The 65,928-nt window shown below is 65.2% G+C and overlaps 5 protein-coding genes and 2 non-coding genes across 8 annotated transcripts in view; 2 read left to right on the top strand and 5 right to left on the bottom strand.

Moving 5' to 3' along the window:
* Positions 1-4,120, bottom strand: part of AGPAT2 (1-acylglycerol-3-phosphate O-acyltransferase 2) — a 12,251-nt gene extending 8,131 nt beyond the window's left edge. Inside the window, exon 1 of the mRNA XM_054584794.1 lies at positions 3,884-4,120. Within this exon, the coding sequence (XP_054440769.1) occupies positions 3,884-4,065 (182 nt within the window). The 5' untranslated portion in view covers positions 4,066-4,120. The remainder of the gene's footprint in view (positions 1-3,883) is intronic.
* Positions 4,121-16,859: 12,739 nt separating this feature from the next.
* Positions 16,860-24,248, top strand: DIPK1B (divergent protein kinase domain 1B). Its single transcript, XM_054584793.1, has 5 exons — positions 16,860-16,999; positions 19,938-20,072; positions 22,296-22,403; positions 22,524-22,700; positions 23,123-24,248. Exons 1-5 carry the CDS (start codon positions 16,937-16,939, stop codon positions 23,933-23,935), a joined length of 1,296 nt encoding a protein of 431 aa, XP_054440768.1. The 5' UTR covers positions 16,860-16,936; the 3' UTR covers positions 23,936-24,248.
* A 4,349-nt stretch (positions 24,249-28,597) lies between these two features.
* On the bottom strand, positions 28,598-28,741 carry LOC129079732 (small nucleolar RNA SNORA43). The gene has a single exon (XR_008530094.1). It is a non-coding gene; the product is annotated as a small nucleolar RNA SNORA43 (small nucleolar RNA).
* Positions 28,742-29,365: 624 nt separating this feature from the next.
* LOC129079735 (small nucleolar RNA SNORA17) lies at positions 29,366-29,494 on the bottom strand. The gene has a single exon (XR_008530097.1). It is a non-coding gene; the product is annotated as a small nucleolar RNA SNORA17 (small nucleolar RNA).
* An 8,012-nt stretch (positions 29,495-37,506) lies between these two features.
* On the bottom strand, positions 37,507-40,572 carry MRPS2 (mitochondrial ribosomal protein S2). The gene is made up of 4 exons (XM_054584791.1): positions 40,502-40,572; positions 40,117-40,242; positions 39,448-39,577; positions 37,507-38,163 (listed from the first exon to the last, which is right to left on the bottom strand). The coding sequence occupies exons 1-4, from the start codon at positions 40,539-40,541 to the stop codon at positions 37,575-37,577; spliced, it is 885 nt and encodes a 294-aa protein (XP_054440766.1). The 5' UTR covers positions 40,542-40,572; the 3' UTR covers positions 37,507-37,574.
* Positions 40,573-41,344: 772 nt separating this feature from the next.
* PIERCE1 (piercer of microtubule wall 1) lies at positions 41,345-43,540 on the top strand. Its single transcript, XM_054584790.1, has 3 exons — positions 41,345-41,487; positions 42,675-42,753; positions 43,349-43,540. The coding sequence occupies exons 1-3, from the start codon at positions 41,345-41,347 to the stop codon at positions 43,538-43,540; spliced, it is 414 nt and encodes a 137-aa protein (XP_054440765.1).
* A 5,468-nt stretch (positions 43,541-49,008) lies between these two features.
* PPP1R26 (protein phosphatase 1 regulatory subunit 26) lies at positions 49,009-55,632 on the bottom strand. 2 transcript variants are annotated; one of them, XM_054584789.1, is made up of 4 exons: positions 55,567-55,632; positions 53,724-53,854; positions 52,883-53,092; positions 49,009-52,626 (listed from the first exon to the last, which is right to left on the bottom strand). In XM_054584789.1, the coding sequence occupies exon 4, from the start codon at positions 52,584-52,586 to the stop codon at positions 49,071-49,073; it is 3,516 nt and encodes a 1,171-aa protein (XP_054440764.1). In that variant the 5' UTR covers positions 52,587-52,626; positions 52,883-53,092; positions 53,724-53,854; positions 55,567-55,632; the 3' UTR covers positions 49,009-49,070. The 2 variants fall into 2 exon arrangements, with proteins under 2 accessions (XP_054440764.1, XP_054440763.1); XM_054584788.1 differs by having other exon boundaries at positions 52,883-53,020.
* Between the last annotated feature and the right edge of the window lie 10,296 nt (positions 55,633-65,928).

Below are 65,928 nucleotides of genomic sequence, written 5' to 3'. Positions count from 1 at the left end.
CGAAACGTGTGGGGACGTGGGAGCCCCCCTAACCAGGGGCTGTGATGGGGACGGCACAGAAGACAAGAACCCAAAGTGATTGAAGGCAGACTCGTCCCCCCGTCGGCCAGCCCACGCCTGCTCAGCCAGCCCGTGCTCCAGGAGGCTGGCAGGCAGCTCAGGGCTCGGCCAGGCTCCCTGCTGACCTTTGCCCTGGGCCCCTGGACGCGGGCTGGATGGCCCCAGGAGACCCAGGCGGGCGGCTCTTTTGGCCAAGCTGTGCCAGTCCCCTGCCAGGCCCCGCCGAGCAGGGATGAGGTGGGGTAACTTGGGGACGGCCTGCCAGAAAGGCAGCGTGGAGGGCCGTCGAGGCGCCCCCGTGAGGGCACCTGCGGAGGAGGGGCATTTTCCAACAAGTGGCACATGAGCTGGAGCACAAGAAGGGGACAAGAGCCAGGGGGTGGGATAGGGGCTTCCCACCCGTGCAGACGCACAGAAGCGCTAAGAGGAGGTGGACAGGAGCGGGGTGAATCCGGGTGCCGAGGGACAAGCTCTCGGACGGAACCCTCCCTGCCTCATTAAGCATCAAGGTTCCAGAGCACAGTGCTGGTGGGAGCTGTGGCTTCTGGGCCCAGGGGACAGTCTGTCCCAGCAGAGCAAAGGGGGAGCCCCTGCAGTTCCAGGGCCGCAGGCCAGTGCCCAGGGGCCGTGGGGCTCCCCGTGCACGGTGGCACGACCCCCCGGGACCGCGCTGTTTCTGGAAGCATGGGCTAAGAGCTGGCCGTTCTGGATTTAAACTGAGACCAGCGTCGACAAGTCCGCTGGCCTATGTGGCCTGTTCCTCCCTCCTCGACGTTTGGTGTGGGCACAGCCTACACATACCGAGTGCCTCACTGCCCTGCCTCCCTTGCAGCTAAGAGCCGTGCTGTCTAGGTCCTGCCCCAGAATGGATGTGTAAACGTGGCCCAGTCCCCAGGGGTCCTGCCACAATGGTGGCCTGTTGGACACTGAGAACAATGGGGCCACGGGACAGAGGAACAGGAAGCTTTTGGTGGCCTCAGGCCACCCAGCTGTGGTCTACTTTGACGCACAAAAAAGTAAACTCTGGTTAAGCCGCTGTTACTAGGGTTTCCTGATGCTGCGGCAGAACCCAATCCTAACACACACAGCTTCCCTGGACTTCACTTTCCTCTCTGTCAAATGGGTGTGGCGAGGGCATTTGTCTCCCAGGACAAGGAAAGCAACTTGCTCTCCTCCCCAGGGCACCCAGGGCACCACCAGCCCGAGGCGGGTCCTCTGGCTTGGCCCCCCCGCCCGGTCAGCACAGAGGCGGCCTCTGCTCTTCTGTTCCCCTCGCTCTTCCAGGCACCCTCAGAACTCAAGTCTAAACAGCGGAGGCCTCCTTGGGTGTCCAGCCAGAGTCCCACGGGGAGGGGCTGTTGCTCGGGGTGGGGGAGACGGGAAGTGGGGGAGAGGCAGAGCAGGGAGGCCCCCCCGGGAGCTCAGGGCTTCCCCAAGCCCGGCATCCAGCCCTGCAGTGCTGCCCCGGTGCCTGGGGTGGGGGACGCGGAGGGCAAAGGGACGCATGTTCCCTGGAGCCACTGTCTGTGGGTCTCTGTCCAGGCTCTGCCACGTCCCAGCTCTGGGACGCGGCCGACCGCCCCCCAGCCCTCCCAGAGGCCTGAGTTACAGGCCGCTCCTCTGAACCTCAGACACTTCACCTGTAAAAGGGAATGTACACAACCCATTCCCGAGGCCGGGCTTCCGTGGCGCACAGTGAGGAGGCCCTTCCGAAGGCTGGGGGTACTGGAGCCAGCGAGGCACCCCGCGTGCCCAGGGGTCCCAGGGCAAACTGGGCAGACTTGGCCTGTCCGGCCCAGGAGGGGCCAGGCACGGGGGCGGTACGTCCAGCGGCTCAGCCCTCCCACGCCTCCACCTCCGTGCTCCTGCGCCTCTCCCTCCTCCTCCTCTGTGTTTCTCTGCCCCTCAGCCGCACCCCCCTGGAAACCCACGGCCACAGCCCCCTCACCCTAACTGTTGCTGGGGGCTGTCACTGGCTGACCCGGTGGGGGCTGGGGATACGGCCTGTGGGTTTCTGCCGCCTCCCCCCCACCGCCCACCCACTCCCTGGAGAGAACAGAGCACCTGCTGTGACATCCTGGAGGGGCCCCTTGCCATGCCTCAGTCTGGGGGCTCCCTTGGAGAGGGAGGGGGCTGGATGTTCCCACCCAGCACCACCAGGGGCCCAGGGGCCCAGGGAGGACGCCCTAGTTGGTCGGTATCGTGGGAGAGGTCGGGGGTGCGCGCAGGCCCTGGGCCGAGGAGATGGCGGCTGCGGGCTGCGGGCTGCGGGGGCCGGGCAGGCCCAGGCCGGCCACCCCTGGCTCAGCCCCAGGGAGGCGCCTGGCCTGGAAGAGTCGGTGGGGCCTTTTAAAAGACAAGGAAGCACATATTAAGAGGCCGCCTGGTGACCCAGAGTGGGGTAGGGGAAGGGAACGGTCACCTCCGGGACCTGCGGTCACTGTGCAGGGTGGAAAGGGACTCCCTGCAGGGCGCCAGGCCCTCCCTCGCCGCCAGGCCAGCAAAGGTAACCGCAGCCCGGGGCACCCCTGCCCTGGGGTGGCGGGCCGCGAGAGGAAATACTATTTCTGGAAACAGGCCCTTCCCTCGGCTCCCCAGAGGACACTGCGGGAGGGGTGGAGGAGAGGCCAGCTGCCAGGGCCTCACCTGGGCCTGGCTCTCAGGGACGCTGCCCGGGCCATGTGAGTGTGGGGGGGGGGACAGTCTTACTAAGGACCCACCAGACCCTCGGCTCTGAGCCACCTTGGTGCCGGGGGAAGGCACCCGCCCCTGAAGGCAGGGCCTGGAACCCAGGCGGCGCGGGCCAGTCCTGGCCGCAGCGGCACGTCCCAGGCAAGACCGGAGATGGGGAAAGACGGGAACCCTCACCCACTGCCCTGTGACCACCAGGGGAGGGGAGCTGGGACCAGCGTCTCCTCCCCAGGTCACAGCCACGAGGCTATTGCAAAACCCACAGAGAAATGTTAGCAACAGTTATGTCCCCGTCAGACACAGGGAGAAAGGGCGAGGGCCGCCCCACCCCAGCCTCTGACTCAGAGAGGCCATCGAGCCTTCCAGCAGCCCAGCCTGGGTCCCCACACTGCGGGCGACCCCTCTCGGCTCCCCAACGCCTAGCGGCCGGGTCCACGAGGCTTCCAGAGGGAACTTCAGCGGCCACTGTTTCCTTCACCTGGACGGTAGCTGGGCCTCATCGAGGAGCCTCCCACCTTCCTGAGCAGAAGAAGGAAATGGGAGGAGGAACCCGCCCGGGAGCTTGGGGCCGGGTGCGTTCATCACCTGCCGGGCAGGTGGGAGGAGGAGTAGAGAGGAGAGGGCCGGCCAGCGCCCCAGAGCTCCGGGTCCAGGCGGGGGCGCTGCTGCGCCGCCCCGGCCTCGCTCCCCCGCGGGGGAAGCAGGAACGAGCTGCCCCCGACCCGGCCCAGGTCCCTTCCTCTCAGGAGGCGGAGGCGCCACCCTCCGCCCAGGACCCCGCACCGAGCGCGCCCTCGGCGGGACTCAGGGACGCGGCGGCGGCGGCGGCGGCGGTGCCGGAGGCCGCGACCTGTTTAAATCCGCCCGTGCGCGCTCCGCGTGCCGGCCGGGGCGCGGGGACATTGTGACGCCGGTTCCCGGGGACCCCTGCCCCTCCGCGCCCGCCTCCCCAGCCACACGCTGACCTGGCGCGCCCGCCCCGGAGCCCGGGAGAGACGCGGGCGGGGCAGGAAGGAGGGAAAGGAGAGAAGAAAGTTGGGGAAGCGGAAGCAGGCGGCGCCGGCGCTCCCCACCGCGGCTCCCCACCCCAGCCGCGCGCCGCCCCGCGCCTCCAGCCCGCCGGCCCCCTTGCCTCATGTTCTCTACCGTCCGGCCGCCGTGGCGCAGCAGGCAGACAGCGGCGGCCACGATAGAGGCCGAGAAGCAGAGCGCGCAGTACAAGGAGATCTTGGCGTAGAACTTGGCGGTGCGGTTCAGCTGCACGAGTAGCAGCAGCAGCAACAGCGCCGCCGTCAGCCACGGCCAGAGCTCCATGGTCGGTTCGGCGCTCGGCGGCGGTGGCGCCCTCGGGGCCCAGACGGCACCGGCCTCGGGCGCGACGCCGACCTGCGGACTGGCGGCGGCTCCCCCTCGTCCCCGCCCCGCCCGCGCCCGTGCCCGCGCCCCTTATTGCGAGGACTGAGGGGCGGGGCGGCGCGGGGTGGAGAGTGTGCGCGCGCCAGGGAAGCGGCTAGGTGCGGCGCGCCCCGCGCGACTCCCTCGGCCTCCCTGTCACCTCGCTCCGGCGCCGCCCCCATCGCAGGCCCCAGCCCGCCCGGCCCGGTGTCATCCGCCGGGCCCGGCCCCTCCCGGCCCCGCCCCGCCCCGCCCCGCGACTCGCCCCCTTGACGACGACGCCGGGTCACCTCGTCTCGGGCGCCGCGACCCGCTCGAAGCCCCGCATCCCCTCAGCGAGGTCGCAGGCACTCCGGCGCCGCCACCCCGCAGTCTAGGTCTCCTCGTCTGCCCCGCGTCCCTCACCGCACGGCCGCCGGCCGTCGCCGCTGCCCCGGAGCCCAGACCACAGCTCCAAAGGCGGCCCAAGGACGCAGGCGCCCGTGCCAGCCCTGTCGCCACACAAATGGGCCCTTGAAACACAGTCGAGTGACCAACGGCCACCTGGACGGGCAGCCGGCCCTTTTGGGTCCGCTCGGGCAACTGCGGGGAGACTCAGCTGGCCTTTGGGCCACCTCTGCCTGGGGGCTTGGTTGGGCAGTGCCCAATTTGGTCGGGGGATGGGGGCAGTAGGAATGGGGCGTGTTTCTGGGCGGGGCTTTCGGTGCCGGCGTTGGGTGTCCGGAACAGTGTCACCCGGCTGCTCCTGGTGCGGGGCCAGCGGCAGATATCAGGCGACTGTGTTCACATCAGCCCAGGCGATCGGCCAGCCTGGCAGGACAACGGCACAGGCACAGTTAGCGCTGGCTTGGGGTGGAGAAGGAGGGGCCCTCCCGGGGTGTTCCAGATCTTGGTGAGGACAGGTCTCGGGGACAGATTTGAGTGTGTAACAGGGAGCTTCCTTCCTGCCCAGGGGCTTGCCCCTGGGGGCTGGGGTGCTGTGTCACCTGCGGTTAGGAAGTGCCGCCTGCCAGGCCTGCGGGGACTGAGAGCGTCAGCAGGGGTATCGCTGGCCTGTCCCTACTCTTAGGTGCCCAGGTGACCTGTCCCTGAAATGAGTCCCTGCCGACCCCTCCCCCCCACCACTCTGCTTCCTCTGACAAACACAAAAACGACACTCTTGAGACGAGCGGGAGGCCCGGCCCTCGGAGGGATGCGTCCCTGCGGGGCTAGGGGTTCCCCGGGTTCCCAGCTGTTCACGCCGAGTGGAGCCTTGTGTGTTTGCCCCGCACCTGTGGCCACTTTGCAATAAAGCCTCTCCCCGCATGCCCTGGTTCAGCCTCTGCCGTCCATCTGGCCGTGGTTTTGTGTCAGTTGAAAGAGGCCGCTTGTTCCTGGTCCCACACTGGGGCAAGGTCCTGCTGCCCCTCAGAGAGGCCTGAGAACCCCTGGGGAGCACTTGCAGCTCCTGCGGATGACAGCGAGACTCTGGAGACCAGTGGGCAGGCACAGGGGCAGGAGGTGCCGCCAGCAGTGGTTCTGCAGGGAGCCACACGGGCAGGAGTGGAGCCCAGGTCAGGGTGGGCTGCAGGGGGAGGCGTGGCAGCGTCTGGGGCTGGAGGTCCTGCGGGTGCCCCCCGGGAGGAATGGAGTCCAGTCCTCACCAACCCCAGGGCAGGAAGGCGGCGTCGGCAGGGGGCCTCCTGCTGGGCCTTGAGCTCCCAGCCCCCCACCCATCCCAGGGGCACACCCTTTCCTTTGCCAGCCCCACACTCTGCCCAGCGTTTGGAAGGCCTAGTGGGGCGCGCGCGAGCTCGTGTGTTTGTGGGGCCCCTCCCCCACTAGAACGGCGGCTCCGCGGGCACTTGTCTGTCCTGTTCACTGGAGCATCACCAGAACTGAGAACGACCGATGCCTGGCACATAGTAGGTGCTCAACAAATACTCCTCCAGGGCAAATGCACCCCCGTTTTACGGATGGGAAACCGGGGCTCCCAGTGACAATCACCCAGACAGTGAGGGGAGGCCGCTGGCCTGGTCGCTGTGGCCTTTTCCCGCCGCCCTGGGAAGCTCGCCCGGCGCCCAGCGCGCGGCCGTGTCCTCGGGCAGACAAGAGGCCAGAGGCTGTTACCCAATTCCACCTCCTTCCCCAGTTCCGTCCTCCCCTGGGGGAAGTGTTGAAAGAAGTCGTCCACTCTCCCTCTGACAAGAAGGGGGAGGCAGAGGAGGGCTGGACCCGGGAGGGGACTGCGGAGGGGGCACCAGACGCGCGGATCTGAAACCAATATTCAATACTTCTCTGCGACGTTCTGTTTGGAAAGCTCAGGAGGGATGGCATGGGTTCTGTCCCATGTCGTCCCAGGGCTTGTTCGGAAGAAGGGCAGAGCTGGCTCAATGGGCGAGGTGTGTGCCGTCCCGTCGTCCGAGCCTCTTGGGGCGCCCTGGGTCCCCACAGTTACCCCAGGAAGGTCCCCAGCTACCCCGGTCAGCCCCATCCCCTGCCGGACAGCAGCTGAGAGCCCTCCAGGGCACTTGCTGGGGCCCCGCCAGAGAGCACATGGCATCAGGTGACACAATCAAGGCTGAGCTGGCACCACCTCCCGAGGCCCTTGAAAGCCCGCAGCCAAGAGGAGGGGACGCCGCTGGGCCCAGGGGCACCCTGGCTCCAGCACACAGGCTGGCCAGGGGCTGACCGGCCTCGTGCCCGACTCCCACGGCCGCCCCCTGCGGGAGGCCAGGGCAGGGCCCGGGCTGGGTCTTGGTTTCTCTCGAGAGGGTCGGGGTCTGGAGGGAAGGCCTGGGGAGCTCCGCTTCTGGAAGCTGAGGTGACCCTTCTCCACCTGGCGCGTGGCAGTAGGGGTCGGGGCGGGGTGCCCGGCCTTTGACGTCCTGCGTCGCTTAGGTCTCCAGGTGACCCAACAGCACCTGAGCCTCCGGCGAGGAAAGGAGCGCCTGTCCCCGGGCCTGCTCCCCAGGCCACTCTGCCTTGGCCGCTCACACCCCCGCACGAGGGCCGCGCTCCCTCCCAGCCTGCCCAGGGGAAAGGGAGACCAGGGCGGGAGCCGGGGTCGCGAGGGGCTCTCAGCAGCCCCACAAGATCAGGGTGCAGGCCAGGGGAGGCTGGTCGCACAGCTGGTTGGGGTTGGGGGGCCCGGGGAGGAGCACCTGGGAGCCCCCTGCTCCCTCTGGGGCCTCTCTAGGGGGCCCACCTTCTGGGGAGGAGGCTGATGGGAGCCAGGCCTGCAGGCTGGGGAGGAGCAGCGGGGGCACCGGGCCCTGGGGCTCAGGCAGAGCCGTCCTGGGCCTATGTGTGCGCGGCCCGCCTGGCGGGCGTCCCAGGAGGAGCGGGCGCCACCCTGCCACCTGTAAGTAAAGCGGCCTGTGAATCTTTTATGGGCTTGTGCTTAAAAATAGATGAGGTGAGGCCCCCGGGCCCAATTCCCGGGCCCGGCACAGGGCCGGGCTGCGCGCTCCCCAGGGAGACTGGGAGGAGGGCAAGGGCTGCGGGGCACACGGGGCTGGGGACGCGAGGCCTGGGCTCTGGGGCCGAGGGGAAGCCACCCTCTGGATGTGCTCTCTGGTGAGCCGGGTCACAGGCTGGGAAGAAGGGCGCAAAGGCGGGGCGCGCTGGATGGAGGCCCAGGGAGGCCCCGCCAGCCCCCCTGCCCGCGACAGTGGCCGGTGCGCTGGTCTCCTGCAGTCCTCAGAGAGGGTGTTGCCCAGCCTCCGCCCACTGCCAGACAGGAACAGAGGGCCCGGAGGTGTGGGAAGGCACCCTGAGGCAAGACGAAGCAGGAGGCAGGGCTAGGCGGGGGGCCATAGTGCCCCGGGCCAGACCCCCTCACATCCCCTGCCCGGCGCCCAGCCCTGCCGTCCGGGGATCCCGACCTCTCTGGGCCTCGGTTTCCGTTTCTGTGCTGAGGAACAACGACAGGGTCACAGGGTCTCGGGGGCCCAGCGAGACTAAACGGGACAGGCTGCGTGCGAGATGCCAGCCGTCAGCAGCTCTGCCCCAGGCTGGCTGCCCTCTGGCCACCTCACCCATGGTCCAGTTGGCGTCCAGACCCAGTCAGCTGCCCCGGCGCTCCCGGGGCCAGCCCCTGGGGCTGCCGTGGCTGCGGGCGGGCGGACGGCTCCTGCCTGGCCCCGCCGCTCCCGGTCTGAGCCGCTGGCTGAGGGGCCTCAGCGATGCCCGGCCCCCGCTGTCCTGCCTCTCACCGCTGGGGAGGGGCCTGGGCTGCGGTGTCCTGTCCCCAGCCCCCTGCCTCTCTCTCACACTAGGGGGAGGGGTGGGGACAGTGGGTGGGGGTGGGAGGGTGCTCCCCATGCCCGGGCCTCCTTCGCCTTCGCCTCTGCCACCCAACCCGCTGCGCTCGGAGCCCGGGACAGCTCCTGTGAAGGGCCCGCCCCCCAGGACTGTGGGAGGCAGGACGTCCATCCGTGAGTGCTGCCCATGAGGTCGCCCCGACACGCGCAGCCGGGGGACTCAGACTCCCCACTCGCCAGCTTCAGCAGCGACCTCTCCGGCACAGCCACAGCGAGGCAGAAGGTGGGAGGGAGCGCAGGCCTGAATTCGAGGCCTGAATTCTCCCCACCCCCTGTGGCCCGGGAGCCCTCCTGGGGCCACCGTCTGTCCTGGTCAAGTGGAAGGAAGGGACGCGGGGAAGCCAGGCCCTCGCCGGGAGAACGTGGGCCTTCATGCCGCCTCTTCAGTCCCAGAGCCACGCTCCTGGGGCGACCCAGGGGGCCCACACTTGGCTTCCAGGAGTCTCCCTCCTCCTCCAGGCCAGGTGGCGCCGTAAGAAACATCAAAACCCGGAGAGAATTTTTAGTTTTTTTTATTGCATCAAACCATAGAGGACATAGGCTGGGAGGCAAGATCTCGGACGCTCCTGAGCATTGAAGTTTGGGGGCCTTTATTTACTAAGCAGGGCGTCTAGGGAGGATGACAGGGAGGTGACCGGATGACAAGATAGTTAACAGGGTCACATGCTCCGCTGAGGGTCAGCACCCCTGCCAGGGGACTCTGGCATCTCCAAGGCGTGGTAACCCAGATGCCCAGGAACAAAGGACAGGGCTGGCTGCAGTGACGGGTTACAGGCCTGGGGCACGGCTGCCACCGTGACCTGCCAGTGAGGAATCTATGATCACATCCTCCCGTGAGGTGACTTTCCACAGAGCCTCTGTTTTCTTGTCCACCACCCACCTGACACGAGGGGCCGTGCGTGGTGGCCGCGGAGCCCCAGGGCTGGGGAGGAGGGAGAGCCCCGGGCGCCGGGGCCGCGGCACAGCGGAGAGGGCGGGCCCGCGACGCGAGGGCTGCCGAGCCTTCCTGCCCGAGCGGGCAGACCTGGCTCCCCGGCCTTTGACCTTCACCGCGCCCGTCACCACCCAGAGCTCTGGACTAATGAGTCCGAAGTCGCGGTGCGTGGGTGAGAGGTCGGAGGCCTGCTCCGTGGCTGCCTGCTGTCACCCGGTCCCCTGTCAATGTTCCCCTGAGTCAGAGCTTCGGGCAGGTGCGGGCCTCCCGGTGGCATCCCCACCCCCGGACCATTAGTCACTGAACTAATGAGCTTGGAACGCGCCGGCCGCCCCGCCCAGACTCCCGCCTGGCTGCCCGCCCGGCGCCCGGAGGGGCTCCCAGCCTGGCAGGGACACAGCCGGGACACGGGGGAAGGTCTGACTGTCCCACAGACAAGGACGCTTTTTTCACGGAAGCACATCCCATGCACATCCAAAGTTGTTTACTGGATGTTTAAATTGGACAGGTGTGTGTTGTGTTTTGCCTGGCAACCCTTCCCCGGACGAGGGCCAGAGTCCAGGATGCCCCCAGACTCTGCCTTTTCCGCTCCTGGGGCGCCTCCTGCCAGGCAGGCAATTGGCTGGGCAGCACTGCCCTCTAGTGGACAGGCCCCAGGAAGGTAGAAGACGGAGGGAGGGGCCCCAACGCCTGCAGGTGCTCAGGGGCGGAAGGGAGCATCCGTGCAATAACCTCCTGCCGGCCCAGGGCCAGCCGCCCACCAGGGAGCCCAAGGGTCCCCCTCAGGGCTGCCAGCAGGGGCTGGGCTCAGGGAGCCACCCTAGTGGGCTGCCCGAGGCTCTGCCTGGACCAGGGTGCAAAGCTGACTCCAGCGCCTGAAGGGGCCCTGTATTTGGGGTGATGGGTGCTTCAACAGGTGCTTTCCCCTTTCTCGTCCTCTGCCCCCATTTGAGTTTCATTTCCTTCCTCCAAGGTCCCCGGCAGGGCAGGGTCCCAGCGGACCGTCCCCTGTCCCTCCAGCGCCCGCGGAGCAAGGGGCACAGGGAACAGCTCTCGGGGGCTGGGCCCCGAAGCTGCTGGGCTGGCGTCCCTGGGGCCTGGGTCTCTTCCCACTGCACCGTGAGAGGGGGAGCCCAGCCTGGCCCTGGGACACGCGGCCCAGACAAACCACAGGGGCCTGGCAGGCGCCCAGCGACCGGCCCAGTGCGACCGCAGTGCTGCGGGAACCTGCCCCACAGGCCGCAGGGGTCCCCAGAGGGGGGCCTGGCCCACACCGCGTGCCTCTGGGGAGCACCTGTCTTCGGAGAGCGGAGCGCGGCCGCGCCTCGCGGGAGAGGCGGTGGCGCGGGCCGGTTCCTGGGTGTCCCCCAGAGGAAGCTCTGCCGGTGGGTGCCGTGAGTAGACTCTCTCTCCTCGACCCAGCCTGCCCCGCGGAGGCCGCCGGCAGCCAGGCCGCTTCCCTTCCGAGCGGAGCTTGCGGGGACAGTCACAGCGAGGCCGAGGTGCCCAGCTGGGAGTTCGCCCCGTGGCTCTGCGGCGTGGACGCGGGAGCGCGTGAGCTGGCGTCCCTCGGCAGGGGCGGGGCAGCATCTCCTGGCCTCCCCCCTCCACGTGCGCCCCACGTGCGCTCCACGTGCTCCCACGTGTGTGTGCAGCGCCCGTTCTGAGGGCTGGGACAGGGACACCTGCTCTCCCCCCACCGCAGCTCTGTTGCTGCCACACTGTGCCTTGAGCGGGTCCTGGAGGTGTCACCGCACCACCGTGTCACTGTCTTGGGCTTTCGCCACCCCACCCCCGCCACAGGCTGCCCCCTTTGCCGTGGGGCATCCTGGCCTGAAAGAACCTACGCGCCTGAGGCCCAGGGTAATGGCTCTCCCTGGGCGGGACGGGCGCCCCGTGCCCCTTCGCATTGCTATAACGCAGTGAAACCATGCGGCCTGTCTCTGCGGCGACGCAACGCTGGCTTTTAGGGCGCAGGTTTCGCTCACACCCCTTTGCACCCCCGCCCAGCGCCAGCGTCCACGGGAAGCTGTCAGTAAGTGCTAAGCGAGTGAGTGAGGGAAGGAAGGAACATCCAGCTTCTGACGCCTCCCAGGGTCCACGCGCCCTGGACCCCGAGGGTCGGTCGCGTTCACTGAACGCCGGCGGGTCCTTGGAAGTCCCTGTGCCAGGACGCAAGGGTCCCTGGGGCTGAGGAGGGTTCGGGGGCTTAAACCACAGCAGGAGGCACTGAGGTAGAGCCAGTACCAGGGTCCTCGTGTGACGCTGAATGTTGGGATGCGTTTCCTAAGGGTGTCACCGGGGTCCCGAAGTGCAGGACCGTCCCCCACGTTCCACAGGCCCCAGTCACGTGCCGCAGTGAGGGCCCAGGGTCAGGCCCGTCCGCCTGGCTCCAGGGCTCCACCACCGACCACAACGTCAAAGCCGCCCCGCCCCCCGCCTGTCCGCGCCCGCCCGCTTCCCTCTCCCCGCTGACTCCCTCGCCTGCCTCCCCCTCCGCCCCCCCCCACTCTGCTCCACCCCATCCTCACCCCCTCGCTGGTCCTGCAGGGACTTCTCGGAGGTCACAGCCCCACGGCCAGCCCCCAGGAGGCGGAGGGCACCCAGGGCTCCGCAGCCTCGAGAGGCACAGGGTCAGGGGTCTGACTCTCTAGCTGTCCCTGTGCCTGGGCTCTTCACGGTGAGCGTGTACAGGGTTGCACGTTCATCAGCAGCGCTGGCCTGGGCCTGCTGTGTGCGTATGTGTGTGAGTGTGGGAGCTGGCCGCCTGTGCATGCGTGTGTGTGTGTGTGTGTGTGTGTGTGTGTGTGTTTGCCCCCCGGCCTGCGCTGGGCTGGGAATCCAGCCGCGCTTGGACCCAGGCAGAGGCAGACCCCCTGGGGCGGGGGCTGCAGGGAGCTCCGAGCCCAACACGGAGGGGGGAGATATAGGGGGGTCCTGGGTTACCGGGGACCCCAGCCTTAAGGGGGCCTGAGTGGCCCGTGGGATCAGAAGGGCCTCTACGAGGAGGACACCCAGAGGGGTTGCTGGGATGGGAGGCTGGGTAGCGGCGTTCCCAGCTGAGGCAGCAGTGCCGGCCAAGGCTCTGAGGCAGGAAAGGGCCGGTGTGTCTGGGGACTGAAGGAGGAACGGGCTGGGCGTCAGGGAGGAGGACATGTCCCCCAAGGCCACGCCACTGCTGTGCACTGGTGGGGAGCGTGCAAGGGGGCCACCTGCCCCCAGACTTCTCACGGGTGGGGCGCTGCTGCAGGGCCCCGTCAGTGTCCCCAAAGCCCGGAACCCCAGAGTGGCTGTGTCTTTTCCTCCATGGCCCCTGGGGCTGGGCTCTGTGGGTGCGTTACCATGGAGAGCAGCCCCTTGAAAGCCTTTGACTGAGAAACGTCACCTGCAGGAAACCGTCGTCATGAGTTAATCATTAAGGAATGGGACTCAGACGCAGCCAGGTCACGCACCCAGCCTAGCTTAGGGAGTGGAAGGTTTGCAACATCCTAAATGCCTCTGAGAGGCGACTGGTTAAGTAAACTGGGGTCGGTTCAGGCAACAGAGCGCTGAGGGCCCTTCCCCGGGGGCTCCAGGCCCGGACCCTTCCACAGGGGCGGCGGGCTCTCCAGGGCCAGGGCCGGGGGGCTGCTCAAGACCCAGAGCAGAGCCGCCGCCCTGCCGGACGCCCCCACAAGGAGCCCAAGGTGTTGGGGAAAACAAGTCTTTCTGAGGCCAAGGGGAGGCTCGTTTTTATTGTGAGGTGTGACCATTTCTTCTACGTGTCACCAAAGCGAAAGCGCGGCGTTTAACACTTCACTCAGAGCTTGTGGGTCCCCAGGAACCCGGCTGAGGACTCCAGTTCTACGGAGAGGAACGGATCCAAGAAACGTGACCGCGTTTACACAAATGACCCAGGCAGCACGCGTGCACTGAGCCGTGTGGGACGGCGTGTCCACAGGTCCTAACAGCGCCCAACCCGGAAAGCTGGACACACACGTGCTGCGGAGGCAGCCCGGGCCGGATGTCGAGGTTGCAGGAGACCGACGTGTCCCTGCTCGCCTGCATCTTTAATTGACATGAATTTCACAGAACGTAAGGCCACGTTTTCCATGGTCCAGGTCAGCGGGCCCTGAGCACATACACAACGTTGTGCAGCCAGCACCTCTATCTAGTTCCACACCCTTTCATCACCCCCAAGGGACCCCTCGAGCCCCACAGTCACCCCCAGCCCCTGGGAACCTCTAGCCCGAGTCCCGTCTGTGTAGAGTTTCCTATTCAAAACGTTCCATATACATGGACTCATGCGGCCTGTGGCCTTGTGTGTCTGGCATCTCTCACGCAAAAGGTTTGCGAGGTTCGTCCGTGTGGTAGCACGTGTCAGATGGCCGCTCCTTTGGATGGCTGAGTGACAGTCCCTTGTACAGCTGGGCCACACCCCATGGAATGTTATTCCGTTCGTACAAAGGAATGTCCACTCATCCGCTCGTCACGGCTGGCTCTCTACCTGCACTTCTGCAATGACCAGGAAAGACCTCTGTCCGGAGGTTGTGAATCCCAAGGCCCCAGGCCCGCCTGTCCCAGCGCATTTCCCTGCACTCAGCCCCCCGGATACGGCAGAATCTGTAAGAGGAGGCGCGGCAGCAACGAAGTCAAGGAGGCTATGGACGCAAAGCAGGACTCCGGCTCACGCTGTATCTCGGGCTCTTGCAGACCCATGCGCCGATGACCTGCATGTACGGACATTCACGATGCAAGATGCAGGCTCCACGCGGCCCGCCGTCTGTCGCCTCTGGGCCTCTGCACGCTCTGTTCCCCTGCCTGGAACTGCATCCCTCCCCTCCCCCCGCCCCTGCCCCCAACAGCACCGCCCCCAGGCCTGGCCTGGGCCTGAAGGCATCCTCACCACACATGGGTTCCCCAGCCTCCACACCTCCCTGAACACCTGTTTGAAGGGAACTGGGTGACCTCTGACCTCAGTCTAAAGACCATCAGCATTCCGGGGCAGTGGGATGGGCTCTATCAGGAAGGACAATATACCCAGGGGCCAGAGTCTCCATTTTTCCATTTTTTCCTGTGACACTTGTGCCCTGGAGTTTTAGACATGTGGCTACCCAGGAAAAGACTACATTTCCCAGCCTTCTTTGTGGCAAGTAGGGTCATGTGACTAAGCTTTTGCCAATGGGATGTGAGCAGCACAGCTGTGCATTTCCAGGTCCTGTATATTAAGGGAATGTTGGGCTCTTCACTTCTCCTTTGTCCTTCCTACGTGCGGGAGTGTAGAGGTGATGACTGGAGCAGAGCAGCTATTTTGGGCCACAAGCAGCTACCTTGAGGGTGCCAGTACTGCAAGGCAGGAGGAGTTGGAGCCCCTGACAACGTGGGGTCCCTGTGCCAGCCCTCAGTGGCTCATACACAGAGTCCTATATGGAAGATAAATACACCTCTCTCCTGATGAAGCCCCTTTTTAAGTTGGGGTCCCTTGATGAAACCTGCCCTATTTTCATGGGCTCCTGGGCCGTTTCCAGTGACGTAGCTGTTTGGTCTGCGTAGTGGGTTGGATAGTGTCCCCCGGGTTCACGTCCCCCCAGGATCTCAGAATGTGTGTATGGGGACACTGTGTGGGGCCCCGACCCCCAGCGGCTGGCAAACGGGCCCCGTCAGATGTTGACTTCCTCTCAGGGCTGTGGCCCGTGTCCTCACCACGGTGCCGCTGCCCCAGGCCAGCCGGCCGACTCAGGCCTCCGGCTTGCGGCCCCGAAGCTAAGCCGTGTCAAGGCTCCGCTTCCCCTGCAGTCCGACAGCGGAGCCGTCCAACAGCGGGCTGGCGCTCACGGCGGCAGAGGCCCTGCCTTGCCCCCGCCCACAGACCCCCGCAGCACGGGCATGGCCTTCTCCCAAGCTCTCAGAAGGTCCGGTCCTGGCTGCGGCTGCCCCCGAGAGGAGGGGGCGGGGCGGCTCTCTAGGTCTCTGTCTATTCAAGCTTCTACCCCGACCCTCCAGAGAAAGTGCCTCTATTTTCCCCAAAGGACATCTTAAGGGACACAAGCTGAGTTCTAGGCCACCACCTGGGCCCTCCTATGGGACCAACATGGCCCTGGCTCCGAGGGCAAGGACCACCAGGCTGAGAACAGTGAATGCCCGAGGGTGGGCCAAGTGACTCAAAGTGTGCGTGGCATGGGTCCCTAAGAGAATCTTTGGGGCCCCCCGGTCAGGCAGAGACTTCTTGGGTATGACACACGAAATGCACAAGCTGTAAGAGGAAGAAAATGAATAGACAGGCCGCAGGAAAATGAAGGACTTGAGCTCCATGAAAGGCGCTGAAGGGAGAACTGAGAAGCCGACCCACAAACCCCAGGTGAGGGCAGGATCTTTGCAGACCACCCACTGGACGGTGTCCTCCTATTCCCAAGATGCCAAGACCTCTCAGCTCCAACAAGGGAAGGACACAAAGCACCGGCAGGGAACTGAATGGGCACTTTGCCAAAGAAGGTATACAGGTTGCAACTAAGTACAGGAAAAACTGTTCAGCCTGGTGGGTCATTTTGAAAATGCACGTGAACAGTCACAAAGAGACAGCGCGCACCCTGTGGACCGGCTAGAATTCCCGGCTGGCAGTTGGCCAGGCCTCCAGGTAGGCCGGCCGGCCTCCCGCAGCCTGTGGCGGGGACAAAATCGTGGCAGCTCTGCACCGGTGCCTGGACGCCAACGTTCACGCAGCTCTGCTCCCCATCCGGAATCAACCATCCTCCAGCTGTGAGGGGCTGCAGGAACCTGAGCGTCCGTGCCGGAGGCACGGAAGAGGGGCCGACTCTCCAGGGCGCTCAGCCCAGCGGCGCAGGCCCGCAGCCAAGGCCGTCCTCGCCTCGCTCCACTTACACGCCTTGGAGGCGGCCGCAGAGCGCGCCCCGCAGCAGCGGGTGGGCGGGCAGAGCGAGCGGCGTGGGTGGGGGAGGGGACCGATCCGCCTGCGGAAGTGCCCGTGCCGGCCCAGCTGCGCTGGTAAACAATGCCGAGCGGCGCGGCAGAAAAGGTGCATTCGACTGTAGTCCTTTGGAAAACGCGAGAAACAGGCAAACGCCGCCACGCCGCCCGCCCAGCTTCAGTCTTTCCCCAGCACGCCCCCTTTCCCCGGCTTCCTGTCCCGCTGGACCCCAACCCAACGGTCCTCTGCAGGCCGCCAGGCTCGTTCTCCTGCCCCCTTTCTGACGGGCGCCGTAACGGCCCCGCGTGTGACAGCCCCGCCACCCCCACTCCAAGGTGCGGGGGGCTGGGCCCTGGGGGCCCTCCCCGTTCTCACCGGGCCTGGGGGCGCGCTGGGGGACGCAGAGGGGTGGGCGAGGCCGCGGGCGCCTCCAGCCGCAACCCCCAGCACTGCAGCGCCCCTCTGCGCCCCCGCCGTAATCCCCGCCCCTCCACCCGCGCGCCCCCGCAGCGCCCCCTCCCTCCGGCCGCCGACGGAGACGCGCGCCCTCGCGGGGACGCGGCGGGCGGCGGGAGCGCGGCCGTTGCGGGCCGGCCCGCGGGGCTGAGGGCGAGCCGAGCCGGCCCGCGCACCGGCTCGGCGCCCACCATGCGGCGGCTGCGGCGGCTGGCGCACCTGGTGCTCTTCTGCCCCTTCTCCAAGGGCCTGCAGGTAGGCACGCCGCGGCCCCCGCCCGGTGCCCACCCCGCCCGCCTTCGGTGCCCGGGCGGCGGCCGGGCTCGTGGCGTCCAGCCCTGGGAGGGGACTGGGGGGGCTGGGCGGATTCAGGACGCGGGGTGAGTGGCCGCCAGAGCGATTGGGGGTCCGGTGTGAGCGGTGTTGCGGGGGAGCCAGCCTAGGGGCCGGGGCGCCCGTGCAGCGTGGTGGCAGCCCCTGCTGCCAGCGCTGAAGAAGGCCCCTCCCCCTCTTGGGCTGGACCCTGCTCGCAGGAGCCTAGAAACCCACCAAAAACCCCCTCTTTCCTTTACTTAAAGATAAGGTTGGTTTTTCTGTTGCGGAAAACTTGGGGCACAGAAACGCTGCCAGAAGGACATACATCCATCCCCCTGGGCCATCCCCTGGCTGGCCGGTGTGCCCGACCCTCAGTGACCTTGCCGAAGACTCGCTTTTGGGAGGGTCCTCCGTCTGCCGGGAAGGCCCAGGCTGCCTTGGGTGCCAGCTGCTGGGGGGATCCTGCCACCTCTGCTTTGGGTGACAAGCCAGGCCCTATCAGTCTCAAATCATCCAGCTCCGCATCCCTGCCCCCAGCTGATCGGAGCCTTTCTGGGGCCAGGGCGGGTGGGTTCCTGCCAGGGTGGCAGCCGGGGAATGTGCGGGCTCCACGTCCGAGCCAGATGCCCTCCCTGCCCGCCTGGGGCCTTGCGGTGTGGGTGCTCGCCCTGCCTTGGGCAGGCGGGGAGGCGAGGGGCCTGAGGTCCCCCCGCCACGCGGGAGGTGGCGTGTGCCCTGGCCCCCAGCGCTGCCGGGAGGCCTTCAGCCTTGCCGGGCGGCCCGGGAGCGGCAGCAGGGCTGCACGGGCTTCCAGCGGGCGCCGCGGCCTGAGCCCTGCCCGGCCCCTCTCAGTGTCAGAGCAAGCCCTGAGCCTCGGCGTCCCCGCCCGCGCATTAGGGAGCCGCCCACGGGCCACAGCTCACTGTGGTGTTTCTGTCCCCTGAGCGGCCCTCCCCACTCCAACTGGTGGCTTTTCCACGCAAGGAAGGCCGGCCGTGTCCCAGGGCTCGCTCCCTGGCGGCTGGTCAGGGCAGGCAGGGCAGGTACGGGCTTCAGCGGCTGCTCCTGGAGGACGTGCCACTGAAAATGAGGATGTGAGGGTCAGCCCGGGTGAGGCGGGTGGGCTCGGGGTGCGCCGGGAGGCCGCGGGGGCAGGGAGCCGTCTGCGTCCCGGGCCCCTCAGACAGGCTCTCCCTGCGGTGGCCCTGTGAAGCCTGGTCCACCCTGCGGTCCCCCCACCCAGCCCAGACTGCCCTCCCCCGGCCGCCCCAGGACCCCAGCGCTGGAAGCCCACCCCGACCCCACCTGCCGCCACCACCTCTGGGTGTTTGCCGCCGGCCGGACATCCCGGACCCCGTCCTCCCACCGCCCTCCCCCCCGCTCCCCACGCCACGCCCCTCCACACTCTTTCGGTGCTTTCCTGTTTTTCATTTTGAGCAAATCTGACGGAAACAGACGCATCGGAGGGACAAATGGGCCTGAGGCCCAGCCCCCTCACTCTGCTGCAGGGCCGCTTGGGTCCCCGCTGCTCCTTGGCGGCGGCTGCGGTGCTGAGCCTGCCCCCTGAGTTCCTGGGGTCCTCCCTGTGCAGCCCCTCCTGGGGGACGGCCAGCTGTGAGCGGGGGCCGGGAAGCAGGGGGTGAGACGCTGCCTCTCCTGGAAGAACCAGAAACAGGACGGCCGCTGTGCTCGGTGGGGAGCTGGTGGCAGCCGCAGCCCTCGCTAACCAGGACGCAGGGCTGGGGCCGCGCGGGCAGTTGGTGCCTCCTTCGGGGACAGGCTGTCCTGGGGCTCAGCCGCTGCTCCCGGGGGGCAGCCTGCGAGGCCTGCGTTTGCCCGGACAGGGAGTGGGGACGGGAGGCGGTGCCTCGGAATCATCGGAGGCTGCGTGGGAGACACCCCCAGCCTGCCTGCTGTGACTCTGGGGCCCTCACACCCTGTGATTCCACCTGTCACCTGGGGCAGCTGGCCGGGGCACGGAGCCCTGCAGGGACGCAGCTCCGGGCCACCTGGACCTCCGGGATGGAGCCTCTGGCCGCCAGGCCAGGAGCTGCGTGTCTCACTTATTCTTTATTGTGGCGAATTGCACGTAACACAGAGCCGATCCTCTTGATTTGCCCACGTTTCGGGGCAGGGCTCAGGGACACTCACGCTGCTGTGCAGCCGCCGCCGCCACCGCTCCAGGACTGTCCATCTCCCCAGCCGGGCGCTCGGTCCCCCTCAAACACACACTCCCGCCCCGCCCCCGCCCCGCCCCGGCCCCACCGTCTGTCTCTGAATCTGCCTCCTCTGGGGACTTTGTGTGTGTGGGACACTGTGACCGGCTTGTGTCACTGGGTGTCAGGGGTGTCAGGACTTCAGGGATCCTCCCCGTCGTAGCAGGGGCGGGATTTCCTGCCTTTTCCAGGCGGGATGATGTTCCACTGCCTGGGGACGCATTGTGTCTGTCTGTCCAGCTGTGTGTCAGCGGCACCCGGTCGCGTCCCCGCTTCGGCTGTGGGGAACATGCCGCCGTGGACATGGGTATGCGAGGCGCGCGGGCCGGCTGTCCTTGCGCGGAGCTTGCATGTCTTGAGTGAGGAGGGCAAGGCAGGAGGGTGGTTTGTAAAACATACCTTTGTTCGGTAAAATAAAGAGTGGACTACCCCGTATTGCCCCATTTTGAAACTGATTTCACCTGCCTCTGTATTTAAAAGTCTAGGTCCCGGCCCTCACCTCCCGCGGAATGGGTGCGCCGGGTGGGGAGGGAGGCCGGAGGAGACCCTCGAGTGTTCCTGGGGGTGGGCGGCTCTGGACCCCGGCGCAGGGCGGGGCAGATGGGAAGCCTGGGGTGCCGCACCCGGAAGGGGGCGCTTCTCACGTGCCCCTCCCCTCGCAGGGCCGGCTGCCGGGCCTCAGGGTCAAGTACGTCTTCCTGGTCTGGCTGGGCATCTTTGCAGGCAGTTGGCTGGCGTACGTGAACTACTCGTCCTACGCAGAGCTCTGCCGCGGGCACATCTGCCAGGTGGTCATCGTAAGTGTCCCCTGGGGCTGGGCATGCGGACTGGTGGGCGGCAGCGGACGGGCGCTCCGTCCTGCCCGGTGCTGGGCCCGCAGGCGGGCTTTGAGGCGGCTCCCCTGGCTGGGGGCGGAGGTGGGGGGTGTCGCCGGGAGAGGGCGGGGCTGTGGGGAGGCCGCTGCAGGCACCCAGGAGAGCTTGGCCGGCGGCCGGGGGGTGGGCGGGGGGCAGACTCCGGATGGCCGGGAGGGAGACGGGAGGGCCAGATGCTGGTGACCTGGAGGGCCCCTCCTGGAGCCAAGGGGCCGTCAGCGGAGGCGGCCGGGTGTGGCCCTCAGAGAAGGGAGCCCTGGTCTGGGGACGGGAGACCCAGGCTCTGAACTTGCCTGGCCTGCCCCCACCCGCCGGGCGGCCTGGAATCTCTTCCGCGCTGGACGGGGAGGAGGGCCACCTGTCTGGGTTCTGGGTGGTGACTGAAGCCAGGGCTGCTCGGGGCCGAGTTTGGGGAAGTCTGGAGACGGTGGCGGGAGGGGCCTGGTGTCGGGATGGGGAGAGCCCCCGCGACAGGACTTGCCAAGGGCCCAGCGCGCAGCGGGCACCGAGGCCACCGCCCTGGCGCTGGGGTCGGGGGGCGAGGCCTCCGGGTCTGCCCTTGGGTCGTGGATGCACTCGTTCACTCCAGATGTGCCCACTGGTGGCCAGCGGGGGCCAGGCCTGAGCTGGGGCAGACACGTGGCTCGGCCCTCCCAGTCCAGGGGGCGGGGGGGCGCACAGCGCCCGTGGCGGAGCAGAGATGGAGAGGGGGCCTTGGCCTCTGGGCGGGGCCTGAGCGCAGCTGGAGCTCCAGGAGGGCGGGCAGCGGGGGAGGCGCAGGCGGTCAGTCGGCCTGAGGGCTGTGGGGAGCAGGCGCCCCATTTGGAGTGAGGGCGGGGATGCGCCTGGGAGGGGGGTGCAGTGAGCACGTGGCCAGTGTCACAGGTCTTTCCTGACCACTTCCTGTGCGCCTGCAGAAACCCCATCCTGCAGAGGGCGGAGGAGGCCGCTGGGGAGCAGAGGGGGCGGCCTGCCAGCCAGGAGGAACCTGAAGCCCCCGTTTTCCCACGCACCCTGGCCGGGCCAGCAGGCGCTCCTGAGCCCCGTCCCCGGGCTCTAGGGAGACAACCCCCTTTCCAGAGGAGACCAGCCCGCCCCCGGGGGTTATCGGCCACCTCGGAGAGGTTCCACAGCTTCTCCCAGGCCAGGCGCTGAGGGCCGGACCCCGGGTCAGGGATCAGACGCTCGCAGGCCTCTGGGTGCTGGGCTGGGCGCTGCTCACTGGGTCCCCGCCACGGCCCAGTCGGCAGACGGGAGACAGGCTAGGAGGGGCCGGGACTCACTTTGAGTGTGACAAGCCTCAGAGCTCTCCCCAGCCCTGGGGGCCGCCTCAGCAGAGCAGTCCGCGGTCCCATTTCCCGGCGGCCACCCCAGGGCTGGGTGGGGGGGCGGGCAGAGCAGCCCCTTGGCGGGAGGAGCCCCCGCCGGAGGGTAGGACGGAGGGGCGTGGTTTTCTGTCCTCTTCTGTCCTGATGATCGGCGGTCGCAGCACAGACGCTTCCTTCCTAGGTCACACCTCCGAGACCCCGGCCCTGGTGGCCCAGAGGCCCGGCCCCCACCCCCTGCTCTTGGGGGGGTGCTGGTTCTGCCGGCTCCCTGGCCTCCCCTGCTCATCGGGATTCATCCAGAGGGTCTTCCCTCCAGAGGGAAGGTCCTGACTCTGTCACCTCCGGGTCTCCCGGCCCCACCCGGGTCAGCCCCAGCCTGAAGGGGCGGGGGCAGCAGCTGCTGGGCTGTAGGGGACAGACAGCCGGCCGTGTCACCCAGCCGGCAGCCCCTGCGTCACACCCCCGCGCGGCCGCATCACCAAGTCGCAGGCCCTCTGCTCCCGCAGCAGCCCCCAGGGACGGGCCACACCGGGGACAGTGGGCGGGGGCAGGCACTGTTTCTGAGGGGGCCTGATGGTTCTCAGGCCGCAGGGAACGTGAGGCCGCGCCAGCTGGGCCTGGTGGTGGGAGCCGCCTGGTCACTGGCTGCGGCGCCCGGGGGCCCCTCTGAGGGGGCTGCGGCCCAGGAGCCACGGAGCCCCCGCGGGCGGCGGGATGAGGGCCTCTGCCCGCCAGCCCCGGGGCACAGCATGTAAAGGATGGGGGAGGGCCCGAGCAGCCGCGTCCTCAGGCCCCTTCCCGGTGTCCCCCTCCTCAGTGTGACCAGTACCGGAAGGGCATCATCTCTGGCTCCCTCTGCCGGGACCTGTGCAGCCTGCACGCGCTGGAGTGGAGGACCTGCCTGACGGCTGCCCGGGGCCAGCAGGTGAGGCGGGGGGTCGGGCGGGGCCCCGCGGGAGAGCCCCCTCCTTGTGTCCCGGGGCTGAGGGGTCCAGGTGCAGGGGGAGAGGGACTTCTACACGGAGGGTCCCTGTGGCCTGCCCAGGTGTACAGCGGGCTGTGGCAGGGCAAGGAGGTGACCATCAAGTGCGGCATCGAGGAGGGCCTGGACCCCAAGGCCGGGCCGCATGCGGTGCCGCGGCGGGAGCTGGTGCTGTTTGACAAGCCCACCCGGGGCACCTCGATCAAGGAGTTCCGGGAGATGACCCTCAGTTTCCTCAAGGTCAGTGGCTCTGTGGGTTGCTGTGTCCACTTCATGCCCCGGGGCATTAGCACAGGGTGGGAGGCGGGCCGGGCAGGAAGCCGCGCATGCGTGGGAAGGGGGCGTGGCAGGAGCGGGTGAGAGCGGCGGAGAAGCGACCGCCCCCTGCCTCCCCGACCCCCCGCAGCAGGCCCTCGCCTCGGCACTCAGGCGCCCACCCCCAGGCCCACAGGGACAGTCCCTCAGAGCAGCTCCAGGAGAGACGCGGGCGGGTGGGTGGCCAGGGTGGGCTCCCCCCAGCTGTCACGGGTGGTCCCGCGGGCCGCCCTCCCAGCCGGCACCCGAGGGTCTGGCGGGACCACACCACGGCCGGCATCCTGCCACCTGGGCCACGCGCTGACTCTGAAGCCACTGTCTCCCTTTCTCTGGGTGCCAAACGCCAGGCGAACCTGGGAGACCTGCCCTCCCTGCCCGCGCTGGCCGGCCAGGTCCTGCTCATGGCGGACTTCAACAAGGACAGCAGGGTGTCGCTGGCCGAGGCCAAGTCGGTGTGGGCCCTGCTGCAGCGGAACGAGTTCCTGCTGCTGCTGTCGCTGCGGGGCAAGGAGCACGCCTCCCGGCTGCTGGGCTACTGCGGGGACCTGTACGTCACCGAGGGCGTCCCGCACAGCTCCTGGCACGGGGCCGCGCTGCCGCCGCTCCTGCGCCCGCTGCTGCCCCCCGCCCTGCACCGGGCCCTGCAGCAGTGGCTGGGGCCCGCGTGGCCCTGGCGGGCGAAGATCGCCATCGGCCTGCTGGAGTTCGTGGAGGAGCTCTTCCACGGCTCCTACGGGAGCTTCTACATGTGCGACACCACGCTGGCCAACGTGGGCTACACGGCCCGCTACGACTTCAGGATGGCCGACCTGCAGCAGGTGGCGCCCGAGGCCGCCGTGCGCCGCTTCCTGCGGGGCCGCCGCTGCGAGCGCAGCGCCGACTGCACCTACGGGCGCGACTGCCGGGCGCCCTGCGACCAGCTCATGCGGCAGTGCAAGGGCGACCTCATCCAGCCCAACCTGGCCAAGGTGTGCGAGCTGCTGCGGGACTACCTGCTGCCCGGCGCCCCTGCCGACCTGCGGGAGGAGCTGGGCAGGCAGCTGCGCACCTGCGCCACACTGAGCGGGCTCGCCAGCCAGGTGGAGGCGCACCACTCGCTGGTGCTGAGCCACCTCAAGACACTGCTATGGAAGAAGATCTCCAACAGCAAGTACTCCTGACGGCGCTGGCGCAGTGGGGCCTCCGGCCAGGACTGCCTCCCGGGCCTGGGTCCCCTGCGCTGGGGGCCTCTTCGCCCTGTCCCCGGACGAAGGGCCGGGGTGCAGGAGCTGGGCCCGTGATCGGAGGCTCCTCCGCTGCAACCCTCCCTCGCCCTGGGCCCAACAGCCAGACGGACGGACCGTTAGCTGGCACGAGAGGCTGGAAGGGGGAGGGCAAGACGGAGGGCCTGGAGCCTGAACAAGGGCTGGCCGACGGGAGCCACCCAGGCCGCCTTGGGTTTTGTTACTTTCAGGAACGTTTGATGTGAATAAATAGCTCTTCCGTGCGTACTCTCCGAGTTCCCCGTACCCTGCCCGGCCCCCGTCCTGTCCCCTGCCGCCCAGACCCGCCGCCACCCCCAGCAGCTGGGACACAGAATTGGGGGCTGCCAACGCCTGCAGAGCATCTCAGGGTCATGGCTGCCAGGGGCATCCGCGGGTCCCCAGAGCCAGCCTGGGGCAGTGAACGGGGCGAGGGGGCGGTGTGTGAGCGGATGCTGGAAGCCGACCCTCTTTTCTGGCTCATTAAGTCCCGTGGACCAGCTGTGCCCGGAGTAGGCCGGACTGGCGGTGAAGGGGCTGGGCCAGCAGGAAAGGCGCTCCTGCAGCCAGCGGTGACCCTCGGCCCCTCCGCTGTAAGCCTGCTGCTCAGGACGTGGCCCGACCAGGAATTAACTGATTTCAGCGACCCGCCCAATTGGACTCCCGCAGGACACCCCTCCCCTGTGGGGGCCCTGCCGGCGAGCACACACCTTCCTCACATTCCAGACTTAGCCTGTCAGGCCAGGGAAACGCCCATGGAGCGTTCTACGCCCTCACTGGTGTGTCTCTGTGGGCTGGGTGCCAGCCTGGGTTGCGGGCCAGGCGGTCCCCGGGTGGGGCACGAGAGGCCACTGATGGGATGTTTCTCTCCCTCCCTTCCCCTCTCTAAAAAAAAAAAATCTGCCCGCGCCAGCCTACAAACCAAAGGGTTGCGGGTTTGATTCCCAGTCAGGGCACAGGCCTGGGTTGCCGGCCAGGTCCCCAGGAGGGGCGCATAAGAGGCAACCACACATCAATGTTTCCCTCTCTCCCTTCCCCTCTCTAAAAATTAAATCTTAAAAAAAAAAATCCAAAACAAAAGATAGTTTGTAAAACTCTTAAACAGTTCCTCCTCAATACATCAAAATGCCTATTTTTTCCCATCCGGATTCCCTTCCCATCGTGGGCAGCGGGGCAGCTCTGGGCGGTCAGCCGGCCCCCCTGCCGAGGGCACGGTCGACTTGCTCGACGTGCCTGGACTGCACGGCTCCACTAAGATGTGGGTTTTAGTGGAGTGGGAAGTTTCTTTGATTCGCAACAATTTGAAAAAATAGCCAAACCCTGTAGCCTAGAAATACAAAAAATATTTAAGAAAAAGACCCATCGTGACTGCACAAAATGTGTACGTCCTTCTACTTGGAAGTGACCTCTTGTGGCTCTGTGCCCCTGCCACCGCGTTGAGGGTCGCCCTGTGAGCCCCAAGTGACGCCGGGGACCCGCAGGCGCTGCCACGGAGCAGGGCCAGGACGCTCCAACCACCTGAGCCACGTGCCCCGTGCCCACGGGGGGGCCCGCGCAGCCCCAGTGGCCGCTGCACGCTTTTTGTGGAGGGTCTTGTGTCCCAGACAAAGTGCAGCTCCTGGGCGGCGCGGCTCACCCGCAGCCCACCCGCAGCCTGTGGAGCCCGGGGGAAGCCAGGTCGTTATGGGATGACTCGGAGCAAAAGGATCTACAGCGGAAGAAGTGAATGCCAGCTAAGGATGGTCTGAACTTTCAGAAAGAGGTTTTAAGAAATGTCAGGGTGACAAGTTCCCAGGCACCACCCAGAAAATCAGACCACGATGTCGGCCCCAACAGGCTTTTAATGCAAAGAGCACTGCCCCCTGCCCCCCGGGCCATGACACAGAGGACATTTATTAGTTAAGGTAAGGCGGCCACAGAACACAGGACCGAGGGCAGAAAGGGACAGACACTGTGCAAACGCTGCTGGGCCTCCGTGGCACCGGGAGCCGCCTCCTCGCTCCCCTCGATGCTCCGTCCCTGAGACCAGAAGGGCCTGGCCGGCAACGGGCTGCCTTTTGAAGTCCAGGGCTGGACGGTGCCCCAGCCACTGGGGACCCTTGAGCTCAACACCGCGGGTGTCAGAGGCTGACATAGCCCCGAACGTCTCCTTCAGCCTCTGGACGAGGGGTCCTCAGGACCTGCGAGGTCTCCGTGGAAGGCAGCCGCCAGCACGGCATGAAGTCTGGGAGGAACCACCGCTGAAGGGGCGTTGTCCTCAGACGAAGCACCTTCTACAAACACTGTCAGAGACGAAGCTGTCAGGAATGACCACGCTTCTGGGCCCAGCCCCCTGCTCCCTGCACCCCCGCCCCACCCCACCCCACACGACCCCACAGGGAACTCGCACTCAGGGAGGACCCTGCGCGGTGAACCCAACGGTCAGGGGTGGTGGGGGGGGGTGTGTGTGTGTGTGTACTCGACACCCTGCCACCACCCCGCCCAGGGAGGCACCGCGTGGGGCACGAGCAGGGGTGTGAACAGCCTGTCCGTCCACAGGCGTCAGTACATGAAGTTGTAATGAACCTCATCACCGCTCAGCAGCCCCCACCCCCATAACTGGGGAAACTGCCTATCACCACAGGCAAGTTTAAAGACAAACCAGCATTCCCCAACTTTGGTTATGAAGGGCTGCGATGCTGTCCGCAGGGTTTTGTGACACTCACTAGCAGCACGCCGCGTGTCTGCTGCAACCAGAGGCGGCCGCTTCATGGTAAGGGCCCCGCACACAGCACACAGGACTGCAGGGCAGCTGCTCCCGGCATGACGCTTCACACGCCTGCGGGCTCTTCCGCACCCGAGGCCCCTGCCCGAGGCCGTGACTGTCCCCCACAGGCCTGTGCAGCAGCGGCCCCCGGACCGGTGGCGCTGAAAGTTGCATCTGCTGTGGCGGCATGTGTCGGACAGCATCTTCCCGGCTCTCCGCTCTCTCCAGAACAAGGGGCTGTGCCTGGGCGGGCCCAGCAGGAAGGTTCCCCTTCTGTAGACAGCACACCAGCCGCTTCCGGGACTACCCCCAGCAGCGTGTCCTGGCGCCGGACCGCGACCCTTTCAGCTCGCCCAGCAGTTCCTGGAATGCAACAATGTGGCTGCTGAAGCACCCCCCAGCCTCCCTCAGCACAGCCAAGCCCAGCTCCCTCTTCTGATCCTCCACTCGCCACCCAGTTTCTGGTGGAGTTCATGTCAAAAGTAACAGACCCAGCCTCGTGAAAGTTTCAATACCAAAAAGAAGCCCTCGGCTCTAAGAAAACGTCATGCCCTACTCTGCGCCCCATGGGTGCCAGCCCCGAGCTGGCCGCTGGGCTCACGGGTGGACGTGAGCGACCCCCTCGTCGTCCTCTCTGGTCATCAGGCCCACTAACTCCTGCCACTCCACGTCACCCTGTAGACAAGCCATGGGAAACCCAGCGCCTAACGCGAGGAAAAGTGGGCAAAAACCGGCAGTTGCTCAGTGGCAGGAAGAATAGCCACAAGTCAAGGCGCCCATTCTCATAACAAAGCTGCTCCCCCCGAAAACTTGATCAAGGACACAGCACCCGGGAAGTCCCCTCCCATGCACCAGGGCCATCCAGCGTGGCCACAAACGATGAGGTCCGTTCCCAGGCAGGGTCACACTGGCTCGGGGGGAAGCCAGCCGCCAGGCTGTGACGCCTCTTGGCGCGCCATCTCGGTCGCGGCTTTCCCTGCCCCGCGCAACTCCCAGCTGCCCAGCCCCATGAGAAACCCGGCCAGCCCCACCCAGCCAGGCCAACCCGGACCCACAGAGAGGGCGAGGTGATGAAGGTCGGCCCAGTCTCCACACCCAGTCTGCTCCCCAGTGAGCAAGTGGAACAAAGAATCAATGTGTCTCCCTCTCTCAAATTGAAACAAAATACAAAAAGCATGCAGAGTCTTACCCTGAGGCAGCTGGCCGAGATCTTGTGGGCTCTGATAGCACAGAGCTCTCCACCTGCAAGGGGACAAGGACAGCCTGGTGACACCTGCCATCCCAGCAGGGTTACCAAGAGCGGCGCCTGCCGCCCCCAGTGCCCCGGCGGGACCCATCACCTGCAGAGTCACAGCTGGCCCACCAAGGGGTCCCCAGGGACCCTGACTTTCCACTCGCCAACAGGCAAGTGCTGGGAGTGAACGTCTGCACCCCTGACCCAAGCCGACAAAGCCTCTCTTGCTCCTCCCAGCGCTCTGCTGTCTCAAGGGCCCCTACCGTGGGGGCGTCCGGGTGCAAGGTGGCGCCTGACTGCCCACCCAGGCCCTGCCCACCACAGGGAGCTCAGAGCAGCTCTGCGGCCCTTAGCCGGGCCCGCCTGCCTGGGCCTGCAGAGCACTCCCTTCCAGGAAGGAGCCCTCTCCTGGCCGACCCGCCGGGCCGGAGTTTGTTGCGCGCACCCTTGCACACTCGCGCGCGCACACACACACACACACCCCCCTCCTTGGGCCCTCAGCACAGCCTCTCCCGGCAGAGGGTGGCGGGCCGGAGTCCTGCCTGGGGTCCCTGCTGCGAGTGCACCTGCACGGCGCAGCCCACCGGCCGGGAGCCCCAAGGGCTGTCAGGCTACAAACCATTCTTAGTGCCCACCGTTCTGGGCACTGAGCGTAGAAATAGCCTCTTCCTCTCTGCCCTGGCGTCACAGGTGCAGCACAGCAGCCGCGTCTGTGGTGCCGGCGGATGCGCACCTGCAGGGCAGCCGCCCCCGCCCTGCCCCCACCCCAGGGCGGGGCTCCAGGCCTGCAGCTGCTCCCCCCTCCCCCGCCCGGGGAGCCCTTCGCCTTTTCTACTGTCACCCTCCTGGCCCCGGACGCGCGCAGCCCGAGGTGGAGATGGAACCCCCGGGCCACCCGTGAGTGCCCCTGGCGGCAGACCAGTGCGTCTACGGTGCAGCTGGAGCGCTGCACCCTCCCAGCGAAAAAGCTCCCGGCGACGTGCCCAAGACCAGAGGGGACAGTGGCGACACAGGAGCTGTGACTCGGGAGCCTCCTCGCACCTCCCACGCTGGAGGCTTCCCACCCAGGTCTCTGACGTCACCTCCTCCACCAGGGTTTCTGCTGGTCCCGGCCGCGCAGCCTGAACAGCTATCCATGAACCCTTCCTAATGCAATGCAAGGAACGCGCGGATGCTCCCCCAGCCCCCCCGAAGCTTACTCACCCGTCCCGCTCATCCCTTCGCTGGCGGCAGGCTCCCAGCTGCTGCTCTCAGACGCACGACAATCTCGTGATTGGGGGGTGGCCGGCAGGCCCAGCGCTAGAAAAGAATCAGAGCTTTCACCGGTTGGGCTCCAGGCCACCAGCACGCGGCCGCGGCCGCAGCGGCGAGTGTCAGGCCATCAATCATCCAGGCGCTCACGCCAGAACGCTGGGCGTAGACAGGCCTCTCTGCTCTCCGCCACCTCATGACACAAATGTGACACGGCAGCCACATCTGCAACGCCTCTAGGGGCCGTGTGCAGGAACGATCGACTCGCAGTCTGTCCCGACCCCGAGGGCGCGGGATCGAGAGTCCCCACAGTCACCAAGGACGGCACCCAGAAGGGGCTTCGTCCGCAGGCTACGCCTCGGGACCACCTGCTCCAACACCAACCGGTCAGCTCACCCGGGCTCCAGGGCGCCCTCCTGGGAGCTTGGTTCCCAGCAGGAAAACTCCCCAAAGAAAGAAAAAAACCAGTTTATGAGAACGTTACAAGCCCACAAAGAGGCAAGTCGCCGGCCGGGACTTTGCTGCATTTGGTCCACAAGGCGGCCCTGCCACCAGGCCTGAGCTTCTAGAGAAGCGCAGCCCGTTGCCCTCCCGGGGGCGCCCTGCTTAGCCCGAGCGTGGAAATGAAGGTTACAGACGCAGGGAGGTCAGACGGAGACAAGGCGGCCCCCCGCCTGTGATCCACCGCGGACGCCAGGTGACCCGGCCGCCGCGCCAGCCAGCAGCAGTCACACCCACTGCCACTCGGAAGTCGCCCAGCAAGCAGGGAGGCAGCCCACCTTGCGCCGCGTGGACAGGGACGAGGGCTCCCTCGCCGTTCCTGCCTCCTTTCCACGGGGCGCAGCCCCCGGGAGGTCCCCGAATCCGCAAAGCGCCTGCGCCCATCCGTCCAGCAAGGCCGCGGCGCGGCGGCAACACGGGCAGGCGCCGTATGGGCCACGACCCCCGAGGCCGCGCAGAGAGGCCATGAACACTCCAGGTCCTGCGGCTCGGAAAGAGGGAAAGAGAGCGCGTCGCGCCTTTTATACCGCGTACGGCGGCCCGCGAGGGCCAAGCCGCGCCCGCCGGGAGGCCGCGCCCGCCGGGAGGCCGCGCCGCAGGGCCCTCTAGCGGGCTGGGCCTTTCCTGCTGCCGCCCGCGTGTACGGCTCACGCCCCGGGGGCGAGCCCGGCGCAGCCTCCGCCCTCCGCCCGCACGGTGGGACCCGCCTGCCGTGGGCAGCGGAACGGCGTGGGCTGGCCGGCATGTGCAAAGCACTTACAGCGGTGCGAACTCTCCGCGGTGTGTAAGCGGTTCCCGGTCCCCGGTCCCCGGTCCCCGCCCCGCAGGGCGCCCTGAGCTGGGCCACTTCTCGGCGCGCTGCCCCAGGTTCCACCCCGGGGTCGGGGCACAGGCAAGAATCGACCACCGAATGCGGTAATGAGGGGAACAACGGGCCCACGCTTCTCTTTCTCCCTGCCCCGACACTCTTTCCTTTCCTCTCTCTAAAATAAAAAAAAGGACAGAATGAGACATCAGTACACACAACACAATGACCTAAATAAAACCCTGACAGCGCCACGTGTTGTGCGGCCGAGGAGCCACGGGACTCTCCCGCAGGGGGGTGGGGTCACCTTTGAGAACTGTGGTCGTGTCTCTGGAAGGCAGACGCACACCTGTAGGACCCACCGCCTCCCCTGTGGGGCGCACACGCCACACCAAGCGCCGGCGCTCCCCAGCCTCGGAACAGCTGAGGCCACGTGTCCGTGACTTCTCCGTCCCTGGGTGGCGGATGGAGAAGTCAACTGGGTTATACACAGCGTCCGGCACAAGTAACACCCCCTTTTTCATTACAAAATCATAAGTGCGTAATTCTGTAACATAACAATATCACACTCAAGCACGCCATAGGACATTTTAGGTGAAATGTTGAAGTTAAAACTATAAATTATTACACCTATATTATTACCCTACCAACCACTCTCAAGCAGGCCTTACTTCTGCTGGAAATACTCTATTTTTTTTTTAATACCTTATATTAAAAAAAAAATTTTTAGTGTGGTAAAAACGTGCATCTCATCAAGTTTGCCATGTCTCAGGGCCCAAGTGGACACTTCACACCTCCAGACCTCATTCATAGGATGGAGCTGGGGGGACGGAGAGCCATCCATGCGCAGCGCCCCCCCCACCCCTGCCCCCGCCCGCTGCTCCAGGGCGCCACTTCCCTGTCCTTGCCAGCACAGGTTATTTTTTGTATTTGTTTTGTTTTGTTTTGTTTTTTGACGTTAGTCACGCCTCCGTGTGTAGAATGGTCTCTCATTGTGCCTTTGATTTGCCTTTTCCCGGTGGCTGGTGCTGCGAGCGGCTCTTTCTGGGCTTTCTGGCCGGTCCTGCCCGTCTCCCCGTCTGCGGAGACAGCGCCATGCAGGCCTGTGCCCGGCGTTCAGCTGGGCTGGCTTGGTGCTGCTGCCCGGTGGCTGGAGCTGCTTGTGTGTTTGGCTGTTCACTCCTTTTGGACCTGTGATCTCCAGACGCTCTCTCCCATCCAGAGATGGTTGTGTTTACTCGTCCGTGTGTTCCTGGTGCTCAAGATCTGCGGTTTTGATTGACTTCGGTTTGCCTGTTTCCCTTCGTCTTTGTTGCCGGTGCTTTCGACGCCCTTCCCAGGGAATGATTGCTCAGCGGAATGTCGTGGACTCCCCCCGTGTTTTCTCTGGGACTGTCATAGTTTCAGATCTCACATTCGCTCTTTGATTCACTTTGAGTTAATTTTTGTACACTATGTATATTTTTATAACAGGATTATACAGAAATAAAACAGCTACTGACAAGCTGACGGCTGTGCATGGTTCTTAGGAGCATGATGAAAGCACTGTTAGCCAAACGCGAAAGGGTACACTCTGATTTCACTTACATACAATTCAGAAATAAGGAAAACTAATCCAGAAGCAAGAATATGGGTCCCACTTGGAGGACAGAGGGCAGTGACCTGACGTGGGTGCATCAGGGCCGCCTGGAGGGGGGTCAGGGCTGTGTCCTGTGGGTGCTGGTGACCGCTGAGTTCTCTTTGGGTAATTCCTATTTCTAATAAACATGCTACGTTCAACTTGCAGGAGCAATCAGACGACAGCCTTGTTTTCTGGTTAGTCCAAGGCCAGACACGCAGTGGCTGGGGCCGGACTCAGGCCTTCGCCCTCCTCCATCAGGCCTGGTCCTTTCCCAGGGGCCCGGCCAGGTGACTCCTCTCTGGGCATCGGTCTCCTCATCTGGGAAGCGGGTGGGTTGCGGTACCCTCTCGCAGTGAGTGGCAGGGCCTCCCTCTGCAGCCGGCGGAGCAGGCGAGGGGCCCTCCAGGCAGGGAGAAGGGCCAGAGCCCCACTGATGCTCAGGAGCAGGGGGCAGCTAATGCCCGGCCCCGCCTTCCTGTCTCAGCTCCTACCCTTCTATAAGCGCAGGTGACCCGACCTGTGTGCTCTCTAGCAGGTTCGTCCTTGTAGCTACGGCCGCGTTGGAGGGTCAGAGGGGGCACTTTTAATATTTCCTAATAGCGTGCTGTGAATGTGCCACAGACTAAGTACCGGGCATGATCTCATCACAACATGTTTACACATTTTCTAAAACAAAAAAGAAACTGAACAATTAAAATTAGAGCGGTGCCAGGAAATAGAGCCGGAAGGAAAAGAGCGCCCTGGCAGGGAAGCGCCGTTTCTTTGTGCGGGGCTGTGGCCGTGGCGCCGGACGCCACTCCTGGGCACTGGCTGTTCCTGCTGTGTTTCTCGCTCATCCTGAAGTTTCCTCCCGTTCTTCTCCAGCTGAAACGAATACAGTGGTTTTTTCCTCTTTGAGATTTCATTTACTTATTTTGTAGAGATGGAGAAGGAAGGGAAAGAGAAACATTGATGGGTCGCCTTTTGCATGCTCCCAACCCAGGCCCAACACAGGGGACCTGGCCGGCAACCCAGGCCAGTGCTCTGACCAGGAATGGAACCTTTTGCTTTGCTTTACCTCGCCCACCCACTGAGGCCCACCAGCCCCTGCCATACAGTGTTCTGTTACAATGTTTCAACCCTATCCTCGTGGTGGCTCCGGGCAGGCGCGCACCTGCGGCTTGTTTTCCATGGCGGCCCGGGGCAGGCGCGCACCTGCGGCTTGTTTTCCATGACGGCCCGGGGCAGGCGCGCACCTGCGGCTTGTTTTCCATGACGGCCCGGGGCAGGAGCGCACCTGCAGCCTGTTTTCCATGATGGCCTGGGGCAGGAGCGCACCTGCGGCTTGTTTCCCGTGACGGCCCGGGGCAGGAGCGCACCTGCGGCTTGTTTTCCATGACGGCCCGGGGCAGGAGCGCACCTGCGGCTTGTTTCCCGTGATGGCCCGGGGCAGGAGCGCACATGCAGCACATGACGGCCCGGGGCAGGAGCGCACCTGCAGCCTGTTTCCCGTGATGGCCTGGGGCAGTGGCATGCCTGTAGCGTGCGCAGACGCTGCGTGGCTGAGGAAATAAGTGTTTTTGGCTCATTTACGCCCGTGGGTTATGAGCTAACGTCTTTGTTGGGGGTGGGCTCTAAGGAAGAAGGGGTCGTTTGAGGGTGAACTGAAAGTGGGCACGTGCCCAGAGTTTCCTCCGACAGCTGAGTGGAAATCTGGATGGGGAAAGTCCTAAATGGTCCTGTAGTTTACCCTTTGGGGAAAATAACACACGAAGCCTTGGCTTGTCTTTAAAACAGTAAGAAAAGTCAGTCATGTCCTTCACATTTTGCTTGCGGGTCATGGTTCAAAAGGCAGCTTTCTCTGAAAACGTCCTTCTGACGACCAGCCCACTCCCAGAAGGGAGACAAGGAGGTTTTTCTCTGTTCCCCGTGAGAGAGGGCCTGGGTCGGACGCCGGAAACTCCCAGTGCGCCCTTGGGCCCCCCTTCCCTGGGCCTCAGTTTCCTCATTTGTAAAGCTGGGCTAGGATGGCGGGGTTTCATGGTTCCCAAAAGTCCTTGGGGCTCCGATGGCCAAGGGCTTCCAGTTACCAAATGGCCTTCAGGCCACGACAGGTGACGCAAATGTTTCCGGTTAAGCCAGTGAACAGAAAACCAGAGGGGAGCCAGGCCCCCAGTAGGGGGTGCACGAGAGGCAACCCCACATGGATGTTTCTCTCCCTCTTCTTCCCTCCCCCTTTCTCTAAAAATAAAATCTCTAAAAACAAACAAACAAAAAAACAAAACATCCCAGAGGGGACAGCTCTGAAGGAATTCTGGGAGCGAAGCTCTTCTGCACCTGTGTCCCCTTTGCACGGTCACTGCTCCGGGGCACCGCCCTCTGTGTCCCCAGACTTAGTCGCTGGCCGCAGACACTTTCATTGGTCTTTGGGGAAGATTTGTGTTCAATCCGATGAGTCCCTGGACCTGGTTCCCCTGAGTCACGCTCAATAGTGTTCATGAATCCCGGGCGCCATTTTTGAACATCTCACCTGTGTCCCGTGGGGCGAGGCCGGCCCTGGGCCCTGTCCTCCCGGAGGAGGGGCCTTCTCTCCAGGGGCCTGCTGGGCGGGACAGAAGCCTCAGTCTGACAGCCACTGCGCGTGTCCCCGCGTCAGGGAGGTCGGGCGCGGGCCGGCCTCTCACGGGAAGTGCCGAGTCGCCGGCTCCCGAGCGTCTGCTGCACCAGGGACGCTAAGCCTTCCTCTGGCCCTGGGGTGTGAGAAAAGCTTTCCCGTCTGGGGTTTCTGTGTCCAGGTGTCTGCGCTTTTGTGGTTTTTGGTTTGGGCACAGGTTCCCGGCTGGCCCTGGCTCTGGGGTCACTCCCAGCACAGCCGTGTCTACCCTGAGGTTACGCACAGGTTTACGAAAGGGGCCTGTTTTTTAACACGTAACCGTTAACCCATCTTCGATTTCCCTTTCAAGTAACAGACATGCTATTTCACATAAACACAGAAAGCGCATGCGTATAGGCAGGCACAGAGGCGCCTGCTGAGACTCCGCTGACAAAGTGTCCTGAGGAGGCACAGGGACAGGGACAGCAATCGGGTGGGAAGCACAGCAGGTCCAGGGCCTGCCGGGCGGTGCTGACGGTCTGGCAGGTGCACCGGAAGTGGGGACGTGGGGGAGGTCGCTGCCCTTGCAGGCTGGCACCAGGTGCCCTGCCGGCTGCTTCACATCACAGGGTCTGCCCTGACCGGCCCCCCCGGGGGCTCAGCCAGGGGCAGGCTGACCCACGTTTACATGGGACTCCTTTTCGGAGGGGAAAGCGTGTAAAAGCATAGACTTCAAAACCACTCACATCTGTGTCCCGAAGGGCATCAGGACAGAAGGAGTGGGCCTGGAGAACCTCCCAAGTGCATGGTCTTGGGCCTGGCGGAGGCTGGGGCGGAGCAGGCGGCCCCGCTCCACGGGCTGAGGCTAAGCCACTCGGGAGGCAAAGCCCCGGGCCTGAGCCTCGTGCTGGCCAGGAACGGGGCCTCCCCCGGCCCTCTCTGGGCCTGGTTCTGGGACACCAGTGGCTGCACTTACTGCGAGCCCCCTTGTCCCCATGGGGGGGGGCCCTCCTGCCCTGGCGGCTCTCCCTAGTCCCCCCGAGACGCCCGCGGGTCAGGGCTCAGAGGCGGCCAGGCCTAACGGGGCAGGTCAAGCTCGCCGGCAGCAGCAGGGGGCACAGGGGACGGGACTCAGGAGGCCAGCCCTGCCTCTCCCGGGCCCCGGGCACGCTCACCATTGCCTTTGGGGCTCTCTCGGGGTCCACCTCCAAGGTGGCAAACGTGGAGGTCCCTCCTGCCCGAGCCCCTTCGGGAGCCCCCCCGCTGGCCGCGCCCCACCCCTGGCTCTGTTCCCAGGCCCCCAGGCCCGCCCTGGCTGCCACTCCCGGCACAGCCCCCACCGCCCTCCCCCAGCTCCCCCAGCTCCGGAGCAGAGCGAGTGACCAGTACATACTCCCAGGCCTCTCCCTGTTGGGTCTTCAGGGGACAGGATGGCAGGGGCCGGGGAGGCCTCCGTGTGGTTCCCAAGGAGCATGGAATGAGGGCCACTGCAGACCAGGTGTCATGGCTTCCTGGCCTGGCCACCCCCACCTCCCGTGCCTTTAAGCCCCTGTCTCACTCACGGTCCTGCCCAGGCCTGACCGGCTCCGGAGCTGCCTGTGACGCCCTCCCCCGGCCACCCTCAGCCCTGGGCGGTCAGAACTCTGGGTCAGCAAGCAGTCCCATCTTGTGTCCCAACGTCGCGCGTCCTGGCTCCCCCGCGGCCCCTCCGGTGCGCTCTCCACCGGCGTTCAGCCCCGGGGACCCCACCTGCACACCAAGCCCTGGAGGGGGCCCCTCGTTTACCCGCCTGGACACTTGCATTTTCACATTTCAGGTCTGCAAACTGAAACGATGATTCCTCATGGTTTCAAAGTGGCATTTGGCTCCCTGCGCCTCCTAAACCACAAGCCATTGCCTGTTCCCCAACCCTGACAGGAGGCAGATGAGACCCCTGGGGCTTGTTTTCTTGTCCCCTGTGCTCTGCAGGACAGGTGGATGCATGTCTAGCCACATGGGGCCACGGTCCCAGACCCTGCTGCCCAGGCACTTCCCTGCAGACAGGGTGCCCACATGTGCAAACGCTGACCCACCAGGTGGCACGCTGGGCAGAGGCCCGCCCTCGTCCCAGGCCCGCCTTCCTGAACCCCGGGGAGGGTGGCCTGGCCCGCGGGGGCGTCATGAAGCCCCAACATGGAAGATGGTGGCCTGGCGGGGCAGCTGGCACCTCTGCCACCCTCTCCAAACTACACGCCCATGTAACAGCCCATCTCCCCAAAGCTCGAGCACCCTGAGGGCAGGGACCTGTGTGCTCCGGGGGCCTGGGGATGTCTGGAAAGTGCCGCACCGGGGACAGCACGTGCGCACGGAGCACATGGCGGAACGCAGAGGTCCGAGCCCCGTCCTGCCGGAACCGGAGTTTCCTTCTGTCGGAACCAGGCTGTCTGCTTTGTCCGGTCCCACTAGATGGGATCTTCCGAGTGGTCACCCTGTCACCTTGGGTCACAAAGCAGCTCCCGAAACCAGGCAGCGGGGAGGCAGCCCAGCCAGGGGCTCTCCGGGTCGAGGATAAAACTGCCCTGGTTGAAGAACCTAACCTGCAAAACCCCGACTTCCAGGTGGACGCACAGTGGGACCGCGGGGACAAGTGTGCTTCCTGGCCGGTCCTTCCTGGCCAGGCCTCGGCGGGCAGCTGCTCAGAGTGTGACCGGCAGCGGGAACGCAAGGCTGGGAAGACTCAGACGCACGAAAGGCCACAGCCAGGGACGAAAGGGCTTCCCAGCTTAGGAACAGGCCTGGCCGCCGCTTTTATTTGGGAGGAGAGCAGACACGCCCCGCGGAACGGCCTGTCAAGCCGGCCTAGCTTCTGGGGGCGGAGGGTCTGCGGGACCCCGGCGCTCGGCGCCCTCCTGGCTCTGCAGCCGATACAGGGCCTCGACCTGCCTGCGCCTGTCCTTGGCCCGGCTGATGGTGACCCGGAAGAGATGGCAGAAAAGCCGGACGGAAGGGGGCGAGTCATCGTTGCCGGGCACAGGGTACGTGATGAGGCAGGGGTTGCAGTTGGTGTCCACGATGCCCACCGTGGGGATGTTCATCTTGGCCGCGTCTCTCACGGCCACGTGGGGCTCAAAGACGTTGTTGAGCGTGTTCAGGAAGATGAGGAGGTCCGGCAGGCGGACGCCGGGGCCCAGCAGGAGGGGCGCGTTGGTCAGCAGGCCGCCCTTGAAGTAGCGGGTGTGGGCGTACTCGCCGCAGGCCCGGGCCGTGTTCTCGATCAGGTGCGAGAACTGCCGATTGCGGCCCACGAACAAGATGATGCCCTTGCGATAGGCCACGTGGGCCGTGAAGTTCAAGGCCAGCTGCAGGTGCGCGGCGGTCTGATCCAGGTCGATGATGTCCTGGCCCAGGCGGCTCCCGAAGATGTAGGGCTCCATGAACCTGCCAGAGACCCCACCCAGGCGTCAACAGGGCTCCTCCCTGTCCTCTGTGGGGGCACCCTCTCCCCATGACGACAGACGGGGTGAGGACCCTGTCCTGTGAGGGACGCCGGGGCAGCTGGGGGGCGGGGCGGGGCGGGGCGGGGCGGGGCGGGGCGGGGCGAGGGCTGGTCTGGCGCGCAGGCCGCGGCTAAGCCTTAGACAAGCGGCTTAGCCTTGGAACCTGGGCCTCGTCATGTGGGGACCCGAACACAGCTCATCCCCACGTGGACGCCTGGATGTTTCAACGTGAGGTCACAGCCACTTTTGTCACATCATCCGTTTGGAGGGTTTATGACAGAGGCCTCCTGCGGCAGGGCTGAGGGACCAGCCGAGCAGGGGGGTGCCCCAGGCTGCAAGTGTGCGGGGTCGGGTCAGATGCCAGCCAGGCCTGCGGGGGGACGACCTGAGGGCACAGAGGGCCAGTGGGGCAGGAGAGACGGGCCAGCGCAGATGACGGGTCCCTCGCCCTCCCCTCCACTTCAGCCTGCTCCACCTGGCTCTTGTCCCTTCCCACGAGCAGACGGCTGGAGGCGCCCCAGTCCCATCTCCCTGGGCCACGATGGAGCGCCCCCCGCCCCCCGCCTTGCTCCCGCCGGGACGCCTCTCGCCCCAGGAGCTCTCAAAACGCCCCACTGATGGGACGGCCCAAGCTGCTCCCTCCCAGCTCCCACGTGACACTGGCACTGGGGTGACCAAGGTGTCACCCCTCACAGGACCCCAGCTCCTGACGTCCCCCAGGCCTCCCCTCGTGCCGGTCGTCTTGGAAGAGGCCACCGAGGTCTGCAGTGCACTCTGTGTCCCCCCAGCCCCAGCCCCGCCCCCTCGCGTCCACCTGCTGTTCCAGCTCTTCTGCCCCAGGGGCCAGGCCCCTTCCCCGCTGGCCTCCCACCTGCCCCTCCAGGCCCCCGATCCACTCCCCATGCAGCCGGCACACTGACCACGCGGGAAAACCAGGCCAGTCACTCCTCCGCTGCGGAGCCCTGGGGCCCTCCCTCACCCCCAAGATGACCCATCGCCCCCCAGGGCGGAGTCTCGCTCCAAAGTGAGAAGAGGTGCGCGCGCGCGCACGTGGATGGAGGACTACGAGCTGAGTCTGAGGACAAGCCCCCGCTTCTCCTCGGGGCCTGGGGGGGCCCATCTGGAGGAGAGGGGGGCTGTGCGCGGGCAAACTGACACTCGCCAGTACAGAGGGGCCCTGCACCCCAGACCCCAGTGCAGGAGGGGCCCAGGACCCGGCACCCACCTGTGCCGACAGCCGGCTTTGTGTCCCAGGTGCACCCGGGCATTGAAGAGGCTCCTCACGGAAAACAGCTCCTTGACGTTGAAGAAGTCGGAGTGCTTGAGGGGCTCGCTGAGGACCCTGTCCTGGAGGTCTGGCCAGGAGGACACGGAGCTGCGTCTGTGCCCCTGCTTGGCCCACCCTCCCCCGTAGAAGTGACATGGCCTGGGGGAGGGGCGGCGAGGCGGCACCTGAAGGTGCCCAGGGCCACGGGGCCCTTTTCCGGGAACCGAGTGCAGAGGTCGGGTTCCGACCCTGGCCCTGCCGTTTTTGAGGTCCCCACGGTGCCTCCTGGGCCAGCAGAGCCGCCCAGGAGGGAGCCTAGCCCTGCCTTTACTCCCAGGACGTCCGCTGTGTCTGACCCCCACCCCCAAGGGAGGTGCTGGCCCTGCCCCTTCACTCTAAAGTGGGGGTCACTCTAAAGCCGTGTTCAGCGCGCAGCACCTAGCCCGTGGGGCTGCGGGGGGGACAGGCCCTCCCTTCTCCCCCCTTGAGCCGGATCCCTCCAGGGTTTCACAACTAAACCAATGGGCGCTCAGGACTCCTGGCGACAGGCGATTGATTTCAACCCAAAACGGGGAGGCCTGGCGCCTACCGCCCCCACCCCCCAATCTGCCCAGGGACTCGCTTTACCGTCGCTGCTCTCGGGCTCGCTCGGGGCGGGAGCCGTGGCATTTCCCAGCGTTCTGCTGCTCGGCCAAGCCGGGCCCGGGGTCGCCGCCTTGAGGATGTGCAGCCCGAGCGGCCTGGGCCGGACACCTGCGGAAAGAGCGGAGAGCTGGGTCACGCCGCGCGTCCCCGGGTTTCCTCCCGCCCCCAGGGCTCCGTGCGGCGACCTTGCAGGCCCAGGGCGAGGGTCCTGGGGAGGGGACCCTGCAGGCCTGAAGCGGGGATCCTAGGGAAACGACCCTGCAGATCCGGGGCTGGGGCCTTAGGAAAACGACCCTGAAGGCCAGGGGCAGGGATCCCCGGGAGGCGACCGTGCAGGCTTGGGGCGGGGGTCCCCGGGAGCGCTCACCCACGCTCAGCAGCCGGGTCAGGGTGCCCGCGGGCGCCATGGTGCGCAGGAGGCAGACGCGGCGCCAGAACGGCTTCTTCTTCCGCCGCGGCCCGCTGTCCCGCCGCACCGCCGCACCGCCGCCTGCAGGCCTGGAGGTGCCACTGCGCGCTCCAGCCCGGCTTCCGAGGCGCCCCGCCTGCCGCCCCCGTGGGAACCCGCCGGGCCCGGGCACTGTCCTCACCTCCGGCCAGTCTAACCCAACCTCTCGCTCCCAAAAATCCTTCTAATTTTTAAACACTGCTTGGCTTAGGGGGATTCCGCAAACTTAGGCAAGTCCGGAGTCGAAATGCAGACTCTGGGTACTGGGGGCACGGAGTTGCAAGGTCAAGGAGGACCCTCGGCGTGCACAGTGGGCGTCGCGACCCAGCGCGCGGTCGGCCCTGCGGCACCTTACGTCCTGCAGGTCGTGGGTGGAGGCCCGGCGCCCGCGTTATCCCGCATTTGGGACAAGGTCAGGACGTGACCTGTGCGCGAGAACGGCCCGCCTCGCCCCCAGCCCTCAGCCCCCAGCCTGGGTAGCCGGCACTGCAACCCCAGGAAGCGATGCTTTGTTATCCCGGCCAGCGGGGCCCTGGGTATTCACCCCGAAGGTTCTAGGTTTCGCATTCCAGCCCCGCCGGCCAGCGAGGGGGGGGGGGGGCGTGGCCCGGCAGCCGCAGCTCCTTTAAGGACCGGCCCCACCCCGTCAGGTGGTTAAGCGGTCGCTTAGCAACAGGACGCCGCGAGACCCTCGTGGCTCAGGCTGTGGGGAGACTGCTGGTTGCTTTGCCTCTCTCCCGGTGCAGCGCCCGTAGACGGCGAATGTCCGAGGAGAACCTGCGAGAGTGCGCGGAGCCCGTGGAGCCCGCGGCCCAGGCACCCCCGCTGAAAACCAGCGACTGCTACCGCGTAAGTGAGGACCTGCCGGCCAGGTTCAACAACCCGGCATGGTTCCGCGGCTACAGGTGAGGACCATAGTGGGAGTCTGCCTGGCAGACGCAGAGGAAGAGAGGCCACCTTTTCCAGCGGGCATCCAGGTGCCCGACTGGCCCTGCGTCTGTTTAGGTAGTCCTGGATGCAAGCGTCACCAGGTCCCCAGCCTGCCTGGGCGCCCAAGGCAGCTCCTCACCAAATGAACCACAGAAGTGCTGCCCAACGCTTTGGGCACACCAGTCGGTGGGCCCAGCCGGTGCCCGCGGGGCAGTGGCTGACCCCACAGAGGCCACGCACCCCAGGGCCTGGGGCGGGGGTGAGTCTCCACGCCTCTGGGGAGCCTTTGCAGAGTGTGACTCCGGCCGCACGTCCGGTGTCATGCTGAGTCAGAGACCCATGAGCTGCTGAGTGCATGGCGGACTCCCCACTCTGTCACAGGTGGGCAGCACCCTCCCCGCCTTCCTGCCTTCCTTCCCATCTACAACCCTGGAGCGACAGGGCTCTTATCCTCCCTGCCTTCCGGGGAGACCGCTGCAGGGTGGGAGGACTGGGTTGTGCCCGCCAGAGATCTCGTCGTGTAGGGCAGGGCTGGGGCGTCCGGACCCACTCGGCTGAGCCGTTCTGTTAATGGAGGCTGTACTACAGACTGCAGGCCTGGTCTCAGCGGGCTCAGAAGTGGAGGGACCCCCTGGGTGGCAGGGCCTGGAGGCTGAGCCATAACTCGGGGCCCATCCCCCTGCCTAGGAGATGGCCTTGTGTGATGGCCGGGGGGTGCTGAGACCAGCACCTGCCCCCCGAAATTCTCACAGGGGTGTCCGACCTTTTGGTGTTTCTGGGCCACACCGGAAAGATGAGTTGTCTTGGGCCACCCACTAAATACACAGACGCTAATGAAAACTGACGAGCAAAAAAAAAAAAAAACGGTTTTGAGTAAACTTATGAGTTTGTGCCGGGCTGCGTTCATGGCCATCCTGGGCTGTGTACGGCCCACGGGCCGGGGGTGGGATACCCCTGCCTGGGGCCTGGTCCGCCTGCGGAGGACAAGGGCAGAGGCGAGCAGAGGCGCCGGGGCCCGCGCTTCCTGGGAGGCCCCTTCACGGCTGCGCCTCCAACCTGGGGCGTTAGCCGCAAGGCTCCGTCAGCCAGACCCAGGGGGGCCGCGGCCCGGGCAGAATGAGACTCAACGGATGGCAGACAGAGCAGGCTTCTCCCCTGCCAGGACCAAGGAGCCCGTCTTGGTGTACAGGACCAGCAACCAGGCCTATGGCGGCAGGGCCCCCACCGTGCACGAGATGCCGGTAAGCAGGAAGTGGGGGGTGCAGGAGGGTGTTTCTGGGAGCCACCCACACGCTGGGTTCCTGCAAAGGGCAGCACGTCCCGGGGTGGCACAGGAAGGCGCAAAGCGGGAGGGGCCCCTCGGACCCCGCTGGGCTGGGGCCAGGTAGGAATGAGCACACCCATGGTGCAGCGTTTTCAGGGATGGACAAAGTGCCCGTAGACTTGCTTGCGATGTCACAAGGACACACGACCAACCTTGCAACTGAGGGCGGTCGCTTCTGAGGCAGAGAAATAAAGTCCGGTAGCTGGCCTCGCAGCGGAGCTCAGAACTGAGCCGCGGGGAGCGGCTTCGGGCGGGGCCTCAGGTGTGCGCACACCGTGCTGGCCGGCACCGACCCTCTGCCCACAGGCAGGCGGAAGCAGGCCCTGCTGATCGTGTTTCCCGGTGTGAGGCATGCGTGGGGACGGCCAGGGGCACACTAGGCTGCCCTGCCGGCCTGGCTGTCCCTGGAAGAGAGACATTTTCTTACAGATGCTTATTTCTTCCAAAAATACCTAAGGACGGACTGTTCAAAGGTACTGCCATACATTGCTGTGTTCCCTTTTCATTTCCAGAAAGTATTCTATGCAACTTCGAATAAATTTTCCAGAACACTAGCAGCAACTGGAATGTTCCGGAACAATTCTCTCAACGTCTACATGGAGAAGAGCATTGTGACAGGTGCCGACAACCACGTCACCTCCTTTGACCGGCTGAACTTCCATCCGAGCTACAACGTCAGCAGGCCGTCCATCTGCAGTGACTGAGGGGCGGGGCATCCCCGCCCCCCAGCACGGCCACCTGGGGAATTGTCACCACCCACCTCGACTTTGATGACTTGCCCAGCGGTGAAGGTACTGAATTCACTGCTTTCCTTCAAAACATTTTCCTCTCTAGTGTAGCAAAGTGCGCGAACGGGGCTGTGCCGTGCCACTTTCTCAGCTGTCGTCTGCGATGGAAGGGCGCCGAAGCCTTGAACGTGCATTAAAATATTGCCACGTCCTGAGCTCCCGACTCATCTGTGGTCAAGGAGCAGGTCCGGGGGTGTCCGGGGACCCGCCTGACGCCCTGGGCGCCGTCCCCCTGCGTCTCTGTTGGGGAGCCTTGTTTCCACTTGTGACTGCTCAGCCGCGGAGGGAGGACAGGGTGCCCTGCCTGGGGCAGGCGGAGCGGGCAAGGGAGGGGTGCTGGGAAGCGCCCGGCAGGGGCAGGCCGGCGGGCGGGCCCTGTCGGTCCCCACGCTGCCGCAGAGGACATGCTCGGAGTGCCACTGAACATCCTCCAGCCCCGAGGATGGGGGTGGGGCGGGAGGCCCAGTGCCTGAAACAGCGGTTCCCGCTGGAGGGGCCGATGCCCCCGTGCAAGTCCCTGCCTTTGTGTTCATTCTAAACCTTCAGCAGAAGGTGGGGACAAAGCAGCCGGGAAGAACGGTTCTCCCGGGGGGGGGGGGCGGCGGCTGCTGCAGTGCGTGGCTTTCTATCTCCGCGTCCCTAGTCCCCAGGTGGGGTTTCCCAGGAGTCGGAGGCCTAGCAATGAGAAAGCTGCTTCTGTGACCGTCCGCGTCTTTCAGACGTAGGGCCGCCTCCCTCTGGAGACAGGCTCCTTCGGTGTGGAAACGAGACGGGAGAACCCAGTGCTGCGGACCGCCCGGCGGCTTGTCTTCAGAGGCTTCCGCCCAGAGAGATTTTACTCACGTGTGAATCTGGGGAGAAATTAACCGCCAACTGGTTATTTCGTCATAGACCTTTTGTTGCCCTGGCCCGGTCGCGCGGTTGGTTGGAGCATTGTCCCGATGGGACAAGACTGTGGGTTTGGTTCCTGGTCGGGGTGCGTGCAAGCAGCAGCCTATGAATAAGGGGAACATCAAATCAGTGTCTCTCTCTTTCAAATCAATACATAAAAAATATAACACAACAAAAAACCCTTTTGTTATTAATACACAAACACTTCGGCCATGTTCTACGTGTCCACTTTAGAAGGAAAATGGTTTCCAGAGAAAATCGATACATTTCATAAAAAGACAGGAAGGCCGGGGCTCTGCATGTCTCCTCGGTTGGGAGGCCGGGGGAGACCCGGCGTCCACCTGGAAATCTGCTTCCACAGCCCTCGTGAAAAGCGCCACGGCGCGCCTCGGCCGGCGTGGCTCCGCGGGTTTGGCGCCAGCCCGCAGAGCGGAAAGTCGCCGGTACAATTTCTGGTCAGGGCACAGGCCTGGGTTTTGGGTTTGGCCCCAGGTTGGGGGTGTGGATTAAAGGCAACTGATCGATGTTTCTCTCCCTTTGTCTCCCTCTAAGATAAAAAATAAAAATAAAAACACTAAAATACTAAGGATTCTTCTGTGTTTAGCCTCAGAAGAAATGAAAAAGAAAAGAATGCCTACCAACCTAGGTTTTAAACTCACCGGGAAGGAGGAGCCCTTCTCTAGCCGCTGACTGGAGAGCCCACTAGCATCTCCGGGGGTGGAGGGGTCCATAAAGCCCGCAGCTGAACGGCTGGTTCTCCCACCTTAGGCGAGGTGAGCACCAGGCAGCTTTCCCCAAGCCAAGTGCAGAGGAGGGACCACTGGGCTTGGACAAAACCCCGGTTCTCAGCGGCCGCCGGGCTCCCCGGAGCTGGGCCAGGGGTCCACATGCGACCAGGATGGAAAAACAACGGGGCCCCTGGGAGGAAGCACACGTCTTCCGGACCCTGGGTGGGCAAAGGCTTCCTAAAGGAAAAGGCTGATGAGTTAAACTTTGTTAACATTGAGATGTATCTGTTTTTTAAAAAAGATTGATTTATTTTTAGAGAGGGGAAGGGAGGGAGAAAGAGAGGGAGAGAAACATCAGCGTGTGCTTGCCTCTCATCCACCCCTTACTGGAAACCTGGCCCACAACTCAGGCCTGTGCCCTGACTGGGAATCGAACCAGCGACCCTTTGGATCACAGGCATCACAAAGCGAATGGGGGCATCGTAATTGGGCACTGCAACGCCTTGACTGGTCGTAGCTGATAACTAACATTTCTGTAACAGGTGCTACTGTGTGTCAGGGAAGTCAGGCTCTGGACGTTTATTCTTAAGAGTGAATGTTCGGAAAGGCGGACCACAGAAATGGCTGTGGCGCACTCGCTCGCCTTTCCCAGGCACACTCACTGGTGTCCGTCTCTGGCTCTCGCCGCCAGTACCCACACTGCGGCGCCTGCGCCCCAGGAGCTGTCCCCTACGGTTCTCAAAGGCCTTTGCGGCTGTCACCTCCACGCCCACCTGGGGCAGGTCTTACTCCCGCACCTCCATTTCCGGGTGGGAAAATGAGGGTCCAAACGAGGTGGCCGTGGGCCCGAACCCGCCCTGGGGATGTCCTGGGGGGGCGCGGTCACCAGCCCCCGACCTCACTTCCGGGCCCTGACGTTCCACGCCTTTGCACCAGTCATACAGAGACTCGTGATCACAGATGTCGTCAATTTTTATTCTGTTTACCGTATTTTTCAAACTGGAATCTCTGTGTACTGAGTTCTTTCAAAATCTTCGGTTGGAACAATTACAGAAAACGCCATGGAAACATTCAGCATGACAGAGCCCACAGGACATTCAAGGTCATGGCTATTCCTGGAAACCTCTCTCCACCCGCGAGTAGGTGTTTCTTTATCTGGCCTTTTATTCCACCCTGAAAGGAAACGCTGACAAATCAAGTTTCATAACACTTTACTAATCCCTTAATTTAGCTGCCAGGTTGGCTTAAAACCAGTAACGTCTTACTCTCAAAGCATATTTTTACTTACACTTGGGTATTTTTCTTCAGTAACCTTTTATCTGTTAATTATAGTCAATTAGGGCAAGAAATTTCAAATATATCGTAAAATAGAGCCACACCGAAAGAAATCCTCTGTCCAGCACACAAAACGCCGGAAGCCTCAAAGTTTCTGCGTAGGATGTCCCACGCCCCTCCCCCAACTCCTCCTCCCTGCTCGCCCCCCACCCCGCCCCCTGGCCTCCTGTGAGCCTGGCCGTGGTTTGCGATGGGGGGAGGGGTTGGTTCTGCTTCGCCCTCTCATCAGGCCCTTCAGGTAACTTCGAGGACCTGCCTCCCCAATGTGAGCTCATGTCAGGTGCAAAACCGGCCACCAGCCCATTCCGATTCCAGCCTTCCCTACAGAAGACCCTCCGTGCGGGGGTGGGGTGAGCACCCCACACAGGCCGCCGGGGCTTTTGCCTCCTCCCAATGCCAGTCCTGTTCCGCCCACCCCTGACCAGGCCAGGGGACCGTTCCGGCGGACACTGTGACCCCCGTGGCCCCCCAGGGTGCCGACGCCTTTGACGTGGGGTCTGTCCCGCCCCTTGCGCTGAAGGAAATGCAGCCAGGCCCAGGCGCGCAGGCCCCCTCACCGGGCTCTCTGGGGGTGACTTGTCTCTAGGTCTCCACAGTCACAGCTGAATTGAATCACATCGTCCACCCAGACCCTCTTTCACTAGTGGGGGCGCATTTGGCATCTCGGGAGCAGCCCCCGCGAAGCTGCTGTATGGGCTGCAGGTCAGGCCCGGAGCCGGGGAGGCGAGTCAGAAGCCGCGGACGGGCGTTCGGCCGTGGTCCTGCCGCAGCCCCCTTTCTGGACGGGGCCCTGGGGGGCCTCCGACCTCGGCCTTGGCCTGCGCAGCCGGTCCAGGGTGGAGGCACTAAGGCCTTCATCCCCGGGGGCTCCTTGGCCGCCTCGGGGACGGGCCGGCACACCAGGCGTCTGTCCGCTTTGTGCAAACAGGCCGGGCGGGGCTCCGGGTCGCGGAGGTGGTGGGAGCTTGGGGGGGCGGGTCTGGCTGCAGGGGGCGGGGTGCTCGGCGTGGATGGCACCCACAGCTCCGGCGGGACACAGGTCCCCGCCACGGGGCTGCCCTGCAAGGGAAACACTGCAGACACTGACTTGCGAGCAGCACTTGATTTACTGGCATTAAAAAACCAGTTCTCACATAGAAAAGATGCCGATTCTTGTTTTTGGGTGTTCAAGGCACGCCTTAAAAATTAAGTAAAACTTAAAGCACAGATCACGTGACTTGTTTCTTCCAGAAGCCCTGGAGCGAGAACTCGACAACATTGATCTCCAGGGCCCACCAGGCAAGCACTGTCAGATTCCCGGGCCCGCTCGGCTCATCACGGCGTGTGACCGGGCAGATGCTGGCTGCGGTGCGGGCACAGGTCCCCGTTCAGTCACGGGAGCGGGTCATGGCCAAAACCCGGGGGCGCGGGACCTGCAGGAAATGCCCTTGCATGTTGGAATCCCAACTACACCCAACTGCAAAGTACGCCGTGTCCCTGGGCCATCGAGCCAAGCTGTGACTGAGAGTTCTGAAACACAAGGCCCTCGATGACAGTCTGCCCGGTCAGGGCCTGGCCTATGGGACACAGCTGTCCTTCCTAAGTCTACGGTCACCACGGGCCCCCCCGGACAGCATGGGAGCAGAAGGCCCAGCACGCCCCGCTCCCTGCTTTCTAGGGCCGACACCGAGAGCGCCAGGAAAGGACCAGGACCCCGGCCATGGCCGAGCCAGCCGCTGGACACGGCCCTCATCCTGCCATGGGAGGCGAGGGCACGGGGCTCACGGGGAATGGGACGCTGGCATTTAGGATGCACAAGCTGCCTGTCACCTTGCAGGGCGGTGACTGAAAACGAGGACCAGGGGCTCCCGTGTACAAAGAGGTTTATTGAATTGTTAGAACCATGTAGCCACTGAACAGGACGGGACGAGACAATGGGGACCCTCCGGGGGCTGGGGGGACCTGCGGGAGCTCCCTCCTGGGACGTCCACGTGCACCGGGAGCAGCTGGCGCGCTTGCTGGCATTTGTGCTTTGATGTTTCTCTGGCTGAAGGCTCGGCTGCAATGTCCAGGGGACGTGCCCTGGCCTCTCGGTCCAGGGTCCCTTACAACAAGCGACGTCCAGGGGCCTCCGGACAGAGACCTCGGGGGTGTCACCGCGGCCCCCTCAGCACAGCCGACGTTTCCCCTGCGGCCACCCCAGAGTTCCAGTCTGAGTCGCCTGAGCCCGTGCCGGGCAGGACAAGGCAGCACTGTGACAGGGACCGCCATCAGGGACGCCCTACAAAACCAGACACCTCTATTTCCCAAAAATAGTTTTTACAGCACTTTAAATAATTTACAAAAAAGCTACAAAACTCATTTACCAGGACACACGTGTTAAATAGGGCCACCGCTTCCCGTTAGTGTACATATGTACAGGGCGGCGGCGGCAGCTCCCGTCCCCCTCTGCCCACCGTGCCGCCTGCCCACGCGCGCGCCGTCCACACGCACGCCGGCGCCCGGCCGCGAGCTCACAGCTTGAGGGCTTTGCCTGGGGCCACGGGGCCGCCGTCCTCCACCGAGGTGTCGCTGAGCTCGCTGGCGTCGCTGCCCCAGGCCTCCTGGCCCTTATCGCCTCGATCCACCCTCCGCCTGTACCTCAGGTCCAAAATGTCCTCGTCGGATCCCGAGTTCCTGCTGTCGTGGAAGCTGAGCGCCGCCGGAGCCTTCCTCCTGGGCCAGCGCCCACCCTCCTTCTTCACGAGCAAGCGGGAGCTCCCGAACACGGGCCCGGGGCCGCCCGGGGCCTCCCTGAAGGCCGAGAAGGCCGGGCCCTGCAGAGGCAGGCTCAGGCCGGGGCTGAAGAGGCCCGCCGGCTTGGCCCCCCAGGAGACGCTGTTCCCAAAGTGGAATAACTGCGTGGAGAGCAGCGGGGAGAAGCCAGCGAAGGGCAGGCCCCTCTTCGGGTCCGTGGCGAGGCCGGGCGCGCCGCAGGCCTGGCCCTCCGCCGCCTTCCCCCTCTCGCCCCCCAGGCCCGCCTTCCAGGCTGCGCCCTTGCCTTCCGAGCTCAGCGCCCACGCGCCCTGCAGCCGGCTCTGGTGGGCAAAGTCGCCCCACGGGAGGGCGAGGCCGGCCTGGGGCCCCCCCTCCCTGTCGGCTCCAGGGCTCCGAGCGAGCGTGCTCCGGCTCCGAGGGGCTGCCGGCGAGCTCCCACCGAGGCTTCTGGCCGAGGCCCCCGCTTCCGCACAGCTGGACAGCTGACTGAAAGCGCTGTCCCCGGCAGCAGGCACGGCGCCTCGTGAGCTCTGGTCCCTGTGAGGACAGAGGCCCCTCCTGCCTGTGGGTGGCCCTCGGGCAGACCCAGTCTCGCTGGTGCTCCTGGGGGGTGCCCGCTGGCCCCTGGACAGGGCAGCGGGCAGGCAGGCCTGCTCTGTGTGGGGGCCGCCCCTCGGCCCCGGGGCTGGCTGAGGCGTCCCCCGGCCCCTCTGGCTCCGTGTGCACACGCCGGGCTGGAGGGCCGGGGCCACCACCTTCCGGCACGGCGGCTCTGGTCTGGGCACGCTCCCCGGCCCGAGCGTGCTGGGACCTCCCCCGGGAACTTCCAGGCCGCTCACAGACTCCTTGGCCTTTTCGGCCAAAAACTTCCTGATCTCCAGCTCGATGCTGTCGTCACTGTCCACGGAGCTGCTGTCCTCAGACCGCGAGCTGGGGCCGGCCTCGGCCTCGCCGGGGCACCCTCGCCCTCTGCAGGCTCCCCGCCCGGACGGGAGGGCCAGGGGCACGTCCGCGGGCCCAGCGCCGCCCGGCTTTGCCCGCTCCGTCCGGCAGCAGAAGGCGCTGGAAGGTTTCCTTGGCGGGTCCCCTCTGCTGTCTCTTCGGGGCTTTGAGAGGCAGCTTTTCAACAAGGGTGGGCTTCTGTCCTTCCAGCCTCTCTGGAGGCCCCCCTGCGGGCCCGGGGCCTGTGCCTCGGTGGTGCTGAACCGGACCTTCTTCCTGCACGCTGCTCTGGGGTCCCGACACCGCTTCTTGAGCCTCCGCTTGGACCGCAGCAAATCCTTAATGGCCGTGTCCAGGTCCTCGTCGCTGTCCAGCGAGCTGCTCTTGTCCTCAGAGCTCCCCTTCCCGGGGGGGCCTGGCGACAGGCCGCCCCGCGTGTCCGGGGCCACGTGCTCGCCGGCCAGCCCGGCCGTCCTGCAGGGCAGGGGCTGCCCCCGGGCCTCGCCCTCCCTGCCAGGGGCCTCGCCGGCTTTCCCCCGGCTGGCGTCGGTGTCCGGGGCAGCCTCCTTCATCGCCTCGCTCGCCCTCTTGGGCGTGGACGACCACACAGCGGTGCTGCCTCCCCTGCGTTTCCTTTTGCGGCCCAGGGACAGGTCCAGTGTTTTAGTGACGGGGGTCTTGGGGCCCGCGGCCTGCCCGTGGGGGCCGGGCGATGGCAGCGGGCTCTGCGCGGACGGCGGGCAGGCGTCCGACCTGGCCAGCAAACTCTCCGACTGCGCCTTCAGTGCCAGAAACGTCCGGATCTCCCGCTCGATGCTGTCGTCGCTGTCCACGGAGCTGCTGTCCCCGTCTGAGCGGGAAGGCACGTCGGGGGGACGAGGCAGCGGGCTGGTGGCCAGGGGCCTGTCCCCGCCCTCCCCGGGGGCTGGCAGGATTGTTTTGGAAATGTCCAGGATCGCCTCAGCGCACATCAGCTCGGCGGACGTGTCCGCCCGGCACGAGGACCGGTCCACAAACTCGCTCTTGGCCATGGTGTTTCCTGGGGCTGCGGAGGCTTTGGTTTCCTTTGGTGGCTTGGAGGGATGGTCAGGGTCAAGGCTGCCCGGGCCGAGGTCCGTGGCCTTCGAGGCCATGGGCTTCTTCTTGCCTGGCGTTTTCCTGTGGGTTTCGGGCAAGGCACTTTTCGCGGCGTGGCTCGTGCCACGGGCAGGGGGCTCGGGCGGCTCCTCCCCCGGTGGGGCTTTCGGTGGCGGCGGGTCCCCGCTTGCCTCCTTCCTTTTCTCCAGCTGGTACAGCTGGATGGCCTCTTCGATGCCATCGTCGCTGCTGGAGTCTGACGCCTCGTGCACCGTGGCTGCGCCCCTGGCTCCCGGGCCCCGCCTCCCGGGGCCTAGGCTCCGCCGGACACCGCCCTTGCACGGGGCTTCTGCGGTTCTGCAGGTGGTGGCTGGCCTGGGCGAGCTCTCAGGCTCAGCGGAGACTTTAGACCTGAGGCTTCTGGGCTGCGCGGTCGCCTTTGCCAACCTGGGAGGTTTCCGGAAGACAAACTCCTTGCAGGCGCCGGCCAAACCCTGCCGCTGCGCCTTGACGACCGGCTCTTTGCAGGCTCGGAGCGCCGACCTGGCCGAGTTGTCGTCGGGGTCCGGCTTTTTATCCGCAGGCGCCTCCCGTTTTGGGGCCTCGTGTTGCCTTTTCTCGTTCAGAAACTGCTCTATCTCCGCCCGGATGCTCTGCTCGAAGGAGTCCTCGCTGCTGACGCTGCCTGGGGAGGCGGAGCCCGGGGCCTGGCTGGCTCCCGTGCGGCCGCCGGGGGCACCTCCCGAGCCAGGTGCGAGTTTGGGGGGACCCAGGGCGGGCGGGGCGCTGCTCTGAGGCGGCTCCGGCTTGCACATACTGTCCCCGTCGGCGGCCGTGGGCTGGACGGCCCCGCTCTTGGCCTTCAGGTACTCCTGGATGGCTTCCTCGATGTCCCGGTCCACAGAGTCGTCACTGTCTGAGTCCAGCACCGAGGGGCCGAAGTCTGCGGCTTCCCCCCCGGCCTTGGGGTCAAAGTTAGCAGCGTGACCGCAGGCTGCCGAGGCAGGGCCGGCGGCCAGCTGGGCGTCGCGTCCCCTCTGGCCTCTGTGCAGGGCGCGCTCCTGGCTCCTGCCCCGCGCGGCCCGGTCGCTCTGGAGAGAGCTGATGATCATCTGCACCCTGGCGCTCACGGCCGCGCGCCCCGCGCCCTCCGGCTCCGAGGCGCGGCCGGGAAACCTACAACTCCCCGGCAGCCCGAAGGCCTCCCACGTGGACCGGAGAGCAAGCACAGGAGGGGCGTTCATGAGGAACATTCTAGCGATGGGGAGGTGCACCGAGGCCGGGCTTCACATCCTGCTGGGAGGAAAGCACAGGGGTGAGACACCGCGGCGCGAGCGGGCAGCGCCTGGGGCCCCCGGCTGGCGGGGGCCGCGCGCCTCGGGCCGCGCAGCTCAGCGTGCGGAGCCGTGCCCGGACCGCTGTCGAGACGCCGCAGGAGAGCGTCCCTGTGCCGCCTGCCCGTGCTCACGGGACTCCACACCTGCCATGTCCCCTCCCCGCTCTGGCTCTGGGCCTCTCTCTTCTCTGCAAGAGAGCGGGTTTTATTTACCTCAAAAAGCTGCCCAAGTGCTAACGCGGTGAAGTCTGCACGCGCTTCTCTGCGGGTTAAAGGACAGGAGGACGCGGACCCCGGGCCGGCGAGAGGGACGTCGCGGGTCGGTTCATTCTTGGCGGGAGCAACGAGCCCCTGAGAGAAAACGCGACGCGGCCGTGAGCAACTCCGCAGTCACCTCCCCGAGCGTCTGTCAAGAGTCACTTTCTATTGAAAAACGTCAGGTGCACATGTGGGGGAGGAGCTCACAGAGCCATGTCACTGTTTTTGGCGAACGAGCACGCGAGGCGCCCCGAACACAGCCGCGCCGTTGCCCCCTGCGCCCCCCCCGGCCTCCGTGCCTCAGACCACACGTGGCTTCGTCGGCAGGACCACCGGGCCGGTCCTGGGAACACGGATGACAGCTGGTCATTTAGGAAAACACGAGACACACCAGACAAGTGTGAATTCCTGACACGTGTTCCTGACCTCCTGCTGCCCCAGAACTGGAACCAAAGCGGCCGGAGGCAGGAGCACAGCCTGGCAGCCGCTATGGAAACAGCGTGGCGTTCCACTCCCAAAACGGTGCCAAGCGGGCTGTCACTGCCCTGGGGACCCGAGGGGTGGGCGGGAACCGGCCTGGGGACCTGCTCAGCTTCCCACGCTGGCCTGGGAGCTCCCCTGCTGCCAGGCAAATTGTCTTGTCTGCGGGGCCCAGCCTCCCTGGGGAAGCGCGGCCCGGCCACCGAGGCAGACGTGCCTGACAGGTGCGACCGGCCATGACCCCGAGGGCCACTTGCTGCTGCTGACCCGCGCTCAGACAGTGGGACTCCAACGCCAAGGAGTTCCTTGCACTTACTCGAAACTTTCTTCAGGTCCAGGCGCCGAGTCTGGAGGGAGCTGCCAGTGGGGACACGTCGCGGGCGCGGGGTCTCCATCGCTGCGCCTGCCACCGTGGCGCCTCTGCCCGCTTTCGGTCCGGACGGCGCGCTGCCAGGGTAGAGGCAAGCACAGAGCCCCAGTTCAGAGGCTGGGGTTGCAGCTGGTGGGGTGTTTTTTGTTTTTTCTTTGTGAAAGAAACAGCATCAACGTATGGACTCGAAGCTAAATTTCAGAAGAGCTTACCCTGAGACCAACTAGAGTTAATCACAACCAGTTTACAACTACCTGAGCCACCTGTAGGTCCGACCCTGCAGCGGGGGGAAGGGAACATGGCTCCCGCGACAGCCCACGTACAACCTCTCCCACAGTGTCACGGCCACAGACTGGCGGGGACCCACAATGGGGCGGGGGGGGCCTCTTTCGCTGGCTGGGGACCTGCTTCACGTGGTCATTAATCAAGATTACAACATGACAAGGCGTCTGGTCTGCATGGGCCTGGGGGGTGGAGTCTGAATCAAGATCGTGATCTCCTTAAACAGAAATGCTACCTTAGAAACGGGCCCAGAGGCAGCCCAGACGCGCCAGGCTACATGGAGCAAAGCGTGGGGAGAAAAGCCGTGGCCTGTCCCCCCCGGGCATCCCCTGACAGTGGACAGAGCCTGGAGTCCCAGGAAGCAGTTTCCTGAGCTGTCAAACCACCCAGCGGTGGCGCAGGAATGAGGTTACAAGGGCAGAGGGCGTCTCCAGCGACAGCCCATGGCTTTGAAACAGTCACCTGCACCAATGAGTCCCGCCAGCCGACTGTAAGCTGAACTTGGGGCGAGCTGGGCTGAGACCGCTCGGCTGCCCATCGGCCTCCCTGCACCCGGAAGGCTCCCAGCCGGGGCCGAGGGCAGTTGTGAGGACGCCCAGCCCTGCACCCCAAAGCCAGGACTGAAGTGGTGGAGGCCCCGGACATCACCCAGCGTGGACACTTTCCTGCAGAACGGGCAGAAGCCGACGCAGCTTATTCTGGACAGTATGGCTCCCTGTACATCCTGTCCCAAACACACCACCAGCAGAGGTCCAGCCCCAGCGGTCACCTCCCAGGTGGGGCTACCCCAGGTTAGGAAGGGCACAGCAGGTCACCCTGAAGTGGGTGTGGGCCAGGATTCTGGCCCGCTGGCTAGAAGGTCAGACCTCACGACACTGCAGCATGGAGACCGAGGAGACCCCAGGCCGGCAGGCGAGGACTCACAGCTGACCCCGCCCTGCCCTTTGACCCCGAGCTCTCTGCCTAGGGGCATCGGTCCGCGCGCCTGGGCAGCGGCCCGGTCTTCAGCCACGAAGACACGTAAGTGCGAGCACCTCCCCGAGGGAAGGGTCAGGCCTCCGCGCAGCCTGCGCCCCGGGACTGCTTCTGGGGTCCGGGCGCCGGGGGCCAGCGGCCGGCGGGGCGTCCGTGGCCCTCCCGGAAGCCGCGCCGGGCAGGATTGCTCCTCCGAGGGGGCTGGGGGCGCCGGGCCCGCGGCCGAGCTCCCAGGGCGGGAGCGCCGCGCCAGCCGGAAGCTGCCCCGCGGGCCCTCACCTGCGCTTCACCTGGGTGCGCCCTTCTTCCCGCGCCCCGCCGGCTTCCAGGAGCGGGGGGCGCGCGGCGGGCCCGGCAGCGCGGAGGCGGGGCCGCGGGCTGCCTCCGGGGCCACGACCCCCGCCCGGGGCAGCACCAGCTCCCGGCGCCGGCTGAGCGCGCCCCCGCCCCGCGCGCCCTCCCCGGGGCCCGGCGCCGCGGTCCGCGGCCTGCCCCGCCGCCCTCCGGCCCCGGCCCCGGCCCCAGTGCTCACCTCCGCCCGGCCGCCCTGCCCCTCGCCCGGCGCCGGCCCGCCCGCGCCGCGTCCCAGGGGAGGAGCGGCGCGCGGGGGGGCGCGCGGGGGCGGCGGGGTCCCGCGTCCCGCCCCTCGGGCCGCGCGGAGGGGGCTGGGGCCGCCTTCTCCCCGCCGCCGCTCCCCACCCCCGCCCGGCGCCGAGGGACGCGCGGAGGGCGGGGCGCGCGGGGCGGGGCGATCCCGGGCGCCCCCTCCCCGAACCTACCGGCAGCGGCGGGAGCGGCGGCCGCGCTCCGGAAGCCGTGCCCGGTGGCTGGGCATCATGGGAATGGCACGGCCGAGTTCCGGGGGAGGCGCGCGGCCCGGCCGGACCCCCGCCCGGCGAGCGCGCGCCCACCTGCCGGCCGCTGCGGAGGCCTGGGGACGCCCCACCCGCCCCGCCCCGGACCGGTCCCGGAAAGGTCCTGGCGCTCTCGGTGAATTAATTGCTGGTGTAATGTCTGACCCCCACCCGGCCTTGTAGAGGCGGGGACCCCCGGCGGCTGTTGACCGCCCGGTTCCCCGGGGCTGCGCTAAGCTCTGGGAGTCGGGGAAGGCCGGCCCTCCCTTCCACCCAGAGTGGGGAGTGCAGGCTGGGAGGGTGGGCCGCAGGTGGGTGCACCGATTGCTACTTTACTCTGGGGGTCGTTCCTGTGACTGTCAGCTGCCGTGCCCCCAGAAGCTCCTGCGTGTCCAGTTTCCCCTGTGTGCCCTGCACCGCGCCTGCATCTCCTCCCTCCTTGGCCGAAGTTCCCTGCACAGGGCAGGTTAGCCTGGCCCCCCAGCCCTGGAAGCAGCTGCCTCTTTCTCTGTACAACCCGCCCCCCGCCGGCTGGCTGCTGCAGGGCAGGCTCTCTGGCCAGGCGGCTGCCCAGGCCTCCAGCTGCCTTCGCCTTTGGGTCGTGGCCCAGGAAGCTAGGCCGGCCGGGTTCCAGCCCTGTGTTTAATAGAAACCCAGAGCTTGACCCGGGAGAGCCGGCCACAGTCGCTCGAGGATTGCTCCTTGGGCACCGGGGAGTGTGTGGGTGCTGGAGGATGGGGCAGGGGCGGGGGTGTTGGGTGACCAGCTCCCCGAGTGTGCCTGCAGCCTGGTTCCAACATCCCTCCTGTCCTGGGCACCTGGCCTGTTTGGGAAGAGGGAGGGGAACACTTGGGTACCCACCCTGACTGAAGTCCGGCTCTGTTTCAGTCTCTTCGCTGAAGGCATGACCCGGAATGCCTTTCCACTTGGATTTTCCAAACAGGCGGGAGATCTCCGCCCAAGGCCCGTGGGGTCGCGGGTGCTGCTCAGGGCGCAGGGCGGGTGGCGATCAGGCCTGCTGGTGGAAGGGGCCAGGCAGAGCCAGACGCCCACGCTGTCCGTCTGTCCGTCCCTGCCGGCCTGCCTCCACGGCCCCGGCACTGGCGGATTTGGGGGTGAACTGGGGGATCATTTCCCGGCTTGAAAATGCCCGAGGTTTGAGAGGGTCAGTTGCCAGAGGCTTCGTGCCGGGGGGCGGGGAACACGAGAAGGGAGGTGCTTCCAGCCTCAGCCAGTCCGGACGTTGGCAGCCACGTGTCAGGCACCCCATGGTTTTAATGCTTCAGTGAGCTGTTTTGATAAGCAATATTTTCTTATTGTAAGAGTACTCTTCGTTACCCAGAATTTGGGAAAACGTAGCTAATTAATCACCCGACAACCCAGGAACACGGATGATCAATGTTTTGGCGTGCGCCCGTGGTTTTTAAGTGGTGCTGCGGCAACCCGCGAGGACATGTCCTGGAAGCGGCTGAGCGTGTCCTCAAGGTAAATGCCTAGAAGGGACACCTGGGGCCAAAGGCTTGGACATGATTCGCCAAGATGCCCTCCAGCAAGGCCTGGCCCGAGCTGTCCACCCACGGAGGCTGAGCCGGCCTGAGCGGCCGTTCTGTGCTGCCTCAGGCGCTCCCACGGGTGAACGGCCTTTTCTCCACCGGTAATTTCTGCTGGCGATGCTGAACCTCTTTCCATTGTACTACTGGCCACTAGGAAAATGGCCGGTCTGTGTTCTTGGCACGGTTTGTGCTTTCCTTCCGGCCTGTGTGTCTTGTCTTATCCGAGAGTTTTTTCTGCTAAGGATGCTAACCCATCTCCGCCACCCACTCATGTGCTGGCCACTTATTTTTCAGTTTCTCATTTTCCTTTTTGCTTGCTTTCTCGCGACGTGCACGTTTTCAGTGGGCTACGTAGGCACATCCATCAGGTTTTCCCCCACGGTTCCCGGCTTTGGGGCGAGGCCCAGGGCTACTCTCCCCACGCTGAGATGTCACGCGCGCTCACCGGTTTAACGGCTAAATTGCAAAGCAAGGGACCGACTTGTCTGTTTCCCTTGAAGGAGCTGATGACGCCTCCAGCTGAAGACGCATCTCCCAGGAGGAAGTGTGACGGTCCCCGGCGGGGGCGCTGGTGCACCCGCCCTGTCTGTGGAGGGCAGGGTGCTCGCCCACACTGTGACAGCCCCACCCGGAGGCCCTGTCCCGTTCCGTCTAGGCGGATCTCTGCAAAGACTGCGCTTCCCTCGTCAAAGCAACACCCCCGAAACCAGCGGCATGCGGGGCCCGTGAACTATGAGGGCCGCCCTGCGCTGCTGAGCCTCTGATGGATGGAGAGAAGGGGGGGGTTGTGCCCAGTGGAGCGGGTCCATGTAAAGTCTCATCCAGGTGTGCTTGCCACTGGGGGGGGGGTGGCCGGGCAGGTGACCCCCTGCCTGGCCCAGGGAGGCAGACACATTGTCCTGCTTGGGCCTGAGCAGCCATTACTGGGATTTCCTCTGGGGAGTCGCCTAGGGTGGGGGTGGGGCACCAGGCGATGTATTGTTGTTTTTATACTGTGTTAATTTTTTTAAAAAAGATTTTATTCATTTTTAGAGAGGGGAAGAGAGGGAGAAAGAAGGAGAGAAACATCGATGTGCAAGGAGAGAGACATCTATTGGTTGCCTCTCACCACCCTGCCCCGCCCCGCCCCCAACCTGGGGTCCTGGCCCGCGTCGGAGGCCTGTGCCCTGACTGGGAAGTAAACCCACGACCTTTTGGCTCTCAGGCTGGGGGCTCAATCCACTGAGCCACACCAGCCAGAGTGATACTGTTTCAATTTAAAAACATATATATATATGTTTACTGATTTTGGAGAGAGAAGATGGCAGAGGGAGAAAGAAAAACATCGACTGGCTATCTCCCATTCGTGCACCGACCTGAGGTTGAACCTGCGGCCTAGGTTTGTGCCCTGACTGGGACTCAAACCTCCCACCTTCCGGGTGCAGACTGGGTGCAGACTGCTCCAGCCAGCTGAGCCAGGCCGGCCGGTGCTCTGCTGTTTCAATTTTTAAAGTCATGACTATTGCTTTTTTAAAAAAAAACAAACAAACACTATTTATTTGTGATTAGAGAGAGGGGAAAGGAGGGAGAAAGAGAGGGGGAGAAACATCAGTCAGTTGCCTCTTGCACGCCCCCTACTAGGGACCTGGCCTGCAACCCAGGCACGTGCCCTGACTGGGAATTGAACCAGTGACCTGGTGACCTTTCAGTTTGCAGGATGACACCGGATCCACTGAGCCACACCAGCAGGGGCAGCATTGCTTTCAAATGTAAAAACATTAGCCTTCATGAAATACCTAATGGGAATGCGTAACTGTTAACGCATGCAAATGATGTCATGTGCATATTCTAACCAGAATCAGGTCCAAGGAACCACCAACTCTATTCAATCTTTGGAAATTCTATTTCTGTACGAGTTCTAAAATCTTTTCCCTCAGAAGGGAATTACAACAGCGTTACTCAGTTTTATTTCTCAAGTGTCAGATCTTAGAATTCCAGCGTGAATGTCGCCCAGTTTGCTACTTCCCGTTTCTGGGCACATTGTGACGTCACAGTTGATGCCACAGAAGGTGGCATCCTAAACTGAAGCGGAAAAGAAGCCTCTTGAGATGAAGTTACTTGGGAGGGCCCAGCGCTCGTCCACGTGAACCGCGGCCACGTTTCCTTAGGGTTATTCCAGAAGGAAGGGTATTTTCTATGTGAGATCTGAGAGAAAAACTACTGTATTTAGCCATGTATAATGTGCACTTTTTCCCTGAATTTTTGAGGGAAAAATAAGGATACATGTTATACGAGGGTCGTACTAATTCCACATCTACATAAATGTTTTTATTTTTCTAGTCTTTTTAAAAATTTATTTATTTTTAGACAGAGGGGAAGGGAAGGAAGGAGGGAGAGAAACATCAGTGCGTGGTTGCCTCTTGCCTGCACCCGACTGGGGACCTGGCCCGCAACCCAGGCCTGTGCCCTGACTGGGAATCGAACTGGTGACGCTTTGGTTTGTAGGCTGGTGCTCAGTCCACTGAGCCACACCAACCAGGGCAACATAAAAGTGTTTTTAATTCTCTTATTTGTGCATCTGTGTTAAAAGGGTAACTCTAGAAAGCAACAACGATGCATGCAAAAAAATATCCTGGAATATGATAATTGGTTTTGTTTCTAAATACAAATCAATAAAAAATTGAATTAAAACATTAAAACAAAAGACTTCTTACCCTGAAAGTTTGGGCCAAACACATGGGTGTGCATTTTACACGGGAGTGTGTTGTACACAGCAAAATAATGTACCTTCTTGCTCTGGTTCTTTGTAGAAAATACATTGGAAAAGGGTCCTTCTTGTTACCAGGCAACGTTTGGAAGTTTGCCCCTTTCCTTGCAGGGCCTGGTGGCACCGAGAGGTGGCCGGGATGGGGTTCCCCTTTGAAGGTTGGAAACAGAAAAGGCAAAAGCAGCAAGGGGCTGCAGAGCCTGAACGTCCTTGCCGCGGGCAGGCTCCGGGACAGGAGCCCGGCTTCGTCCCCCCCCCACCGGTGGGGCGAGAAGCGCGTGGCCTTAGCGAGCAGCACCCCCAGGACCGGGGACTGGGCGGAGGAGCTGGCTGTGACGAGGGGACAATGGGGGCCTCAGCTGAGGGCCCCTCAGATCGTCCCCGTTGAGGGGCGTGGCCGGGCCTGCGCCCCCTGCACGGAGGCCGCTGGGGGTGGGCTGCCCCCAGAAGCTGTGGCCCCGGCCCAGGAGCGTGCTTCAGGCTGCAGGGCGGCCCGGGGGCCTCAGCGGGGCTGTGCCGGCCACACGCCGTGGCTCCACCCCGAAGGGGCCGGGCGGCTGGCCGGTTCACCGCTGACCGTCGGGCCTCGGTTCCTTTGGCAGCAGCTGCTTGGCCCTTGACATGAGCAGGTCTGCTGGGAGCTCCCTGCCCCGTGTCGAGGGCAGAGAGTCAGGATAAGTTCTCAGAAATTCTGTCCCACCTTCACTTGGTGGACGAGGCTGCTGAGCACGTGCCGAGAAGCAAGAAGAGGATGACATGGGTATAATCTGAACGAGAACGTCGCCGTTAGGATGAAAACGGCGCAAATGTGTCAAGGGAACAATTCCCACAAAACTGTCCCGAGGAGATGCTGGCGGTGCTCTGGGTGGCGGACGTGGTGCAGCGGGAACCCAGTGCGCATGCGCGGGCCTCTGAGCTGTCCCCGATCCGCAGACGTCGTTCCAGGTCACTTTGCCGTGGCAGAAGGAGGTGCACCCTGCGTGTCTGCGTTTTGGAGAGAGGTTGGGGAGCCGCGCACACGCTTGGGTAGCAGCCCGCCTGTGTCCTGACTCGCGCGTTTGTTTCTGAGGTGAGCAGGGGCTCCTCGGCGCTGGGTGAGGTTACTGTTTTCTCGTCGAACCGCGGGTTCGGTGCCGCTGTGGAGAGTCAGGCGTGTGCAGAGCTGCGCCTTCCCCGCACCCCAGAGACCCCTGGGCCCAGAAGGGTTGATCGGTGACTGTCAGGGAGAGGGACACCGGGCCTCGGGGCCCGGCAGTTCCAGAGCACCGGCAGGTTTCAAACCGAGTTGGAAACAGCAGTGTCCCCCTGCACACTCGGGGTTCCGTCTCGGGGTTCGTTCCCTGGGGAACAGCCCGCGCTTTGCGCTCAGCCCTGCCGTGACCCCGCGGACCCAAGAGGAGAGAAGAGGCCCGAGCTGGCCGACGGCCATCGCGGGGCCCTTGAGGGACGGCGGCTGTGAGAGGCGCCGGTGTGGGTGTCCCCCAGGCCTGTCCAGGGATGACTGTCCTTGTCATGCCCGCCGGCCCTCGGGACCCCTCTTCCCGGATGAGGCCGCACCCGCCCTCCTGAGGAAGCCCCGGGGCCGCACGGCCGGCCGGCCCCGCGGGGCGGCCGCAGAGCCCCGAGCCGTGAGTGGGGTTTCACCCCCGGCCTTGAATCGTAACGTCGGCTGTGTTACGGTGCAGGCGTTACCGCCTCAGTTTTCAGTCTCCCTCCCGGGTGTGGCCGGCGACCACGCTCCTCCTCCAGACACCGGTGGCCCCGGGCGTTGGTTCCCCTGCCTGGCCCGCCGGAGCGAGCGCGCCCAGGATGGAGGGCAGGCCCTGTGGTAAAAACCGGTTGCAGAACCGGATGACCCCCACGTTCCGAAGCCTCCGCCTCCGGTCCGATGGGGGAGGGGCGGGGGCGGTCCCATTAGCCAAAGGCAGAGGGCGCGCCACCGGCGACACAGAGGTGACACCCAGGCCGGTTCTCAGCGTGGGAGCCGGAGAGGGGAAACGGCCGCCTGGGCCACGCGGCCCCACGGAGGTGTTTCGCCAGCGACCGGCTGGGTGCCCGCCGTGGGGTTGACGCCTTGGGCCGCGGCGACCTTCCCCTCCCTCCCTGCCCTCTGCTGACTTGGGGACGGCCCTGGAACGCTGTGTCCAGTTCCGTCCTTCATGCACACGCACCAGGAGACTCTGCGGAGCAGCTGGGCCCCGGACGCAGACGTTCCCCCGGGGAGGCGGGCTCGGCGGCCGCTCGTGGGGCCCTGTGGGTGCCGTGCCGCTGTTACCTGCAGCCTCTGTCGCCCAGGCCAGAAAGGGACTGGGGTGCTCCGCTCTGAGAGCCGTGGACAGAGCGTGTCGGCTCCGCCCAACGTCTCCAGGGAGGAAGGGGTTGCTGTCACGCTGTGTCACGTGTGTTGCCATGACAGCTGAGGCGCTCCCCTGGACACTGCCTCTGCTCTGACCGCCGCCCAGGCCCCTGGCCCCCCGGAGAAGGGGCTCCATCTAGAACCTCAAAGAGGGAGCCCAGGGCATGTAGGGGTGACGCCGGAGAGAGCGTTTCTGGGTGTCCCCCTAACATCGCTGGCTGAGCTCCTGGAAAAGAGCGAGGCTTTGTCTAGAGACAAGGGCGGTCTCTCGGATGTGAGGCGCTAGACCTTCCTAAGATGCCTAAAGTTGGTCTTGACATCTGGGCTGCGGAGAACGTCACCTCAGGTGTCACCTGAAGGCTGCGGCCTCGGGCCGATGGGATCGAAGAGGAGGAGGGCGCCAGGGCAGGGCATCTGCGATGCAAGGAGAGTCGCACCTTCTCCCGAAGGACCCGGAGCTGCCTGAGACCCCGGGCGGGCGGCGGAGGGTGCCTCTCAGGACGTGTCTGGGTGTCGCGGGCCCTGTCCCGCGCGGAAGGCGCTCCCCGGGAGACAGGGCTTCTGCCCCGGCTGCCCTCTCTGCGGTCTGGGGACCCGGCCTTTGGGGACAGGCCAAAGACAGCGAGAGCTTCCTTCAGAACGTCTGCCCCACACCCAGGACTCAGCCTTTGCTGGAGCCGGTGGTGAAAGGTTAGGGCACAGGTCACAGCGAGTTCCGGTTTCTCGTCCGCTCGTGCTGACTCGGACGGACAGAGTAAGTCCGACCGGAGGCCCCGAGCCGAGGACACGTTTAAAGCACGCGAGCCCACTCTGCCTCTGGGGCTTGCGTCCCCACACGGGGGGCAGGGTCCTCCGTCCCCAGGGAGGGCACGTCACCGTGCCCCTTCACCGGAGACGCGGGCTGCTGCGCACGCTGCCCTGCGGCCCCTCGAAAGAACTGAGTGAGACTTGAGGAGGCGCCCGCGTGCCAGATATGGGACCACCCAGCTTCAGCGAGGGTGACAGTGGCCGTGGGTCGCAGCTTGTTAATGAGTTTAAATCCGGGGTTCACCAACACCTTTTAGAAGAACCCAAAGGGGTCGCTCTGGGGCGGGTAATGGAGCAGTTCCTCAAAGACAGGCAGGTGAGGAGGCGGCGGCAGGGCCCCGGCCTCCCCGCGTGGGGCTAGGGGCCCAGCGTTTTAACTGAAGTGAGAAAGGAGCGAGAGAGTGTCGCCTGTGCGCGGCTCCTGCAGCGCTGGCTGCTGAGAAAGGGGCCCCGCCCCTTCCGTGCCCCTGGGGACCGGGCCATAGTGATGGGAAACCCGCAGGACGGGACACCTCGGTCTCAGGGGCTGGCAGGGTGGCGGCCGGCCTCCACCAGATCCGTTCTCAGGGGGAGGCAGCGACGGAGCAGCCCAGGGAGCGACCTCAGGGACACTGGGGGTCTGTCCCTGACGCCCCCCGCCCGGTGGCACCTGCTGGGGCGCCCGGTGCTTCACCCGCGGCCCCATCTCCGCCCCCGGCCGCTGCGCAGAGGCCCTGCGACCGGCCCCTGCCCCGCGGCTCAGCGGCTCCCCCTCCAGGTGAGCGGGGCTGGGCTGCGGCTCCCTGAGGCCTTGTCCCTCCTGATTTCGGGGCAGCAGTGAACCCTGTGGCCTCAGTTCCCGGGCGGGTCCAGGAAGAGTCGCTGGCTGGTTTGGGCAGCTCCGTCGTGTTCTGAGGATGGGGCGGCGGCCCCCCAGCGCTCTGCCTGTGGCGGGGGCCACGACGTCCGGGGGCGCCCCGGTTCACCTTCCTCTCCCGTTGCCCGTCGGTCCATTTCCTCTCTGCCTGCCCCCGCCCTGCCGTGGGCTTCTTTGCTCCTCTGTGGTGGCTTTGTAAGGGCTGACGGAGCCGCCCCTCCCGGACCCCACCAGCGGCGTTGCCTGCCCATCAGGTGAAGCGCGGGGCTGGCTGACGCGCTTATGGGGGGCTTAGTTGCTGGGGAGGGTGGCACAGAGCGCCCGGAAGCCTCTCCGCCGATGAGGGCGGGTCTCAGCCATCACGGTGGGGGGGCGCTGAACAGGGGCGGGGGGCCTCACTCAAGCCCGGGCTCCCGCCGCGGTGCCCTTGACATTGCGTCGCCTCGCCGTCTACGGTGTGGCGAGCTCCATGTCTGGCACACGTACCGGTGGGGAGGTAATTGGGTTTCTGTTGAAAGCAGTAAAAGCAAAGAAGAAGCCACCGAGGACGTGCGACGTTTAAAGGGGCGAGATTCCCTCACCCGGGAAATGTCAGGCTGGCCCGGCGCTGGATGCGGCCCGGGCCAGCCAGCGGACCGGCCGCTCCCCCGGGCCCGGCTGACCGTTACCCGACAAGGGACGCCTCAGGCGCCATCTGTCCGTCCTGGCTCTGACTGCGAGTGTCGCCGTGTGGTTACAAGGTTCCCGAGTCACGACCAGTCTGTGCCCTGGGGCCTAGCGGCCCGGTTCTGGAAGCGACAGTCCCCCAAGGTGACTGCAAGGTGGGGCCGATGGACAGTAGGCAGGGTCCTCTGAGGAGACGGCCAGCCGGAGTTGGCTCCCCGGCCACCAGCTCGGGCCCCAGGAGGGAGGGGCACTCGGGCTCACGGGGGCGGTCCCCAGGGCGAGCGTGGCGGGGCGGAGCAGCAGCCTGTTCCTAGGGAAACGGAGAAGGACAGCGGATGGGTGCTGCCGGGGCCGCGCCAGGAGGTGGCGGCGCAGGTGTGGGCCCCTGTGTGTGGAGGCGGCGCGTTCTGAGCTCCATGGTGGCGAAGGCTGCTCCTCTGGCCAACACCCTAAAAGCCATGGGCGCGTGCCCTTTAAGTGGGTGAGGTCGATGCCCTTTGAGTGATGTCGCAACGAAGCTGTTAAAAAGCGAACTGATAAGCGCCGCCCCCCCCCCCCCCCCCCGCCCACGTGCCCCTCCGGTGTGGAGGGGCGGGCTGTTCGGCTGCGGCACCTGCGCAGGCTGCTGGGGAGGGGCTGGACAGGGAGGACCCGCGGCCTCCCCTGGCGTGTGCCGACGCTCCTGCTGGGGGGGGAACGGGGGACATGGCTGCCAGGCGGAGCCAGTGCTCACTGAGGAGCAGAGATGGGGAGCGGGAAGCGTGGCCCCTCCCCAGGACCACGCGGTGTTCCCCCGGCCAGGACGGCCCTGGGGTCCAGGGGGAGCTGCTCCCTCCGGAAACCAGTCCTGGGAGAGTGCATGGAGCTGGGTGTTCCCCCCGACGGCCACCCCCCGGCCTGATGGCGCACCCTACTCTCCCGAATTCGCCCTGGGCTACTTTTCATATTTGCTGAAACTAAGTCGGGGTGGACGGCGTGGCCGTGCCCCCAGGAGCTCGCAGGGTTCGAGGGCCGTCTCCACGGCCAGCACCATCTAGGGAGGAGGGGATTTGACCT

Source organism: Pteronotus mesoamericanus, unplaced genomic scaffold, assembly GCF_021234165.1.
Source record: "Pteronotus mesoamericanus isolate MK-2021 breed Mesoamerican mustached bat unplaced genomic scaffold, CSHL_Meso_final contig_78, whole genome shotgun sequence".
In the NCBI taxonomy this organism is placed as follows: domain Eukaryota; kingdom Metazoa; phylum Chordata; class Mammalia; order Chiroptera; family Mormoopidae; genus Pteronotus; species Pteronotus mesoamericanus.
Note: the sequence above shows the minus strand (reverse complement) of the source record. Positions and strands in the feature narration are given on the sequence as shown.

Excerpts from the sequence above, each read along its gene's own strand:
- PPP1R26 (XM_054584789.1), bottom strand. The coding sequence starts at position 52,586 with ATGTTCCTCATGAACGCCCCTCCTGTGCTTGCTCTCCGGTCCACGTGG.
- PIERCE1 (XM_054584790.1), top strand. The coding sequence starts at position 41,345 with ATGTCCGAGGAGAACCTGCGAGAGTGCGCGGAGCCCGTGGAGCCCGCG. Across the intron at positions 41,488-42,674 it reads GCATGGTTCCGCGGCTACAG|GACCAAGGAGCCCGTCTTGG; the intron begins GTGAGGACCATA and ends CTCCCCTGCCAG. Across the intron at positions 42,754-43,348 it reads CCACCGTGCACGAGATGCCG|AAAGTATTCTATGCAACTTC; the intron begins GTAAGCAGGAAG and ends TTTCATTTCCAG.
- MRPS2 (XM_054584791.1), bottom strand. The coding sequence starts at position 40,541 with ATGGCGCCCGCGGGCACCCTGACCCGGCTGCTGAGCGTGG. Across the intron at positions 40,243-40,501 it reads GACCCGGCTGCTGAGCGTGG|GTGTCCGGCCCAGGCCGCTC; the intron begins GTGAGCGCTCCC and ends CTCTTTCCGCAG. Across the intron at positions 39,578-40,116 it reads CGAGCCCGAGAGCAGCGACG|ACCTCCAGGACAGGGTCCTC; the intron begins GTAAAGCGAGTC and ends CCTCCTGGCCAG.
- DIPK1B (XM_054584793.1), top strand. The coding sequence starts at position 16,937 with ATGCGGCGGCTGCGGCGGCTGGCGCACCTGGTGCTCTTCTGCCCCTTC. Across the intron at positions 20,073-22,295 it reads ACATCTGCCAGGTGGTCATC|TGTGACCAGTACCGGAAGGG; the intron begins GTAAGTGTCCCC and ends CCCCCTCCTCAG. Across the intron at positions 22,701-23,122 it reads TGACCCTCAGTTTCCTCAAG|GCGAACCTGGGAGACCTGCC; the intron begins GTCAGTGGCTCT and ends GCCAAACGCCAG.